This window comes from Thermobia domestica, chromosome 5 (assembly GCF_964235325.1).
Source record: "Thermobia domestica chromosome 5, izTheDome1.hap1.1, whole genome shotgun sequence".
Classification (NCBI taxonomy): domain Eukaryota; kingdom Metazoa; phylum Arthropoda; class Insecta; order Zygentoma; family Lepismatidae; genus Thermobia; species Thermobia domestica.
This window is the reverse complement of record NC_137458.1, coordinates 184,037,835-184,109,923: the sequence shown is the minus strand read 5'-3', so window position 1 is coordinate 184,109,923 and position 72,089 is coordinate 184,037,835. Positions and strand designations below refer to the sequence as shown.

At 37.1% G+C, this 72,089-nt stretch overlaps 2 protein-coding genes and 1 long non-coding RNA gene across 3 annotated transcripts; 1 reads left to right on the top strand and 2 right to left on the bottom strand.

The window, feature by feature from the left end:
- Positions 1–14,867: 14,867 nt before the first annotated feature.
- LOC145685341 (uncharacterized) lies at positions 14,868–15,866 on the bottom strand. Its single transcript, XM_081757721.1, has one exon. It carries the CDS (start codon positions 15,864–15,866, stop codon positions 14,868–14,870), a length of 999 nt encoding a protein of 332 aa, XP_081613847.1.
- A 703-nt stretch (positions 15,867–16,569) lies between these two features.
- LOC145685340 (uncharacterized) lies at positions 16,570–17,310 on the bottom strand. The gene has a single exon (XM_081757719.1). It carries the CDS (start codon positions 17,308–17,310, stop codon positions 16,570–16,572), a length of 741 nt encoding a protein of 246 aa, XP_081613845.1.
- Positions 17,311–21,165: 3,855 nt separating this feature from the next.
- On the top strand, positions 21,166–71,806 carry LOC145684742 (uncharacterized). The gene is made up of 3 exons (XR_014131379.1): positions 21,166–21,523; positions 42,708–42,824; positions 71,003–71,806. It is a non-coding gene; the product is annotated as an uncharacterized LOC145684742 (long non-coding RNA).
- The last annotated feature ends 283 nt before the right edge of the window (positions 71,807–72,089 follow it).

Below are 72,089 nucleotides of genomic sequence, written 5' to 3'. Positions count from 1 at the left end.
GAAAGTAGGAACGCTTTCAAAGTTTTTGCCGGAAATCCGATCGGAAAACGTCCATTGGGAAGACCTAGTTGCAGATGGGAGGGTAATATTAAGATAAATCTCGCAGAAATAGGAATACAAAGTAGAAACTGGATCGAGTTGGCTAAAGATAGAAAGAAGTCAGTGGAGAGCTTTTGTGAATAGGCCTTAACTTCCGGGTTTCATAGGCCATAGAGTCAGTTATGCACACCCGTATAAAAAGTTCTATTTTAATTACTTTTGTCCACATTCATATAAAAGTTCTGGCTACGCCTAGATGACCAGGGAAAGGGCATTTCATCTCTGACTGAAGGGGGCACAGTGGCTCAGTGACAGAGCGCTTATATCTGGTGGGTGGTGTCCCTGATTCGATTCCCGGCCAAGTAGGCTTGTGATGGACATCATGTCCGTGGGTTTTCTCGAGGTACTCCCGTTTCCTCCCATATTCTCATTCCTAATGTTCTTTCATCATCATTCACTTACCTTCATCATCCATCTAGCCTAAAAGAGCATAATCTTGAGAAGTCAAACTGAAAATTTTCATTTTTGGCTGAAAATAACGATTTAATTAATTTATTTTTGCATTTCTGAGTTGAAATATTTGTAGTCCATAATTTGAATTAAGAAACACGAGATACCCCTACTCGTAGTGATTAATTTTCACACCCATACAATATAATGAAAAGAATTATGTTTTTTATAGACTACTTTATTTTTTTCCATATTTCAATTACAAAATATTTAGGTCGAAGCAAAATAATACATTTTTTCCAAATTAATCTCTCTTGTAAGTGCATGATATATTTTAAAACATTAAATGACTTCCATAGCGAAACTTTAGCAGAAGCTTTATTCAGTAGAAGTCTGCCTGAACCATAACAATTTATGTTTCAAAGGATTTTAAATAGAGTATTAGGAGTAGTAGCAGTATTAGTAAAGCAGTATTAATCTGGACAACTTTACTAATTCGACAGATGTCCAATTTCTGCTGTATCAAGATTAACTGTTGAACTTGTGTATAAGCAATGATCTAACACTTATGTAGGCTTAAAATAGTAACAGGATTGTCTTCATAAATCTATTTTAACTTTGTGCCTAGTCAAGAATTCGACAGAAATTGCTGCAGTCTCTGAATGCAGGCCCATCCCAGAGAATTTTCTCCAACTACTTTTGGCACAAAGTATTTCGAAATGGTTTTAGAAATGTTAGTGAGGCATTCTGTAGCACCTGGTCTGACCTGCACACTTCCCAGATACAAATCATATTGGCGATGAGAATGTTTGGAGCTGCATGCGACAATAATATATATATATATATATATATATATATATATATATAAGATCCATTATGTGCTGGAACTATAGGATCTATTAAAGAGTGAAAATGTCAGTCTAACTGTAACACCTCGTGAAATTTTTTTCTAAACAAGAATCTAAAGGTATACGGTATGTACGAGCCATAGGAGGTGTTACTCAGTGTTAGATAAGTTCTACGGGAATGAAATTATTATTATTATTTTGTAGGAGTAGTTAATAATATATCAGGGAAAACTAGTTTTTCAATATTTAAAAACTTCTGTCCCTGAATACCAAAGTATATTTCTACCTTGAAAAAGAATTCCTTCTTTTACATCTTAACACAAAAGGAAGCCCTTGCCGTGTCTTAAATAGGTATTTGTTTAAAACAACGTTATTTATTTATGTATTTAGTCTTATTTTACATGGCGAAGTTAAGGCTAATCATGCCTTGTCTCCCACTTGACTATGCAATACAATAGTATCATGATTAGCAATACAATAATAATATTAAATTTGTATAAAATATATAGGTATAAAACACTCACAATCATACGTACACACACACACACACACACACACACACACACACACACACACACACATATGCATCACATCACATGCACACATACATTACTTAGATTACTACAAATAAACACATAATATAGTCACATACATTTAGTGAACAAAAAAAAAAGGTAGTGAGTATAAAAATCAGCATTTTGTTTTTCAGATATTAGTAAGCCTTGATAGACTTATGGAGGATCTACTCAACCGACTTCTTAAATAAGTTGATTGGCTGAGATTGTCTTGTGTTGGATGGAAGGTCATTCCACGCACGGATAGTGGATGCAAAGAACGCATTCGAGTAGAATTTTGACGAGTGTAGGGGAAGAGAAAGGAGCTTATTTACACCTGATCTTGAATTATGATCGTGGTGAGCATTTAGTGGTTGCAAACGTTGAAATAAGTAGGTAGGTTGTTGAAAGCGCAAGAGAAGTGTGAGTCGATGAAAATCACGTCTATCGGCAAGTTTTAAAAGGCCCAACTTTCTGTAGTATGGAGTTGAATGATTTGATCGTTTGAGATTATAAGCAAACCTTATACAGGCATTTTGGATACGTTGCAAACGGTACGCTAATTCTTCATTTAAGTCTGATAGAGCTACATCACAATATTCAAGGTGAGGGAATATTAGAGATTTTATAAGTAGTAGCTTTGTTTCAGTGGGTAGAATTTTCTTTAGTCTAATGAGTGAATGCAAAGACCAGAACGCTTTCTTACATACAGCGTTAATGTGAGGTTTCCAGTCAAGGAATTGATCTATTATCACACCAAGATTTGTAACAGTTTCAGAAAATGGAATAATTGTTCCATTTATCTCTACTGTTGGTATATTCGAACGGTGCATTTGTATAAGTCGTTTAGAGGAGATAAAAATGTTCAGAAATATTCTTCAGAATGCTTGTAATAAATTCTGAAGGTTCTGCATAATTTTAATCTTTATTTGTAGCTATATTAGAAGACTAGAATTTGGCTAGCTGGGAGCTCCGCCTTCAGACCCTCGAGTCTGCTCGACCTACAGCCTCGCATTTCTTATCTATCGGCCTTTGCGTTAACAGAGAATTTCGTGAACTTGCTCTTCATATTTTCTGAATCGGATCATCCGCGGGCTTCGTCCCCACACACTGTCTTTTTTCGGCCTACGGCCTCGCACCTCTTGAACCCACAATTATGTCGTTTCTTTTCCTATTTCAACTATCTAAAAGATAAGTTATGTATTCCAAAAACGACCATTTAAATAGCATGGGAATTTCTTCATCCCCCTTTAGATCCTTAAAAAATTAAAAATATTCACTTTTGGCAATTTTCCTGTCGGTTAGTCCTGGAAGGCTACAATCATGCCAAATTTCATCATTCTAATCCTGCCGGAAGTGGCTAAACATTTTGGAGTGTAGAAGACGTCCCATATAAATAACATGTGAAAGATTTTTTCAGTACCCCATAAAACCACTCCACTGTTGGATTTTTTTTTTATTTTGATGATTCACTTAGGTAACGCTAACGAAAACCTACAAGTATACCGAATTTCAAGTTTTTATTCCAATTCTAAGTACCTAAAACATGAGATTATAGGTCAAAAAAGGCCCATTTAAATAGCATGAGGAAATTCTTCATCCCCTCTTTAGACCACCTAAAAATTAAAAATATTAACTTTCGGCAATTTTCCTGTAGACTTGTCCCGAAAAGCTATAACCATGCCAAATTTAATCATTGTAGCCCTACACGAAGTGCTTAATAATTTGGGGATTTGAAAGGATTCCATATAAATAAAATGGGAAAGATTTTTCAGTTCTCTATAAAAACGACTCTGAACTTGGATGTTTTAAATACTTTTAGTGATTTACTTAGGTAGTGCTAATGAAAACGTACAAGCATACCGAATTTCAAGTTTTTATTCCAATTCTAAGTACCTGAAACATGAAATTATAGGTCAAAAAAGGCCCATTTAAATATCATGAGGAAATTCTTCATCCCCTATTTAGACTCACTAAAAATTAAAAATATTCGCTTTTGGCAATTTTTCTGGGGGTTAGTTCTGAAAAGGTACAATCATGCCGAATTTGAGCATTGTAGCCCTACAGGAAGTGCTCAATAATTTATGTTAGCTCATGTAGTTTTATATATAGTTAGGATAATTTATCCACAAGTTGAATTTATTTACGTTACCCTTGATAATAAGTTTCGTAAATTTAAGTAATGAAGGGCTTGATATCTCTTCACTTTACACAAAATATGAATGAATATGTTAAACATATTCCATTAAAGAAAATAATTTATTCTTCTACTGCCATTATTGTTCCTTTTCAATAGGGTATAATTTAAAATGGAATTGTTAGTTTATGTATTACACAATTTTTTTCCAGATCCTTGAAACGCAGCAGAATTTTTCATATATCCGGAAGTAAAAATTTATAAAATGTAGTAAATTAGAAACTGGAAGTTATATTCATTGAATAAATGGATAATAAGCAATAAAGATAATACTTGAATTGAATTTCTAGATTTTTATTTTCTTTAAAAGTTTCATTGTTTCACATAATATATATATATATATATATATATATATATATATATATATATATATATATATATATATATATATATATATATATATATATATATATATATATATATACATGTGTGTGTGTGTACATTAGCATAAAAGTTGCTAGTTTCTTTAGTCCACTTGTTAACAAGGTCAATGTTACAACCTTAAAAGTACCAAACTTCTACATAAACGACAATTTATGTGCTATATATCTTTTTTGTTTGTATACTACTCGTTTGTAATTGTTTCTCTCTATACTTAAATGAAGTCAATTTACATATACTTAGTCCTAAAGATCGTGAGAAGATTAATAAAGGATGTATGTTTGCAGCCATCGCAACCAGAGTTTGTTTAAAACACATTTGGTGCTATTCAGTAATATTTTTAAGTGGAAGTTATTTGTATTTATAGAAACTGAATGAAATAAAGATGAAAATTCAGTGGCGTACTTAGCGTTAACATTGCCTAGGGCAAGCGCTGAAAGTCTCTCCCCCCCCCCCCCCAACTATGCTATCCCAACTCTCCATTCCTATTAATTCAATTCCATCTTCTCCTTTCTAATTCTTTATTACACGTCATTGCGACTTGACTGTGAATAAAAACAAAATTTCTTTTTCTTTCTTTCTTTTTCTTTATTACCGCAATCTTTCTACAAGAAGATCCGCAATAATTTAAACAACTCACCTCATCTCACTTTTGAGTATGTTTATAATGCTATTTTTTATTTTATGCACAAACTGTAGTTGTTAATTCTCTTGTCTGTGTACTGCGAACTTGTCTATATTTGAAAGTTCATTTTCTTTATTTCTTTTCTCTCAACACGTAAGGCCGTCGCGTGGGTTGTAAGCGCCCGGGGCGAGAATTCCAACCCCCCCTTTGTGTGTTATGAGAAACAACTAGAGTTTATTCTGTACTCCTAGATATACTCGTAAATATGGAATTTAAGATCATAATGTAAGATAAAAGAAGTTAATGTTATGTCAATTTTTTAGTGAATGGCTTTTGTAGTAAAACATAAAAGTTAATGAAAACATGATTTTGAATTATTGAAATCTAATGCTATTCTTGTTTATTTTGAACTGATATCAACATAGTTTTAGCATAGAATATACAAATAACGATACAAATACTAAATTCCAAGATTAAAAATCTTACAGAGGGCTGGAGAAAGTTGTAATTGAATAATCCGAGACGATGTTTTACATTACCGGTAATTTTCAAGTTCAATACTCTATCGGGAGTCCGTCAGGGATCTAATCCAGGTCCCCTTTTGTTTCTTCTTGTTATTAATGATATTCCTCTGTGTATTAAAAATTTTTGCATTAAGTGTTAACTCTGTGTATTAGTTTCTTTTTACCGGCAGTCTCAAATTATACTCCAAAGTAAATTCAATTGATGACCGCGGAAAAGTTCAATAGGAGCTACAAAGAGTTCAAATATGGTGTAATAAGAACAAATTAGCCCTTAATGTGTCCAAATGCAAATCTGTATCTTTCACGAGCAAAGAAAATCCAATTAACTTTGCCTATACAATAAGTGACACTTCCTTGTCTACCCCAAATACTATCGAAGAACTAGGAGTTATATTTGATACCAAATTAACCTTTGTTCAACATGTTGACGAAATAACGAGTAGTGCATATAGAAACTTACGTTTAATTTATAGGATAGGGAACGATTTCTACAAAGAATCAACATTTATAATGTTATATTTTTCGTATGTGAGGTCAAAATTAGAATATTGTTGTACTGTTTGGACACCAAATATCGCTAAATACTCTGATGCAATAGAAAAAGTACAGTTTAATTTTTTTTTTAAATGCTTCCATACAAGCAAACCGGTTTCTATCCAAAGTGTGTCCCCTACGAAGACATAGTAACGAATTTTAGTTTTCAAACATTAGAAAAAAGGAGATGAATGTTTGATCTGTTGTTCTTACATAAATTATTAAACGGTAAAATTGTCTGTCCTGAATTAGTTTCATAAGTATTATTACATGTCCCAATAAGTAAGACTAAAACAACAACACTGGGACATTCTATTGTAGAAAAGCAAGAACTAACATATTACATAAGTCTCCTCTGTAGAGAATATGTGCTTCATATAACGAAATGATTAGATTTCATTAGTAGATGTATTTAGTAATGTCCGAAAACAAGTTCAAAACAATTGTCAGGCAATAACTTCTGCATAATTTAACGATGTATATTTGTGTATCTATAATAGTGTATGATAAATAATTATTTACACGACACTATAACTAGGCATTTAGCCTGTTGTGTTGTCATGAAATAAATAAATAAATTTTTACTTAGCCGTGGCCTGATCATCATTAAAATCATCTGACATCTGATTTAACATTATTTTTAAAAAATCATTTACCAACATAATCTGAATTCCTTGAATTTTGTTGATTTGTCGATCCGCGCCCCACCGACGCGACAGACCTGTCAACAAGTATTGTTGGTAGTGTGCAAGACGACATAGTCTTGTTCCATGGACAGTGGCGTATTTACGATTTTGTTTCGGGAGGGCTTTGCTAACATTATGCCTGGAAATGTGAAAATTCTGCAAGATATTTCACTTATTCTAAAATAGAAATAAAATTTCGGAATGGCTTAAGCCCGGAAGCCCCCTCCCCCTTAAATACGCCACTGCCCATGGATGTTCTTAAATGTGAAAGAATTAGTTTAATTTGCTGAATGATCTTTCACAACTAGCAATAGAAACAAATGTGATTAACATTAATAGGGTGGGAATTCGCAGATTGAAGAAACTCTCATCTCCATGTAGCACGATGGACGCAAGCAACTCTTCAGTCCTTGAAATTTTTGAGTTGGGAGTAACATTCTTGCAGTCCAAACTTTATTCATGTAACTGCTATGCTTCCATATCATTGTTGTATGTTTCGCTCAGGATTTTGAGATTGTTTTCTAAGTCATGGAAGCTTATTTTAGAACCTTAGTCTCTCTTTTGAACTGCCTTGATTGAAGTAAATACCTTGTTCCCAAATCCCAACCAAGTTAGAAATCTGTAATTCAACAAGCTTTTGTATATCTACACTTCACGTCTTCTTGTTTCACTGCTCTCGTTAAAGACCTGAAGAATTGTAAGTACATCTGTAATGAATTTAGTGCTGAGCTGCACACCTTCCAGCTTTGTACCCCACCTAATTTTTGACTGATTTTAAAGCCATAGGAACAACAGCTTTCTCAAGTACTTTGTTGAACGAGCGAAGGAATTGTACTGAGCTTCGATGGTTTGAAAAACAGATAAATAAATAAAACGTTATTATCAATGTGTCCTATTCTGCTGCATATATACCGACCAAATTGAATGAGTGACTGTCACAGTTTAAAAACATTGCGAAAGTTATTTTTCTCCTTAATTCTTTGGTAACGTCATTTCTATGTCTGATACAATAGCATCATCGTCATTAAACTGGGACTGACAATCTCTTATATCAATTTCGTCAACCTGTAGGTGTTTTAATGCTCTTTCAACAAGCTTTCCGCATCCTTCTGCTTTGTTTTTATAAGGCAAAGAACGATGTGCTGTTTATTATTATTATTATTATTATTATTATTATTATTATTATTATTATTATTATTATTATTATTATTATTATTAAAATCAAATTCTATATGGTTTACTTCTCATATATGCTGTTATTGTGCCAGATCAGATGTGCAGCCAAATATTAACCCACCAGTAACTTATGCCGAAATGTAGATCCTATTAGATTGATGAATTAGTTATGAAACCTCGACGAAAGAGAATATGTTGATCTATGATATTTTCTACTCGACATAAGTGTTTTTCAAAACGTAATATCGTAAACGGAAAGTAGTTTTAGTAGGTATAGGAATTACTCTAGTTGTCAGTCTGAAATGATTTCCTGACCCGTAGAAAAAAGTTCTGTATGGCAAGGAATTTTCACACAAAAAATAATATAATGTTATTTTCGTTTTCCCTTGAGATCCAAGTTTGAAATTCTACATAAATAACTCCTATGTTTTCAAGTATATGTCTTTCCATTTTTTCCCACTGAATGAAGGAAGCACGATGCCTTTTTTAAGTAAGATCCTATACTCAGGCACAAATCATGTCTTTCAAAGCTCTAATAGAAAATGAAACGAATCGTCGTATACATGTTACGTTTTTGAAGAGAAAAAGAGCAAAATATTGATTGCACAAACGTATAATGATATCATTTGCATGCAAACTTATAAAACGTGTTGGCTTGGTAGATGAGGCGTTAGTAAACGGGTTTTCTGCTGGTGTTCCTACCTTCGAATCTCGTCCATTCTTGTTGCGTTTTCTTTTTAGCTACACTGAGTTTGTGCATTCCAGATCTTCAAGCTCGAACCAAATCTAATACCAGTTAGTGAATTAAAAGTAGCTGACATTATTTTCAAACACGAGACGTTATTACATGCTTTTCATTAGCTTACATTACTCAACATTGATATCAGCTCTTCCATCCTTCATTCAACTCATTTCTTGACGTGTTTTGTTACAAAATGCATTAATCGTGACGGAAAATATTGCTTTACCAGGTAATGGTGACTCCTTTGAAAGCAAGTGAAAATATGAGAATTAAATTGTCATATCTGTAGTTTTGTGTGGAGAAGAAACAAACTTGTGAACCAAAGGTTTAAGAACAACTCAAGTTATTAATATAAACTTTGCCGAAGATTATTCACTTATATAATCATAAAAGAAATCCGAAAAACGTTCTGAAACGAGGAATTATAAAATACAACTTTGTAAGCGGAGGCAAAGAAACCCAATGTAACACGACTAAAGACGAATCATTTGCGGCGTAGTGATCGTGGTTAGTGGTCAAGGCGCTGCATCAGTAATCTGGAGGTTCTTTGTTCGAATCCGCGTCGGAGTTTTTTTTTAGTTTAGGATTTTCGATGGCGATTGATCGACGATGACACACGTTTTATTATATTCAGGTATTCGAATACGCGGATGTTTCAATACTTGAACTATCAAATCTTCAGGAATAATAATATTTATTATTATTATTATTATTATTATTATTATTATTATTATTATTATTATTATTGTTATTATTATTATCTCGTAGAAGATTAAAATCTAGTAGCTAATTATCGCTCCGGTCATACCGTTACAAACAGAAACGTGAGATTTGGCAAGAATATTTCTGTTTTGTTTAATGTTGCCCAAGAGAAGAGGAATTTCTCATCTTGTTTCTAAAACAAACGAAATAACATCAGAATTAACATTTTACATTTGAGACGGGATAAGGGTAACACAAATTATCATGTCGCTTTAAAGATGAGAATCGAGACGAGACGAAAAGTATCGTAAACATTTCTCGTCTTGTTACGATCTCGAAATTGTGTATGTCCATTCTTTAAGTAACAATTGCTCTGTAGACTGAATCTTACAGGTTTTTTGCTACTTTGTATTTTACAGCTCATTGAATTATGGTCTGTGTAGGTATTTTTTAAGCAAAGCTTTTATAATTACCTCTGCACATCCTAAAATTAGTTTATTATATTCCTTACTGTTGAGTGATATTAAATTATTTCTATTACAGTAATTTTTCTTAAAACGTACAGTAGAACACTTTCTACGTGAAACATTAGTGAAAAGCTTTTGTTTAAAATGTGGGTAGTTGCAGAGGTGTATCTTGAAGGTACGGAACCCATTTCTCCGAAATCCCTACGTTCAAGTAAGTTTTTCCACATTTTAGGGCAACTTTAAAAATTTAATACCATTATTATTATTATTATTATTATTATTATTATTATTATTATTATTATTATTATTATTATTATTATTATTATTGAATTGTTGTTAATTTAGTGGTTCAACCTCTTCCACCCAGCTCCCGCCTAGTAGCATTGTGCTGAATAAACACCGTGTGTGTAGTTTTCTCCGGATTTCGCTTCCTCCCAGTTTCGTTTCAATATTTCTTTAATTCTCATAATCGACTTCTTCTGTAGCTTAGCCGGCATAACCATTACTTAAAAACAAATTTTTGTATGGCTCTTCTGAGTTCAGTATCCCTACTTTCTGCATGAAATTGGCTTAGAAACTTTCCGTTTAACATTTAGCTAGTTGCAGGGACGTACGCAGAGGGTATATCCTGATGGTCCTGACAATTGTCTCCAATCCCAACTATTTTGTAACTTTTTCCTAACGCTAGGGGAGATTTTACAGATTTTAATATAATCTGTCCTCAGACGGAATTTGTCCTCGATATTATTGTTATTATTGTTATTATTATTATTATTATTATTATTATTATTATTATTATTATTATTATTATTATTATTATTATTATTATTATTACTGAATATTTGAGACCTAAATATTACGTCCTATTCCAATGCAAATAAGCATATTGAAGTTAAGAAAAATCAAAAGAAGTTTTTTGGGCCCTCTATAAGGATGAATTGCCTTATAAGCGATACTTTGGAAGGAAAAGAGGGGGAAAAAAAGTTGTCAGCTACTGGACAATATGAAAATCGAACCTTCAATTGCCTTAACAGAAACTAAGTATGATTTGCCTTGGTCACGATACATAGTAACGCCCTTTCTTTGCGTAAAAGACATAGGATTATATTTTCGTTATATTGATATTTTAACAATATATATATATACAAAAAAGAATAGTTCGTATTTACCAATTTTGGTTGAACGAATATATGGAACGTGTTGAAAATGACAAACGGAAATATTATTATTTTTAGTAAGAGTGGAAGAACGTAGAAACAATTCCACAATGTCGTTTCAGACAAACTTATGACTCATACTAGACCTTAAGGATGACCGTTTTGTATTCATGAATTGTTTGCGAAACACGCGAAGTTTTCAGACAGTAGGAATCGAGAGTGTAGACTGTGACGTCATGTTAGTTTTTCCCCTGTGAAGGAAGTCGTTTCAATTGTAACTTGTAAGAACGAGAGAAATTGACTATGTTTTATGTTATTATACATTAGAAATATCAACTTTGTAAATTATAAAATTTTTATGAATTTCGTCGGAGGGACTCGAACCGCGGATCCCTGACTCACGAAACGACTGCTCAAGCCACTATCCTAAGACTGCTCTTTTAAGTAAGAGTCAAGAAACGTTCGTGTATATAACAAATTGCAAACGTTTACTATTGCAATATTTTATTAACGATGAAACACTAATTTCGGTCATGATAAAATAATCCAGAGAATTCAAGTTTAAATTTTTAAAAAGGACCGAAAGTATCTCCGTAACTTACCTCTATTATATTCGGTTATCCTCGTTTTACATTTATTTCCAGTAACCTTGAACGAGAGGGACACGAACACAGATGCATCGAGGACATTTAATATTTCAAAGGCTCTGTTCGTGGACTGTATTATTTTGAACACAGAGTTCGTTGTACACTCCGCATCAAAAAATTGCGACACCTAACGCCGTGCAGCTAGGCCACCCAATATGCACCTTCTTATCCCATAATCGTGTCTGGTAGAAAGACACCCTCCCTCTCCTCCTTTCTTCTCTCCCATACTAAAATTTTTAGCTAACAACATGAACGCAATTCTAATTTCAAACTACACATGTATTACTATCGATAAAATGAAATAACAAAACCGAGACGAAACAAGATTCACAAGTTGATTTAGGGAGAAACTGAAACACACATAATGAAAAATTGAAACCAATGAATGTCTATTTCACAGAGGTTCAGAAATGAGGCAGAGAGAGAGAGAGACAAGATGAGAGAGGAAGAAAAAGAAAAGGGAGAACAGATAAAAAATGTGGAATTTTAAACTTATCAAGAAAAGAACCTAACATTATAAAGTTCCGTTACCAGAAATCCAACAGTAATATAGAAATAACGTTTGTTTTATATATTTTTTCAGGACTATTCCAATATATAAAAGATGCTTGAAACATTCATTAATTCACTTTCAAAAAGGATAGCATACTCAATTTCCAGTAGAACTGTAGATCTCACGGGATACATCTAAGATAATGTCAACAGTTTAACACACATACTTTGTTTCTACGTGGTTTGGTTATAAATTCGGTAGTGTTCATTGGACGTACTGACGCAAACTACGTTCTAATAAACCCAGTAGGTAGAGTAGGTCATATCTTCCATTTCAGACTACTAATACAAAGTGAACAAAAAAAAGAAAGAAAAGAAAAGAAAAACGAAGAAAGAAAGATGAGTGATATTTTACTGGTAAATCTTTATCAGAAATATCCTATATTAAAAGTCCAAACCGTATCATAATGAAAAGTTACAAATGTTCAAATGGAAAATTGGATGTTCCTTACAGATGTAGCAGACCTTGCACGTTTCAAATTTCAACGTGAATAAATCACATTGAATTACAAGTTGGAAACAAGTTAGTGTCGAACTAGTATAAATAAATATTTGTTTCCAAATAACCAAAGAGATTACCATTTTCTAGTCTTTTCCGAAGATTTATCTGTACCGAACATCCAGCATCACTTTCATCTCTTGCGAATATAACGTTGTAATTTGCACAGAGAGAATGAAGACGATAGAGCTAAAACGGATCGTAGTGTCAGTCGGATGATGTTGGTTAGCTTATGGATCACCACTCGATCAAGGATTCAGACCCATAGTGACCCGGTAATTCGACTGAGACTCGGTAACCCAGATGATAAAAAAGATAATTTGCTTATTCTCTTGCGTTTAAACAGTATTTCTTTCAGAGATGACCAGGACTGGAGATATTATGACCAGAGCACGAAAAACTCGACGCTGAAGTTGCCAATTAATTACATTCTCCAGACCACGTCTATCGTTCTCTTGCTCCGTTTTAACTATGGAACACGCACACGCAGATGAAGTGCGTGTGAATGTGAGAGAGAGGGGGGAGAAGTGAAAGATGCAACGACAGGATAGGGAAATGACAAGAAAGAGAGAGAGAGAAAGTGGGACGAATATAAATATGAAACATACTTATCATTACAGTGTATGATAAAAAAATGCACTCACTGTTTATTCGAATTCTCGCTAGTGATGCTTTGTAAGTTCTCCAACAGAAGATAAATCTCTGTTTGCAGCCATTATTTTATACGAAAAAGTTATACTACCTGGTGGGGAATCGAACCCAGACTTTCTGCTTGGAAGTCTGGTACTTTACCACTACCCTACCGGTTGCTTACCGTAAACTTTGGTAAACAAATGCTGTAATATTTCTTTCTGAGAACGATAACACGAAAAGTGTTTACTGCAGATCAATGACGTGTTTCGAATGTCCTGGTAAATCCCTTGCCCCTTCCCAACCAACATTCGTAAATCTCATATATATCATGACAAAGGTGTTTGCTTCCACATTCTTAAGCATTGCACATATAATATGAGAAATCGATTCTTCACTATCACTTAGTAAAAAATGGAAGGTTGGCATGAACAGGATTTGAACCCATGCTAGACATCTTTATTAATCGTAAATCCACTACGTTACCGCTACACTACCATGCCACCTGAAGCTAGACGCCTATATTACTTACTTTAGCCCTGATTATTAAAACGATCAAGCTTCTTCCTGTAAGGTTATTTGCACCTAAGTGCACAAAGAAATTCATTTATTCGACGACATAGAGAAAAATTAGTGCCCACTAATAAAGGAAACAACATACAATCCAGATGTTCACTGAGATCTACAGTTCTACTGGAAATTGAGTATACTATCCTTTTTGAAAGTGAATTAATGAATGTTTCAAGCATCCTCTATATATTCGAATAGTCCTAAAAAATATATAAAACAAACGTTATTTCTATATTACTGTTGGATTTCTGGTAACGGAACTTTATAATGTTAGGTTCTTTTCTTGATAAGTTTAAAATTCCACATTTTTTATCTGTTCTCCCTTTTTTTCTTCCTCTCTCATCTTGTCTCTCTCTCTCTCTCTCTGCCTCATTTCTGAACCTCTGTGAAATAGACATTCATTGGTTTCAATTTTTCATTATGTGTGTTTCAGTTTCTCCCTAAATCAACTTGTGAATCTTGTTTCGTCTCGGTTTTGTTATTTCATTTTATCGATACTAATACATGTGTAGTTTGAAATTAGAATTGCGTTCATGTTGTTAGCTAATTTTAGTATGGGAGAGAAGAAAGGAGGAGAGGGAGGGAGTCTCTCTACCAGACACGATTATGGGATAAGAAGGTGTATATTGGGTGGCCTAGCTGCACGGCGTTAGGTGTCGCAATTTTTTTGATGCGGAGTGTACAATATACTATTTATTATATTGTAAACACACAACTAAATACAATAATTGCTATGCATAAGCAACTACACACTATGCAGTCACACACGCCACGTTGACACTTATAAAGAACTATCAATCATCCAGTGTTGCCAGATACAAAACAAAAGAATAATGAAATGCGGCCGAACATACCGCCCACCTTGAAATACCTTTCAACACTACATATTATTCTTCATTAAATGGAAGAGGAGAAATTTTTACAATTGGTCGTTTGAAGACACCTTTGCTAGTTTTAATAGTAACAGTTCTAACAATATTATCTACACCAGGATGAACAGCAACTACTTTTGCTAAATTCCAATGTTGAGGAGATGTCTTATCTTCCTTCGCTAATACTAAATCATTGACCTTGATATTAGCACGTTTACACCACCATTTTGGCCTTTGTTGCAGCCGAGACAAATATTCTGTTTGCCAACGGTTCCAAAAATGTTGGACCAATCTTTGAGTTAATTGCCAGCGTGACAAATGATTGATTTTTAATTCACACAAATTTGGTTCAGGTATAGCTACTAGTGCATCGTGAATTAAGAAATGACCAGGGGTTAATACCTGATAGTCATTGGGATCAGAAGATAGAGCAGTTAATGGTCTAGAATTTAAACATGCTTCAATCTGACACAAAACTGTATCTATTTTTTCAAATGTGAGGATAGTGTTACCAACTACACGTCTCAAGTGGTACTTGACAGATTTTACACCAGCTTCCCATATGCCTCCAAAGTGAGGTGAAGATGGTGGATTAAAATGCCAATTTATAGATTGCATATTGAGGTAATTACATACAGACTCTTTTGAATCACCATTCGTTACAAGTTTCAGTAAGGATTTTAATTCTCTGTTTGCACCTATGAAATTTGAGCCACTATCACTGTAAATATCAGTAGGTTTTCCCCTTCTAGCTATAAAACATATCAAAGCTGCAATAAATGACTCTGTTGAAGTATCACTTACCAATTCTAAATGGATTGCTTTGACACTGAAACAAATGAAGAGTGCTACATAACCTTTGAACAATTTTGAATTTCGACTTTTCATACTTTTTAACATTAGTGGACCAGCATAATCTAAACCGCAATGCAAAAATGGACGAGTTGGTGTTACTCTACCAACAGGAAGTTGACCATTAATTGGGAGGCTGTTACACCTGACTGTTTGTGACATGTTACACAACTTTTTACAATCTTCCTTACAAAGTCACGACCAGCAATAATCCAAAACTTTTGTTGCAAAAGAGATAAAAGTAACTGTGAACCTGCATGAAGATGCTTTATATGTTCAGATTTTACAAGAAGTTCTGTAATTCTAGCATGTTTTGGAAGTAAGATAGGATATTTGAAATCATATGTTACACTAGCATTTTGCAAGCGACCTCCAACTCTCATGACATCATTTTCATCAAGAAATGGATTTAAACACAATAGTTTGCTATTATAAGGCAAAGGTTTTTTCATACGTAAGTATTTTATCTCAAGTGGATATTCAGATTCTTGTTCTTGTTTTATCCAATGCATTAATGCATTTGACAACTCCTTTGTAGTTAATGGTCCACTACATCTTAACTCCTGTTTACTTTTACTATTCCTAGTAAATCTTTTACACCAAGCAGTAACACGAACTAACCTAGATAATGATGAAAATGTATTTACTATTGTACAGTGAACCTTAATGTGCATGTTAACAGTTGAAGACTTTTGCTCACATTGAACAGAATCTAGATTTTTGCAATTAATATTTACAATAGGTAACTCTGGTTCCATCAGCCACTTCGGCCCATTCCACCATAGTGAATGACTCTAATTGCGACGGATTCAAACCACGAGAACTACAATCAGCTGGGTTGTCTTTGCTCGATGTGTGCGCCCATTTAATAAAAATTTGATTGTTGGATCTCAGATACCCGGTTAGCCACAAATGTTTTCCATTTACTCGGACATGAAGAAAGCCATGCTAACACAATACTAGAATCTGTGTAACAGACAACCTGTTCAAACTTGATTAACATTGAATTAATGACCGTATTGACTAATCTACATAACAATACTGCAGCACACAATTCTAACCTAGGTATTGATATTTGCTTTATAGGGGCAACTTTGGTCTTTGCAGCAATCAGGTATACTTGCACATTTCCAGATGTATCTATACAACGTACATATGCTACTACAGCATACGCCTTTTCTTCACTAGCATCTGAGAAACCAATTAGATCATATTTCACAATATTTTCAGAAGAAGTACACCTTTTGATCTTAATCTGTCTCAACAATGGCAATTCTTGACAATATACTTCCCATGAGCGAGTAATATCATTCGGAAGTACGTCATCCCATTCAATTTTTAATTTCCATAATGATTGTAGCAACAATTTTGCAACAATGGATACTGGAGATAACCAACCAAGCGGATCATACAATTTTGCAATATCAGATAGTAACATTCGTTTTGTCATTACTGACTTATAAGTGGGAACAACAATAGAAAATGAAAATGAATCACTTGATGGATTCCACTGTATACCTAAAGCTTTTACATTCTCATCTTCATTAAAACAAATTAACGACTGAGTTTCTCTTAAGTGAGAAGGTATACTATTTAGCACATTCATGTCGTTAGTAGACCATTTTCTTAATTCGAAACCACCTTTGTGTAATAATGCTGTTAATTCTGAGTACAATACCATTGCCTCACTACTATCAGCTGCACCTGAAACTAAATTATTCATTACTCAACCAGCTGTGAAGAATGAGTCATCAGGTGAGTTACGAAGATTGGTTGACAGTAGTGATCAGTGTGTGTGTGAACTTAAATCCTTGGGCCTTCCAGTGGAACATTGGGATGTGATTTTAATTTATCATGTGGGTGAGAAGCTAGATAAAAACACCAGAAAACAATGGGAGCTTTCATTGAAGAAAAACGAACAACCAACTTTCGACCAGCTGAAAGAGTTCATATTACAACGTGCCAAAGCGTTAGCTGCAGTGAGTGCATGGTCACCGGCAGACGGAGCTCCATTCGTACCTACGTGTCTCCCACTGAGCAACAATAATGGGAAAACATCTGCACCTAACAACACATCAATAGGGCCGCTTTTATTAAACTGTGGATCTGCTAAGTTTACTTGTTTCACAATTTCCCAATTACCTATATTTTGAACAGTTACTCTGGGTAAGTTACTTGTGATTCTTGGGACTACTATTGCTTTAGTATGAATATTATTATTACTGTACAATGACTGAAAACACAAATCAACTATTGCATGAGAATTTCCAACGTTAGAACCAGTAACACCTGATATGCTCATGTTTATTTTCTCTTTGTTTATGCGTAATTTCTGGACGCAACGTTCAGTTACAAACGACAATTCACTGCCACAATCAGTAAGAGCACGAAACTGTATCAACTTATTTGCATTATCTTTGATATTTATGACAGCGGTGACAACAACACCTGAGGAATTAGTTTTTGATTTATAGAATGAGAACAATTTACATGATCTACTTTATCTTTTTCTTCAAAATGCAATAAAGTATGATGTTTTTTTGTTGCAAGTATGGCAACCCTGCTTCACATTACACTTATTTACGGAACAATTTAAGGTCAAACAATTGAAACAAAGCGAATTCTTTTTCACAAAACTATGCCTATCATTCACTGACATATTTATGAACTTTTGACACTTATATAGCTTGTGGTTATTTTTACACATGATACATAACACAATTGGACTTGAATGATGCACTAATGTGTTGCTTTTTTTTGTTTGTTTTTAAAGCAGACGTGTCTGCCGGTGACCATGCACTCACTGCAGCTAACGCTTTGGCACGTTGTAATATGAACTCTTTCAGCTGGTCGAAAGTTGGTTGTTCGTTTTTCTTCAATGAAAGCTCCCATTGTTTTCTGGTGTTTTTATCTAGCTTCTCACCCACATGATAAATTAAAATCACATCCCAATGTTCCACTGGAAGGCCCAAGGATTTAAGTTCACACACACACTGATCACTACTGTCAACCAATCTTCGTAACTCACCTGATGACTCATTCTTCACAGCTGGTTGAGTAATGAACTTGCTCAAAATATGATTTGCTAGCTCTCTCACATCTTCATATCTTGATTTAAGTAACTCCCATGCTACTTTATAGTTATCATCAGATATGGAAATAGACTGCAACAATACAGCAGGCTCCCCTGATACAGCTGTCTTCAAATACTGCAACTTTTGAGCATTTCCTAACCGATTGTTATTATGAACAGCAGCAACAAATAAGTCACGAAACGATAGCCAACCTTGCACTCTACCACAAAATGTAGGAAGTTCTAAGTCTGGCAACTTCACATCTGTGCACTGTTTATTAGATGTATTTACCTGTTCAGTATTAGGTGACTGCATATTGTACAAAATTTCTAAGATAGAGTCCAACTTATTTTGCACTTCATTAAATTCTCCGTCATATGTTGCAAACCCAGTTTCACCACCCACAGAAATGAACTTTGTAATGAGCTCTGTGCAATCGCCATGTAATTGCGTAGCACGTTCAGTGTACAGCTTGATACTGAAGTTAGGCTTGTCTTTATTTTCGTTCACTTTATGTATTAACCTTGTCACTTCACGTTTCAAGACAGTTTTCTTACCTATGAGTTCTTCCATTGTTATAATTCTGACCACTTTGACAATGCACTATAAAATGAAGATACTGCGCCACAAGTTCGCAAACCATGTACATGCACAACTGGAACAAAATCCGGTCGGTAAGGACCAATTTAATGTTCGTGGACTGTATTATTTTGAACACAGAGTTCGTTGTACAATATACTATTTATTATATTGTAAACACACAACTAAATACAATACTTGCTATGCATAAGCAACTACACACTATGTAGTCACACACGCCACGTTGACACTTATAAAGAACTATCAATCATCCAGTGTTGCCAGATACAAAACAAAAGAATAATGAAATGCGGCCGAACAGGCTCTCCCACCTGGAATCGAAACTGAGACCCCGCCAACTGAACTATCTGATGTGTGGGGTGCCTGGTTCGTTCCCAAGGCAAGTAAGCTTCAGACGAACAACATCGTGCTCGTGGGTATTTTCGGAACACTCCCACTTCTTCATTCCACCAATTCGTCCATCATAATTCACTTGCTTTAATCATAGTCTTCCTCAACCTAAGAGGCACATTCATGGGACATAAAACATAAAGATTACATTTTTAAGCTGTTAACCCAAACCAATTCCAATCGAAAAACAGTTGCATATTATTGCTCATTAACTTGTTTTTACAAAAATATGTAGAAAAGAAACGGGGAATCGTAATTCTATTCAAAAGTGAAACAGATTCATAATACATTCACTTAATAGTAAACACGATTACGATTCTACGTTTTTTCTAAATATTTTTTGTGAAACCATTTTAAAGCAATAATATGCAACTGTTTTTTGATTAGGATTGGTTTGGGTTAACAGCTAGAAAATATAATCTTTACGTTTAATGTCCCACGATTATGCCTGTTAGGTTGAGGAAGAATATGATTAAAGCAAGTGAATTATGATGGACGAATTGGTGGAATGAGAAAGTGGGAGTGTCCCGAGAAAAGCCACGAGCAAGATGTTGCCCGTCTCAAGCTTACTTGCATTGCAAACGAACCAGGCACCACACCCATCAGATAGCTCAGTTGGCGGGGTCTCGGTTTCGATTCCCGATGGGAGAGCCTTTGAAATATTAAATGTCCTCGATACATTTGTGTTAGTGTTCCTGTCGTTCAAGGTTACTGGAAATAAATGTAAGTCGAGAATAACCGAACATAATAGAGGTAAGTTACGGAGATACTTTCGGTCTTTTTTTAAAAATTTAAACAAATTCTCTGGACTATAGTATTTTATCATAACCGAAATCAGTGTTTCATCGTTAATAAAATATTGCAATCGTAAACGTTTGCAGTTTGTTATATACACGCGTGTTTCTTGACTCTTACTTATAAGAGTGTCACGGGCTATATTTCGTGACAATTCTATATACGCCTGGGTTCTTGATTCAATTCTCATTAACTTTATTGGAAACAAAATTTTAAAATTTCTTTCTTTGTTCTACATATGCATTGCTTATAGGAACAACAATCTTAATGTTTGATTGCTATTTCCTTTAAATTGTCCAATTTAACTCAAGGAGTGAGTGATTCAAGAAGAGAGGAAATAGAGCGATAACGGTTGGTTGACTAATGCATTCTAGTTTCATCCAAACCTGGAAATTATGTAAACACTTCGTTTTCTTTTTGACGCAAAGACATCGGATGATTAGTCAAGAAAACGCAAACAACAAACAACTCAAGGTTATGTTGCACGACCAGTGCATACGTGACCTAGTTTGCAAGAAATAGGACATTGGCTCGATATGAATCAAGTAATGCCGCAATTCAGGAAATGTCAGTATGATAATATCATAAAGTTAGGGATAGGAGTGATGTGAAGCTTCCGATCAAGTGAGATACCATCTCCCGAATATCCGACTTCTCCCTCTCCCTCCTTAGACAATCACTTATTTTGATTGTTCTTGTAAACAGATTCCGGATAAGCAATTGCGTATGTCTCTTGTCCTATCTTTCTTCCCTCCTCACACTGACACGTGAAGAGGAGACTCATCCTGCTTTCTGAAAAAATCCAGAATATCACACCACCACATGCGTCACCAATGACGGAGTCGGGCATAATAAAATGACCGAACCCGTGAAACATAGTGTGAGATAGTTGAGTGCGATTGAAAGTATAGTGTTCGTCAAGTGTCAACACCTTGTACGAAGCCTAACATCAGTTTTCAGGTAAATATGTTTCTGTTTTAAGTTAATTTTGTTTTCGGCAGGCAGCCTCGGAACAAATTCAATATGGCAAAGTTCTAGTGGAGAACTCTCAACTAAATACATTATCGGTCAAATGTTAGAATAACTTAACTCTTTAACTGATTGCAAACGATTTCAATTAATATCTGTCATTGTAATTTGTGATTTTGATTTTTACTTTATTGTTATTACTTAAACTTGCAGACAGACAAGATGTCATAAGTTTTCAAGTCTTTCAAAATATTGTCTCAGTACTCCTCTGATATATTCTGAGTTTTGCATACTATGTTTTCTTCTTTCTCTTTTCTTGTTATCTTTATTTTATTTTAATAAATTGTATATTGATAAATGAAGAAAGAGAGTTCTTCCTTTATACTGGACCTAGACCCATCCTTTCTAGAATAGCAGTATAGGGTACAACTAGATGGCTGTATCTTGAACTCTATATCCCTAGACAAAATTTAACCTGTAGTATCTCATGTTTCTCTGCCTTCTGACCGGAAAAACAGAGCCGTGAGAAGAGCAGTCTTAGGATAGTGGCTTGAGCAGTCGTTTCGTGAGTCAGGGATCCGCGGTTCGAGTCCCTCCGACGAAATTCATAAAAATTTTATAATTTACAAAGTTGATATTTCTGATGTATTATAACATGAAAAATAGTCAATTTCTCTTGGTGTTACAAGTTAGAGTTGAAACGACTTCCTTCACAGGGGGAAAACTAGCATGACGTCACAGTCTACACTCTCGATTCCTACTGTCTGAAAACTTCGCGTGTTTCGCAAACAATTCATGAATACAAAACGGTCATCCTTAAAGTCTAGTATGAGTCTTAAGTTTGTCTGAAACGACATTGTGGAATTGTTTCTACGTTCTTCCACTCTTACTGAAAATAATAATATTTCCGTTTGTCATTTTCAACACGTTCATTTATATTCGTTCAACCAAAATTGGTAAATACGAACTATTCTTTTTTGTATATATATATATATATATATATATATATATATATATATATATATATATATATATATATATATATATATATATATTGTTAAAATATCAATATAACGAAAATATAATCCTATGTCTTTTACGCAAAGAAAGGGCGTTACAATGTATCGTGACGAAGGCAAATCATACTTAGTTTCTGTTAAGGCAATTGAGGGTTCGGTTTTCATATTGTCCAGTAGCTGACAACTTCTTTTCTCCCTCTTTTCCTTCCAAAATATCTCTTATAAGGCAATTCATCTTTATAGAGAGTCCAACAAATTTCTTTTGATTTTTCTTAACCTTAGTATGCTTATTTGTATTGGAATAGGACACGTAATATTTAGGTCCCAAATATTCAGTAATATTATTATTAATATTATTATTATTATTGTATTAAGTTTTAAAGTTACCCTAAATTTGGAAAACTTACTTAAACGTAGGGATTTCGGAGAAAGGTTCCCGTACCTTCAAGACACATCTCTGCAACTACCCACATTTTAAAGAAAAGCTTTCCACTAACGCTTCATGTAGAGCGTGTTCTGCTGTATGTTTTACTGTACGTTTTCTGGCAGACTATGAGCTGTTATCGCAAGCATACCAATGGTCTGAAGAAAAGAAACTTTCCTGTTTCTCATTATGTCTTCGAGAAAGTGCTCAAGCATGGGAGTACGTAGTACGACCACGTATAGCAGAAATGCAAACCTTTGCAGAGTTGAAAAAACTCTTGATAACAGCATTTCCAGACGACCAGTATTTATCCTATCTGCATCGGGATCTTCTGAAGCGAAAACTCCAACCCGATGATGCAGTGGATTCTTTTGTTTACACTTACAAACGAGATTGGCTGCTAGTAAGACCTGACATTACCGAACGGGAATGGTTACTTTATTTGCTTCGAGGTCTCCCTCTCCCATATGCTGAGACTCTTATGTTATTTGAAGTGAGATCATTAGAGGATGTTATTAGGAAATTACGTATTTTAAAATGTGTTGACAATCTGAAAACACATAGTGCGTTGACTCCCTCGATAAGGGATGATATTCCTAACACGAAAACTAAATTATCTGCCGTTGGTGTTGTCAAAGGTCCACAATTAGGTACACCTTGTCTCAAAAAGGTTGAGCGCATTCTTTATTGGTGTTTTGAGGCAAAAATTTTCTAAGTCCAGCTTCGGGTATCTTCGGGAAAAAGTAAGCCAGGTTCGAACCTCCAAGCCAGCCTTTGCAATCGGGAAAAAGTTTGCAGATGTGTTTTTCTTCTTTTAAATATAATAAGACTTGTTACCAAGTGTTTAAAAAAGCAACATTGATTGAAATACTTAATGATACAATATCTCGAAACCTTTTATTAATGTGAGCACATGCTTGTTTGTCATTTAGCTCTCTATACGTAATGGAGCATTTAAATACGTTAAAGAATCTTTCCATATGTAAAAGAATGCTCAAAGTTAAGAAATAGAACATAATTATCGCCTGAGTACTAAAATAAAAGTCAAAGTAGAACAGAAACAGCGTTTGTAATGGATATGAATGTCATAATTATCTTGAGATCAGTTATACATCGCTAGAAGCTTAGTTCTAGAAGTCCTTGTGTTAGCTCATTGGTAAGCTGTTGGATTTCAAATCATAAGGTTGTGAGTTCGAATCCCATCTGGGTCAATACTTTTTTTCAAATTATATTTTCCGCAATGCATGAAAAATTATATAAAATAATTACATTAAAATACATAAGTTGTTTATATATAACATAATAATTGCAGAACATAGTAATTATTATGTTTAAAATATAACATCTGAGATAATTTTCACAGTAGGTCGTTATTATATATGAGAATGTTAAATACAAGTTAGGAAAATCGTTTAATAGCAATAAATAAGTTATGTAGTGTATTTATTTGCAGCTATTTGTCATACAGATGTAACTTCTCAATATTCTCATTACAGTATGTTATTTATATTCGTGAAATACAGTATATTCCTACGGATATAGAAAGTGTATAAACAGAGTATCCAAAGTCGTATCCTGCTTCAAGACACATAACTTTTCCCGATCCCCTTAACGTCACGGGAAGAAACACAAATTCTCTTTAGAACGGAATGTCGTTACTTAGAGTCTCATTCGAATACGTTGAATATGCTTTTGTATATTCATCTCTCTCTCTCTCTCTCTCTCTCTCTCTCTCTCTTTCGCTTTGTTTATGTGTGTGTGTGTGTGTTGCGGAATATCCCAAGTTGAATACAACATTTGCCAAGTATATGAGCATCATTGTCATCGAATACCAGAAATTGAAAATCGTGTTTCTTCAGATTGGGTTTGCGTGTTCATGTTAGCTCACTGGTAGAGTACGGACTTGCCAATAAAAAGGTCTTGAGTTCAAAGCCTACAGCTAATTATCATTCTTTTGTTGGTAGGATTGCACAGAAATCGGATACAAGGAGTGGTTTACTTCTAGAAATATTTTCAGAAGCGTTTAGGTAGCCCTGAAAAGGGCTGTTTTCGGGAGTTAAGGCGGGGACATTAATATTGTGTCCAAGACCCTTCTGAATTTATTACACGCTCCATTCTTCTGGGCATGGAATCTATTACATGGGTGACAAATCTATCTCCTTCCCCTACCTCCAGCCATGCTTCGGAAACAAGATGCCACAGGTCATCCTGAGTTCTTGGTGAATCTGCCTCAGGATGACCTTGGTGAGTCCTTCAGGCCAACTTTCCCTTAGAGTACGCTTCACTTCTGCCCACATATTTTCCATGAGATTGAGGTCTGCTCCACGAGCGGCCAGTCGATTAAATCAATCTCAGGGTGCCCTGCGAACCATTCCTGAACCACACGGGAATTATGTATTGGCGACTGGTATTGCTGGAACTGAATTACACCATCAGGCTGAAATACTCGTACAGATGGCACCATGATATTACTGATAATGTCTAAGTACTGAGCATTGTCCAGATGGCCTTCAATTCTATGAAGCTGTCCTGCTCCGCGACTGGAAATCCAACCCCAACATAAAATAGATACATGGCCACTGCGATTGCAAGCAGCCACATATCCATGGTCATATCGGGTGCCTCTCGGACGATACACAAAACGGCGTCCCTCCTTTGATGTTGTGAATATGGATTCATCTGAGAAAACTACGTTTCCCATTTGAGACCCACATTCGCCTGTGCAAACGCGAGACGGTAAATTTTGTGGTCGTCTGAGAGTTTTTCCTTCACGGCAGCAACACGGCCACGTAATCCAGCATGACGAAGCCTTCGCAGAGCTGTATGCTTACTACCAGGAAAGAGAGAAACTTCCCTTAGCTGTCTAGACGTCCTTAGTGGGTCTAACCGGGCTTCGTTTACTAATCTCGCATCTTGGGCTTCGGTTGACACATGCGGACGACCAGGAGATCGTAAATTACCAGTCTGACCTGTAGCACCATATTTCCGAATCCATTGCCTTCCTGTAGAGGCCGGGACACCTACTCGCCTGCTAGCTGCAGTTGCAGAATAACCTTCCAACTCCCATAAAGTAATTACTGCTGTACGTCTATCCATAGTTACCAATGTTCTGAGCTGTGAGAAGAAAGCAATAGGTAAAAGCTAGTACCTGACGTGTGATTGGTTACTTGCACGACACGCCTATTGTGGGAACAGCGTTGCCAGATCTAGCATAATGATACTAGATCTAGCATAATTTGCATGTCTCTAGCACCTAGCATCTTGCTTTTAGCATCCTGCCCAAATCTAGCACAATTTCAGCAAGTTATCAAAAAGCCGTAAAACCTGGAGAAGTTGGTCGTGGGAAGAAAAAGAACGGCAGAAATGTATCCTCTTCCATTGATTCATACACTCGGTAAACCATACAGGCAGTCTTATTTTCCTAAGTAAGTTCGGAACGGCTTTGGGCTTTTTTTTTTGTGGCTCCACCCAGGGTTTTCTAATCCTTTAACTCCAAGGCATGGGCGGAGCTATGGGGGCCATTCTCCCCCCAACTTTTTGACAACTTCACCATCTTTACTTCTGACTTCATGATCATATTTATTCCTGAAATGACAGCTCCGAGACCGACCAAAAATCTGCCCCCTCCCCCAGCAGACGATTCCCAACTCCGCTTATGCTGCGAAGTAATTTTCTTTCAAAATATGTAAACAAAAACTTTGCATTCATTTATACGATATATACGCCATTGAGTTTGGCAACGACTGCAGTAATTTAGTTGAGTTAAAATTTTGGTGCGTGAAGTATTGAGTTCTATCCATGCATTCTTGCTCTCTGTGTATTTTAAGTTACGTTATCGTATCTCAACTTTGATTTTTTTTAAACCCCTGAATTAGTAATTATGAGGATCTAGCATAATTTGACCGAATCTAGCATAAGTTCGATCAGGGTTTGGAATAATTCCGAGCTGTGAGTCTGGCAACGCTGGTGGCGAACGACTTGGTCAACGACTCGCGAAAGAAATCTGAAAATGGTGCGCCGTAATAATAATAATAAAAACAGTTTTTATAAAGGAATATTAATACATACGAAAAGCTGTTTAAAGAATGAATTGTTATACTGACTTTACACGTATAAAAACATATACCATATACCAAACAGATTGAGCGATATGATTATAGCTGCTTTTAGACGAACACTTTCGAAGTCCAACTTCGGGTGTCTTCGGAAAACAGTAAACTAAAGCTGCTGGTTCGAACCTTCAAAGCCAACCTTAGTAATCGGGAAAAGATGTACAGATATGTTTTTCCTTCTGTTAAATATAATAAGACATGTTGAAATGGTATTAAGTGTAGAAAAAAGTAACATTGATTGAAATACTTAATGATACAATATTTCGAGACTATATATTCACACTCTCGTTTCGTCATTGTGATTTCCATACGGATAAGAGCATTTACGTATGAGCTCACAAGGGAACCTTCCAAAAATGATAGTTGCAGTGAAAGATGTGACCTATGCCAATTGAAAGAGCTGTAACAGAGATGAGCATTCCCAAAAAATTAGCTGCCCATAGCAATAGGTTCAAGAAATATAAGGGGTGGAAGTACGGGAAACAGCAAGGTTGTACAAGGGAGGAAAAGCACCGAAAAAAAAACGGGGGCACGGCAAAATACAATGCTGACAAGTGATGTATAGAAAGAGACTTATATTGCACTCACTTCATATAGTGCTCTTTGCAAAACATGTACTTTTCATTGCAGTTGGCAACACTGTTAACCCCACTGGTGGCCTTCATTTGTTCCCTATTGTGGCAAGTCTCTTTCTATACATCACTTGTAAGCATTGTATTTTGCCGTGCCCCCCCTTTTTTTGCGGAATTTGCACTTTTCCCCCCTTGTCCAACCTTGATGTTTCCCGAACTTCCACGCCTTATATTTCTTGAACCTATTGCTATGGGCAGCTAATTTTTTGGGAATGCTCATCTCTGTTACAGCTCTTTAAATTGGCATAGGTCACAACTTTCACTGCAACTATCATTTTCGGAAGGTTCCCTTGTCAGTTATATTTCAGAAGCAGCTTCCGAAAAGCGGTCATGTTAGCTCAGTGGTACACCACCGAGCGTTTAAATCGTGAGTTCGATACCCGTTCAGGTGAGATTCCTTTATGATATTTTACTTTCCTCAATGCATGAAAATTATGTAAAATAGTTACATTACAATTCATCAGTTGTATATATATTTTCATATCATCAGTTGTATATATGAGTTGAATATATATATTCCTATCATCAGTTGTATATATGAGTTGAATATATATATTCATATCATCAGTTGTATATATCAGTTGAATATATATATTCATATCATTTCACGACATAAGTAATTCTTATCTTTAAAATATAACATCTGAGGTATTCACAGAACGTCGGTGTGTTATGTGTGAATATTGAATACAAATTTAAAAAATCGTGTAATAGCAATAAATAAGTTAAGTAATATATTTATTAGCAGCTACTTTCATCGCAGATAACTTCTCAATATTCGCATTACAGCATTTAGGTAGAGCATATCGAAAATCGGATCGTGGTTCAAGACAAAAAACTAGCTAGCCCCAAACTGTCACGTAAGAAATTCACGAATCGCAAAAGTAAAGTGAAGAGATTGAGAGCGGTATTTCCTTAATCGCTCTCTCTCAACTCTCTCTTATCTGCATTTATACATATAAAAGTGTATGTATGTATGTTCCATCATAACTCATGTATGCCTAGAGCAGGGTTTCTCAACCTGGGAGTCGCGGCCCCTAGGGGATCGCGAAGATAGGCGGAAGAGATAAATATAGTTAGAATCTAATACCAGAAATTATTTTTAAATATTATTTTTAATTTTGTTCTGATAGGCATACTTTTATTTTTTATACACACTGTAAAGAACAATAAAAATAAGTCTACTGAACATTTTCAAAGGGTGTAGAATTCGTATTACTATTCGGTTCAAAGTCTCTTGTCGTCGCGAATTCTGTCGAGAAATTTGAAGCTTAAAATATACAAAACGATAATCATGCCTGTTGTTCTGTATGGTTGCGAAACATGGTCGCTTACTCTGAGGGAAGAACATAGACTGAAAGTATTTGAGAACAAGATCCTTAGACGAATATTCGGACCCAAGAGGAACGGGAATGGGGAATGGCGGAAACTTCATAACGAGGAACTACATAATTTATACGGTTACCCAACATTGTTAGGGTCGTCAAGTCTAGGAGGCTTAGGTGGGCAGGTCAGGTAGCTAGAATGGAAGAAAGTAGAAACGCTTTGAAAGTCTTGACTGGAAGACCAAACGGAAAACGACCATTAGGAAGACCTAGGGGCAGATGGGAGGACAATATTAAGATGGATCTCGCTGAGATAAGAATACAAAGTAGAAACTGGATGCAGTTAGCTAAGGATAGAAGTCAGTGTAGAGCTTTTGTGAACGCGGCATTGAACCTCCGTGTTCCATAGGCCATAGAGTTAGTTAGTTAGTAGAGTTGTTTAAAAATGAATTTAAATCAAAGAGGTATGATATAAAACTAATGAGAACTGTATATAGAAATACTAGAAAAATACACATGAAACAAAACCTGCACATTGAAATACAATTAAAATTAAAACCTAATGAGATACCTAAGCATGGTGTAATTTCACTAGTGCAGCAATGCCCGGTTCAATCTTCATGACGAATATTATCAAGCCATTTTCAACTGATAAGCGATTTCTTATCTTTGTTTTAATGTTTACCATAAAAAAAAAACACTTTCGCACAAGTACGATATAGCAAATGGAATTATTACTTTTAAAGCAGCAATCACCAGACCAGGATATTCTTCTCTCCTCATCAGGCAGAACTTGTCCAAGTATTCGTTACAGAAAACCAGTTGCAAAGACTTGTCGCATGATCATTCTATTATTTGGTCAAGAAGTTGTGGGCTTAGATCGGATACGTTAATGGCCTCTTCAATGAAGGAGTTTAACATCCATCTTGAACCAGCACCTTCGTCGTTGGGAATATAGATATTACAGTTACTGTATCCACTGTCAGTGCCGGGCGCCGAAAAGAGGGGTCACACATTTCGAAGGAAGTGTGTTACTCAAGTTAGGAAAGTGCATGTGCACATGTGTAAAATAGAAGGAAAAACGTAATAAAATGTGCTCAAAATTAAGGAAATGTAGGGTTTATTTTGAAAATGTTATTGAGCTTCGTGCCAACCATGGTGGCGCTTCGTAGCTAGTCTGTCGACGTCACTCATATATACGGTGACATCGTACTATACTCTCGCCCCGGGCACTGATTTTCCATGGCACTGTTCACTATAAACAAAAAAATGGATTCTACTATTATAGAAATAGGTATGTTAAAAATCCCACACAAGCTTATTATAAAACAAATTATAAAAGGGTCGCTGGCAAGAGCGTGTGATAAAAGGGGATCGTGATAGGAATTAGATTGGGAACCACTGGCCTAGAGTAATTTTAACCACATTTCTTATAGTTTCAAAAAGAGTGCTGTCGGGTTACCTATGGTGAATGGGAGGGGGATACATATAAAAGATTGCTAGAAAATGATCGATATTTTCGGGGTCGCTTAGATAAATAGTGAGACTTTCAATTTCGCTTAACTCCGATTAAGCTCTCATTAGTAGGGATGGGCACGAACGACTTTTCTTTGAAACTCGACTCGACTCGAAACAGACATCTTTGAAATCTACTCTTGGACTCGGCGCGAAAAATATCTTCCAACTCGACTCGGATTAGAGTCAAGTCGAACCAAAACGAGCCAAATCCTGTGTGTAGTCCTACCTAGACAATACATAGACAATAATTATTCTATCATCAATTATACTACTGTTACTACAAATATTTGGTCTAGGAATTAATTCGTGCGGGTGGACAAGAGATGGCGCAACGAACGGAGCGTCCCACAGTTCCGTGTATCCACACATGTGTTGCAAACCCCTGTCATCGCGTATCGTTCATAGTATAGAGCAGTGGATTAAAGCGTCAACAACACCAGTTTGTAGTTAAGTGAACATGGCGCAATTTGTGCCTGATAAAGTGTTTTTGCGGGGTGTCCTGCTGCATTACTTTAACATGCAGAAAAGTGCGACTGAAAGTCATCGTATTTTGGTGGAAGTGTATGGTGACCATGCTCTAGCTGAGCGAACGTGTCAGAAGTGGTTTGCACGGTTTAGAAGTGGTGATTTCGGCTTGGCAGACCAAGAGCGAGCTGGACAGCCAAAAAAATTTCAAGACGAAGAATTGACAGCATTGCTCGAGCAGGATTCGTGTCAAACGCAGGAACAACTTGCAGCAGCATTAGGCGTTGATCAAACAACAGTCTCCAAACGCTTGAAAGCCATGGGAATGATTCAAAAGATGTCACATTGGGTTCCACATGAATTGAAAGACAGAGACGTTGAAAGACGAAAAACCATTTGCGAATTGCTGCTTCAACGACAGAGCAGAAAGGGGTTTCTGCATCGAATTATTACGGGTGATGAGAAGTGGATCCATTACGAGAACCCTAAACGAAAAAAGGCCTGGGTGAAACCAGGTGAACCAGGTCCATCACAACCAAAACGAGATATTCACTGTGCAAAGGTTATGCTGTGCATATGGTGGGATATGAAAGGTGTGGTGTACTATGAGCTGCTGCAACCGGGTGAAATTATGAATGGAGAACGTTATCGACGACAATTAATGCGTTTGAAGCAAGCTCTGGCCAGAACACGACCAGAATGGGAGAACAGACATGATAAACTTATTGTTCAACATGATAACGCTCGCCCACATGTCGCAAAACCGGTCAAAACCTATTTAGAAAATGTCGGATGGGAAGTTTTACCCCACCCGCCGTATTCACCAGACGTTGCTCCTTCGGACTACTACTTGTTCGATTGCATGAACAACGATTTGATTGGACAGCGGTTTACTTCTTCAGAAGATATCGAAACATGGGTCTCTGACTGGATCGCTTCCAAGGATGAGGACTTCTTTCGCCACGAAATCCGTACATTGCCTGACAGATGGGCGAAAGTGGTGGCTAGCGATGGACAATATTTTTCTTAAGGTATTTATGTATTTTGTGTTTGTACTACAGCTTCAATGTGTGCGTACCAACCGCACGAATTAATTCCTAGACCAAATAATAATAATAATAATAATAATAATAATAATAATAATAATAATAATAATAATAATAATTATTATTATTATTATTATTATTATTATTATTATTATTATTATTATTATTATGACAACACCGTGTACAAACATGAACGATAGATGGTTAGTAAAGGAATACTAAAAGCTAGTTGACTGCCGACGTCGGTAGTCATGAAGTCTACAAGGCAAGGACATCGTTCATTACCCTAAGCTGTAAGCGTCGGTGGACTACAGATGGTCAACTATTAACCTCTCGCGAGAAATTGGTGGCCCCGCAGCGACGATCCTTGATGGCCCAAGTTCCATTTTGAAAACTTTACTACCAGCGGCAGAGACGCGATGAAACGCCAACGAACCACAAAATTACTCTCCCAAAATATGTTAAAATGCCTATATGTGTGATTTGTTTATATTTAGGTGAAACAAAAAAACACAAAACAAATACCCCGGGGTGGACGCGAACTATCAATATTACGATTACTAGGCACGTGTTCTTCTGACTTCCCCACGGAAACGATCATAAAAAGCTTGGTTGTTGAATGATAAATCATTGACGTCTTAATTTAGCAAATCAGACAAACCCCTACATCTCGAGTTCTAGTAGGTCATACCGTGAACCGTTTCAGATTTATTGCTTTCTGGTGGAGTACTATCCATGCGCAAAATTTGAGCATAATAGCCGACATGCATCTTCGGTGCCTCTTATCTTTAGTACAATTTTAACCAGAGATGGTGTGGGTCAATGAAAATTTGATCCACGACCCACCATGACCCACTATGAGCCAGCACCCAAATGACCCATTGGCCCACTCTGACCCATCAACCATCGTGATCCACTCTGACCCACCACCAACTATGAACCACTCTGAACCATTGCGACCAACTCCGACCCACCAAAACCCATCGACATCAACTCTGACCGATGACCCACGTCCTCCTCTCCATTGACTAAAGAGAATACACTTGTAATAAAACAAGACTGTGAAATTATCACTTATCGGAGTTTGAATTTCTACCGTCATTGGCTCAAGCACCTCTTTGTTACAATACTGGTGGGTCTGACCTTTACGATATATAATGGCAAAGTGTTTCTCATCTTCCGAATTAAAATGAATTTAAATTTATCATATGTAATTATTTCTTTGTTGCCTTACAGACACATTTCAGTAGAAAATAGGGTGAAATTTAAAAGTTTCGAATAAAAAAAAAGTAACCAACGTAAAAAAAAAGAGAAACTAATTTTCTATATAATTAAGCATGCCGTACTAATTGAAAATGCTCATGTAATTAAGTTTAGAATACAAATTTTATGGCCATTTTTCTCTAACTTTATGGCTTGATTGCCTTATGCTCGGAACGCTCCATATATTAAACACCAGCTTCAGCAATTATAAATAGAAAGCAGTGGGTATAAAATTCAAAAAGAACTTTAGTTTGCATTACTCAATTTGTTTCTCAACTAATATCAATCGTTTTCGATTATTTTTACAAATCAACCCACTACCAATTTCCAATATATAGAAAATGCACCCCCGTCCCCCCGCTCATAAAAGATAATTTTAAAAAATGCCAGGGCATATTCTCTTTATTTTTAATAAAGAGTTATATGTTGAATTTCAGCTCTCAGTTGAACGGCTTGTAAGATACTAAATTTTTCGCAAAAATTCGGACTTCTACTCCCCCTAAGGATATGTATTATAATGAAAGTGACACGCGTATGGTAACTTCCCAGTTGGGAATGGAGCCTGATTATATACCAAACGTCAATTCATTTGACTTTGCAATTTGACCGTGATGATTACGCAGACATAGTTACTTTCAATTTTTTATGATACATATCCTTATTTCATATGTTACAGATGATTCAAAAATATTTTTTCAAGCAGTTAGCTCCTCTAGAATCTCACAGGCTGCATCCCAAAATCCAACTCCTACTATCCTATGACAATCCAAAAGTGACTGAACTTTTTTTTATTAGGAACAAATGACAAAAGAAAAATGGAGATCTTGAAAGTAAAATGTAGAAAAGCTCGGTGCCCCCAATAACTACATATTTCTCCACCCCTTCATCCCGAACTTAAAAATAAAACTTAATTCGAATATGGTTAATTAGTGAATTTATTACAGTTAAATTCGACTCACTACATGCTACAGCTACAACTATGTAACAAGATATAACAACTGTGAAACATGTTCTAAATTACTATTAGATTTCTTACGCTATTATTAAACAAATTAGAATAGTGAAAGAGGATTGTTCGTGAAATAGTATATTTGCTCTTGATTTATAACTTTTTCATACGGAAAAATTAAAATATTATTCAAGTTTTAAACTTTGCACTCTGCAAATATGTTGCCCTCTAGGCAGTGGGATTAATGTGAAATGTGGACTAATGTGGACTAATGGGAAATGCTGCACTGTTAGCGGCGCTGAAAACTTACGATTCGATTCTAATATCGAATGATTTCGATATCTTTATGTCGCTACGTAACCACCCTGGGTGCTAATGGAAGCTTAATTGGACTTGAATTGAAAGTAGAACTATTCTCCTAAGCGACCACGAAACTATAGATTCGATACTAATATCGACCCGTTTCTAGCATTTTTGATATGTATCCCGACAGTACTCTTTTTCCAGACTGTAAGAAATATAGTTAAAATTGCTCTAGATATATCAGAATTATGTTGAAATACATACATAAATCCACTTTTATATTCTGTATAAATAGAGAGTGAGCGAGCGAGAGAGGGCGACTCAAGGCATCACCACCTCCACATTGCAAAAGCATATATCAGGAATTGAATTGAAAGTCTATGTAAAGACTTTCTGCTGTGGCATGCTTCATAAGGACAATTCCAGTCTGCTCACGTGACCTTTGGGGTTCATGAATTTTTTTTGCGAGCGTTCCGACTTTGGATTCTCTGTTTATACCTTCTGTTTATGCATCGAATAACTTTTCAAGAACATAAATGACATTCTGTATTATGAATGTTGAGAATTACCCTCTATATGACAAATAGCTGCAAATAAATACACTACATGATTTATTTATTGCTATTGAACGAGTTTCTTAACTTGTATTTACATCCTCATATATAATACCGACCTACTGTGAAAATTATCTCAGATGTTATATTTTAAACATAATAATTACTATGTTCTGCAATGATTATGTTATATATACACAACTTATGTATTCTAATGTAATTATTTTATATAATTTTTCATGCATTGCGGAAAATATAATTTAAAAAAAAGGATTAGCCTAGACGGGATTCGAACCCTCAACCTTATGATTTGAAATCCGACAGCTTACCAATGAGCTAACACAACCTTCTAGAGATGTATAACGGATCTCAAGATAATTATGACATTCATATCCATTACAAACGCCGTTTCTGTTCTACTTTGACTTTTATTTTAGTACTCAGGCGATAATTATGTTCTATTTCTTAACTTTGAGCATTCTTTTACATATGGAAAGATTCTTTAACGTATTTAAATGTTCCATTACGTATGGAGAGCTAAATGACAAACAAGCATGTGCTGGCATTGAAAAAAAAGGTTTCGAAATATTGTATCATTAAGTATTTCAATCAATGTTGCTTTTTTAAACACTTGGTAACAAGTCTTATTATATTTAAAAGAAGAAAAACACATCTGCAAACTTTTTCCCGATTGCAAAGGCTGGCTTGGAGGTTCGAACCTGGCTTACTTTTCCCCGAAGATACCCGAAGCTGGACTTAGAAAATTATTGCCTCAAAACACCAGTAAAGAATGCGCTCAACCTTTTTGAGACAAGGTGTACATCACTCCCCACGGTTCGTCTTAAGTTAGGAGGGCGATTGGCAAATGCTCTTTTGGATACGGGAAGTGAAGTGTCCGTGTGTCACGAATGTTTAATACCACCCAAGCTTTCTATAGCAAATCGTCTTAAATCCACAGTTCGAATCCAGACTATAGGTGGAAACCTGACCGAAGTACTTCCAGTTGTTCGGTTATGTTTCTATTTAAAGGATCATCAAGGCTATACCAACCGTATGTGGTTAAATATGGCTTTGTTGAAAGGTCGACAAAACGAGCATAGTGTTATTCTAGGTCATGATTTTATCCAAAAGTATTCACTTGCCATCCACCCAAACTAATTGCTGTTGAAAACCCCTGCAAATCAACCGAAGAGACGGGTTTATTTTTGGACAAACCGCAGTTGTACCAAGTCTAGGTTTAGACCCAGGTTAAACTTATCACGTGTTTACTACTTCACACGTTCAGGTTTACCACGGGGACCTCCTGACATAAATGCACGCAATCATTCCCATGTGATCACCAACAGTAGGAATCGAACCAAAAACTCTGCTAGAAGAGGGAGTAAATGGCAAAGACCACAGCGGAAACTAAATTCGAGGAGTAGTCTAAACCAGAGTAGGTCAAGGGATTACACGTCTACCCAAGATCAGATTAAAGATCAACAATCACAAAGTCCAACGAATAACAATGTTGGAAAAGAGAAGTTAGACGATGATGCTTGGTCGATCTTTAGAATTCAGGACATAGAAGAATATAAGCCATCAGTGTTTTTTTACACTGCTAACAAAATAAAGATCCCCGCCAAACAAATGGCGGTAGTAAAAGTAAAACTGATTCCCATAATTTTACTAAAATGTACATTGAACCTAGTGATGAGTTACATCACCGTTTTCGATGTCTTGTACCACGTACTTCATATGACCCAAAATTGGAAGGTCAAGTGTTAGTACTTAACTGTAACCATGTGACCACCGTTATCCCTTCAGGTACCAAGATAGGTAAATTAGAAGAATATGACGAAATTATACATTCTGAATCTGTTGCTTCAGTAAATCGGTTGACCCGGAAAAGCGAAGATAAGCCCCAGGGCTCTTCATCAGTCCAGTCGGCGACTTTTGAACATGATGTAGCCACTGAAATAGACATCTCACCCGATCTCACGCCTGATCAACGGGCAGAGATTGTGAATTTACTTCGTGAATATCAAGATATTTTTGCCTGGCGTGTTGAGGATATTACAGTAACTCCAGAATATGAACATTCAATCGAAATGCTCACAAATGTACCCATAAGTACCGCCCCATATAGAGAAACGCCGTCACATCGTAAAATAATACAACAAAAAATAGCCAAACTTCTAGCTCAGGATGTAATTCGGCCAGTGAAATCTGCCTACGCATCTCCAGTGTTAGTGGTAAAGAAACAAAATGGTGAAAATAGACTCGTTTGTGACTTCCGAAAAATCAACCAGTACATAGTTCGAGACCAATATCGGGCCCTTCTGATAGATAATCTTCTATATTACATTGGCAACTCTCAGTTTCTAAGCTCCCTAGACCTCCGCAGCGGATATTATCAGGTCAAACTAAAGGAATCAGACCAGGAAAAGAAAAAATGAAATGAAATCTTTAAGTTTTACGTCCCACGGTTATCCCGGTTAGGCTAAAGGAGACGGTGATGATGAGAGATGAGTGAAATGGTGGAATGAAGAAAGTGGGAGGAAACGGGAGAACCCCGAGAAAACCCACGAGCACGGTGTTTGTCCACCACAAAGTTCACTTGGCGGGGGCTGGGATCGAACCTGGGACCCCAAGCACCAGAGGTGAACGCTCTACCACTGAGCCACCGCGCCCCCACCAGGAAAAGACATCAATCATATGTAGGGAAGGTTTGTTCTGTTTTAAGACAATTGCTATGGGTTTATTCACTAGTCCAAGTTGTTTCCAGCGATGTATGGACAAAATATTTGCGTCTTTGAAATTCAATATCATGGTAGTGTTTCTTGATGACCTCATTGTATACGCTCCTGACTTTCCTGAGATGGTTAGAAGAATCAAATTAGTTTTTCAGAGACTAAGAGAAGTTAATCTGAAACTCCACCCAGGGAAATGCCATATAGCATATAACAATTTAGAAGTTTTAGGTTTCAAAATTGGGCGAGATGGGCTATCACCGGTTCCATCAAAAATCGAATCAATCACTAAAATCCCCGAACCAAAAACTGTCAAAGATGTTCGTTCATTTCTAGGTTGTGTAAACTTCTTTCGGAGATTCATAAAAAATTGCTCCATCATAGCTAAGCCTCTCACTGAACTAACAAAACCTTCAGTTCCATTTCATTTTGGCGAAGAACAGAAATTAGCATTCGAAACCTTAAAACGGAAACTCACAGAGGCTCCAGTTCTTTAGATGTTTAACCCACAACTCCCAACAGAATTACATGTAGATGGAAGCCAGAAAGGCATTGGATCTGTTCTCATACAAGTTAAGGATGGGAAAAGACATCGTATTGCATACTATAGCAGAACCCTCACTAAACCTGAATCTAATTATTCAATACCGGAAATCGAAACTTTAAGATTAGTGCAAAGTATTCTTCATTTTCATCATTACTTGTGTGAAATTGATTTCGTAGTGTATGTAGATGAATGTAGTCTCTGCTACTTACGCAATCTCACTTCTCTTCGTGGAAAATATTTAAGATGGGCAGTAAGACTGCAACAATATTCTTTCAAAGTCATGCATAAACCAGGAAAAACAAATTATGTCCCAGATTGTTTATCAAGGTACCCTGTTACTGAGTTGTCTCAAGAAGAGCGCGATCTAAGAGAAGTAGGACCCATGGTGAATTATCTTCGTGTAAATACTGAAGAAACCTTGGCGGCTAAACAAGCACAGGACTCATTCTTTTCCAAAATCCTAAAGGAAGTCAAAGACAACCCGACTGGTGCTGTCGCACACCCTTATGTCTTAAAGGACGGTGCGTTGTATAGAAAAATGGGAGGTGACCTCAAACTGTGCATTCCGGAGTCAGAGATTCCGAAAATTCTTCTAGAAGCTCATGACTCAGAATTGCATGGTGGGCATTTTGGTTTTACAAAGACGTATGGAAAGATAAACACCCGTTTCTATTTTCCCCATATGGGAAGAATAGTGCGAGACTATGTCAAGTCCTGCCTTCCGTGCCAGCAGAGGAACGCTGAAAATAGACCTAAGCAAGGTTTCCATTGCCCAGTTGCTGCTAAACATCAATTTTATTCCATGGAACTTGATATTTTTGGACCTCTTCCTCCTTGCAATTCGTATAAATATATCATCACTTGCACTTGTAAGATGACCAGATATACTGTTGCCAGAGCTTTGCGATCCGTAACTGCAAAAAGTGTGGTGAACTTCGTGATTGAAAATATTGTCTGTGTGTATGGTCCTCCGTCGATCATACAAACAGATAATGCAAGTAACTTCCATTCCGAACTGATGAAGGAGACAGCTAATTGTTAGGCATTAAGCAGGTATTCAGTAGTTCCTATCACCCAGAGTCCCAAGCGCGTGTAGAGAATTGGAATTATACCTTGGCCAAATACCTAAGTAAATACGTTGATGCGAATCAAAAACAATGGACAAAGTACGTTCCTTTAGCAGATTACGTTTATAATATAAGTAGACACGACTTGCATCCATATAGTCCCTTCGAGCTAGTGTATAACAGAAAGCCGAAGTTGTTTAATGAATTGGAGACGCAATGTTGCAAACCACTGTCTCGTGAGTTCAAAACAAGAATCAAAAGAATTCACGAAGTGGCAAAGAAAGCTTTAGCCCAGTGACAGGCTAAAGATAAAGAACGGATTGATAAAGGAAGGTGTGAAATATCGTATAAAATAGGTGACAATGTACTATTAAAGTCCTACGCTAGGAAACCTGGTCATTCACATAAACTAGAACGAAAGCACTATGTTGGTCCTTACGAAATACTCAAGGTGTTACCTCGTAACACCTGTGTCTTAAGACCACTTGGTAGTGATAACAAGGAATTTACGGTGAATGTTAAGCGCTTAAAATCATTTCATGAACGCAAATGGTCTCCAGGCAATCCTATCAACTCTGATACTAAAGCCTAAAAAAATTTAATCATCGCCCCTCGATGGTGTATCTTTACAGTTGGGTTACTTAGATAGAGATGGGTGTCTTCCTGATCCAGGCCGGCTAGGTCCCGAAGACATCCATTTCATTTGAATTGATCGGCAAAAAAATTGTATACGCCCTGTACTCTCAAAAAAATTGTTCCTAAGGTTCTTCGAGTAGGCAGCTTAAGTTCAAGATTCCCGGGTTTGATCCAATATTCATTTAATCTCTACCCTGATGGACTGTTTTCTCTTCTTGCAGACTGTAGAAAGGAAAACACCATATGGAAACCGCAGGAACAATACATGTCTGGGAGTCCAGTAGCAGCCCGTACACGTAGTCATTGTAAGTCTAGTCCTTGTGACGTTTCTATGAAATTAGAGTTACCAAGTAGACATTCCAAACAATCTACCCCTACTGTGATGGATACCAAGGAAACACCCCAGGTGACGGTTCATAATAAAATTCCAGTTTTCCCAATTGATGTATTCTCTGGGAAACCTCATCAGGATGTGACGCGTTTTGTTGATGATTTCGAAAGCGCGGCTCAGATGTTTAAGTGGAGTGATGCCGAAAAGAGGGCATATCTACTCCCATACCTTTCAGGTAGTGCTCGCGATTACTTCGAAGTTCACAGTGCCGAGTTGAACGCTGAAGGGGTCACTTTCAATCAAGTTAGGGATAAACTCCTTAAGGCTTTCAAATCACCTGGAGATATCGGCGATGCATTTGCAGCATTGTATCAGAGAAAGAAGCTGCCAAATGAATCATACAATGAATACATGTTTAATGTGCTTCGCTTATATAAAAGGGCAAACGACACTATGGATGAGAAAGAGAAAATCCGAAATATTCTAAAGGCTTTGGACAGTCCAGCCCTTCAATTCATTATAACTAAGGATTGCCAAACGCTGGATGACCTACAAAAACATCTACAGCTTTACGAAGCTGCAGAATATCAAGCCAACTTAAGGGCAATAGATGAGTATACGTCCAAAATAGGCACTACCACTAAGCAGGCTCAACGTTCGGAAGAGCCAGTTCGCAATCGTCCTAGACGCCAAGATCCATCTGTTCAGGCACTAATAAAACAACTGCGAAACATGACTCTTCAAAATCGCAATAAGTATTATTGTCAGGGTTCGAACCAGTATCGCCGTCAACAGAATCAGGCATACAATAGAAATACCAGCGATCAACAGCGCAGACAGTATAATCAGTATCACCGTAACACACGTAAATTCCAATAACCACAAAACAAACAAAATCAAACTTCGCGTAATCAGAAACCATCAAGGTTCCAACAAAGATCTAATAATAGTGCACCTCAGCGTAAGGGTAACTCCGATTCCCAAAGGAATGCTCAACCCAGTACTTCCCAGAGTCAGGAATAGGATCATTTCTCTAAGTTATCTATGTGCATTTCTTATAAGTTTTCACACCTTTGTGTATCACACATTATGTAAATGCCAGTATCTGAAACTATTAGTTTAACCGTAGTAACCTAAATGGTTTCATTTATTCGTAGGGAAATGTCAATCTTCATTGTGGATTTTAACGGTATGTACACCGTAAACTCTTATCTAATTCGCGAGTTCGCTTTGATCCCTATCATTTCCAGTCGCTTAATAGCTGGTAGGAACCCATATATGGATCATAAGATTGTAAGACCAACACGCCATTTCGAAACTTTGTCAAAATTTGAGAAAGAGCAACACAACATTTATGAAAGAAACACAGGAATCACTTGGGGCATGGGCCCCTTAGACAAATTCCAACTTAGAGCCCGAGTACTTGGAGCAATTCCTCGCGGTAGTATCATATACACTCGCAGCAGTGCCAATGTGGCAGTATTACAAGAGATTCTACAAAACAGATTTGTTATGAATATTAAAGAAAACTTGCCTGGCCCATCTATAGATGACATGCCACCCTCAACATGGGAATGTCCCCTAACTCCTCTCCATCTACACAACAACCCATACTGTCCTGTCACAAGTTTGTATCAAATGTATCGGTTGTTTGTGATCCGGGCTCAGTACGGTGATGTTGAAGAAGTATGGAACTATGAAAATATGGAGTAGTCTCTGGTATTCGGTAGAATATTAGAGTTTATTCATAGTTTATCCTTAGTAAAAAACAGTAATGTTCCTTGCACTTTCATTGATATGCTCACGTTGTAGGTACGCAACCTGAATTCGAAGTCCAAATTTGACTATTGAACCAGCATGGCAAACCAACCACACATCGTAGCAAATAACGTTCTATATGAGATCGAGGAGTGGATCGAAAATATATGGCAGTTAAGTTTTAAGGGCATCCCATCCAAATACGTAAACGAAATAGTACCAAGAGCAATTCGAGTATTTCTATCACTCGAGGCATATAATCGATACGAAGATTTAGAATGTAAGTGTTTGTTTAATATTTGGCTTTTTGTGACAAAACATAAATTATTAAAATTCTTCTGCAGATTGTGAAGGGAACATGGATTGGCGTTCAGAATCAGGATCCGCTACAACCGCCATAATGAATGTTTTGTCATTTGCGCGGTAACTAGAAGTATAACGTGGCATGAATTGATCTTAGGAGAGAATTGATTCTCATAATTCTTCTCTTCCAGATGGCTAATTCACTAACTCAAGCTATATTGCTCATCTACATCTTGATTACTTCAGCTGATCAGAATCCATACACCATAACAGTAACCACCTGTGCGTTTTGGAACAAGCTCTCTCAGGTAATTACCTATGAAGCTACTATTCCTTTGGTCTATCATCAACAAGTCACTCAACTTCCAAATCTAAAGCAGAACTCTGCAATTAGTCAGAATCTTAAAGATGAAATTTGCCCAATAATCAACAATCATACACTCTCTTATTGTTCATTAGTCCAGCATGTTGACAAATAGACGACCACCATAGAATCGCATAATGTGAGGAGGTTAAGTTTTGATATCCTTGAAAGCCGAACTAAGCGTAACAGATTTTTTGGCGATGTTTTGCATTGGTGTTGTTCTGTAGCAACGGATGCTATAGTAGACAAAGTAGCAATTAGAACAAAGGAATTAGAATCAATAGTTGAGGCCATGAAATCGGAAATTTTCTAGGAACATCGAAATTTAGTTCAGTTTGTAAATGCTAGTAAGAATTTTAATGTTCAGCTAAAATCGTCCATTACTCAATTAGAAGAACAAATAAAACTCACACAAAAGTCGTTAAATCAGGCACTGGAAAATGACACCGAAGGAAAACAGTTACTCCTAACTACCTATGCTATGCGTCTTTACAATTCATTAATTCAACATATGAAAGATTCGAAAGATCAGGCAATCATTACTCATTGCATCTCTCAACGCATACTACCTTCTATGATTTCTCCATCTCAACTTAAATTAGACCTCACTAAACTTCAAAATAGATTACGTCAGCATTCTTATGTATTAGCGATACCCGTTTCTGATCTATTAAAGTACTATACCGTTCCCATTGCAAGTTGTCATTATTTTGAGGATGACGTAAGCATTGTCCTAAAAATTCCGATAACTAAGGATAATGGTCCCGCAGAAGTATATGAATTAGTAACTGTGCCATTCAGGTATGAGAATGCTACATGCATAATTTCTCATCAACCCTCGATCCTTGTAAAACGATCAAGTCATTTCAATTTTAGCTACAGATAAACTAGCTGCATGTGATCCTAAACGAGAAAGTCTTTGATTTCTTCCAGCCTACCAAGGGGACTCAGTTCAATCACCCGGTTGCGCACGAACTTTATTTCAGAGTGCAACAGTTGAAGAAATTAGCAAGTATTGTGTGTTTCGTTGTGAAGAAGGAACAGGTTTACTTATCACCGAGATTCAGCCTAACTTATATACTATCACAAATCCACCGACCGAAATTTTTATAGAGTGTCCCAAGAAAAAGAAAACTGTATTAAATTTGGATCCTACTACAGCTGGAGCATATCAGTTGTCACTACCATGTCAGTGTAAGGCAATCATCACCGATGATCATGTTATTTCACCTTCATTCCCATGTCCTGCTACAAATGACCGAGACCTAACACTAAAAATTTTAATACCTGCTCCTTGGTCTAAAGTTCCATCACTAAAATTAAAAGGGCCAGCGTTTGCAAGTTCAGAATATACACACCTCAATCAGTGTCTTGACACCAATTGGTCGGCCAAGATACCCCATTTCCGAATTTCGAAAACATATTCACAAACACAATTACCATCACACGAAGTTCACATTTCTAACATTCAATCTCCACGGCCTTATTTGTCTATTATCTACGTATGGAATTTAGTACTCTCGATAATAGTATTATGGGTTCTGTATCAGCTACGGCTTCAACTGTTTTCGGTTGTATTTCTATTGCCATCAGCACACGCAAACTTAATGCACGAAGTTGTAGAATCCTTATCATATGCTCTATTGGCTATTCTTATATTTGGGTTCTGTCTATATTTTATTTCATACTTATGTTGTAAGAAGTTAGGACCCTTACTTTCCCAAGTACGTCCGCTTCAACAAGAGACACTAGAGGCAGATACTCAACATGACTTCCCTAGGAACTCCTCTACCTACCCCACGCATCACTAGACATGCAATGTTCAGTGAAACGTCCATCTGACTATTTATTTTTTGTACGAGCGGGAGTCAAATGAAAACCATAATTATTTTTTTTTAAATATTATTTATTGGTCACACAGGGTACAGAAGTAAATCACTTTTCAACATAGTCCCCTCCTCGTTCAATGCAAGTCCGCCAGCGCTTCGGAAGAGCCTGAATACCTGCAGAAAAAAGTCTTTTGGGCGACGCCGCAACCACTCGTGCACCGCGTTGCGTACCTCTTCATCGGAGTGGAACTTTTTGGGTTTCGGTGATGAGGAGTGGCGCCACTCCTTGCTCGCTCGCTTTGTTTCAGGCTGATGGTAATGCACCCATGTTTCGTCACCAGTGACGATTCGGGACAGGAAGGCACTACCGTCACGTTCACAACGCCACAAAAGGTCTTCGCACGCATCAACACGTCGCTGTTTCAGTTCAGGCGTCAGTTGTCGGGGCACCCATCTTGCAGACACCTTATGAAACTGGAGAACATCATTCACAATATGATATGCCGATCCATGACTCATGTGTACACATGCTGCGATTTCGTCTATTGTCACACGGCGGTTTTCCAAACCGATGGCTTCAACGGCTGCAATGGTCTCTGGAGTCACAACGCGCCGAGCCTGGCCGGGGCGTGGAGCATCGGCCACAGACGTAACACCATTTGCAAATTTCGGGCACCATTCATAGATCTGTGGCTGTGACAAACACGCATCTCCATACTGAACCTTCATTCGCCTAAAAATGTCAATCGGTTTCGCACCTTCACTTCGCAAAAACCGAATCACAGAACGCTGCTCCTCGCTGGAACATGTGACTAGTGGGGCTGCCATTTTGTAACTGTTGTTGCGCCGGTGTTTGGGGAGGCCTTATTTGCACACCGCCTGGTGTATGTATCGAAATCGAAAAGAATCGATCTTCGTCGACACTGAAATTTCCGATGTTGCCAAGTGTACTGTTAATAGCATCGCAACCACGTAAACTTGAATTATGGAGAAGGACCTTCAAGTACCGATACCTCCTTACTTAGAAGGTATAGAAGATATTAAACACTGCAAGAACTTTTACACATATGAAATGTCAACTTCAACTTCACAGCTTGAGAGTGAGGTTGGAGTGAGTTCGAATTCCATTTCTTATTGTGAGCGTGAGGTCGAGTGATCTTGAGTTCAGGTGAGTTTGAATGAACGTGAGGTCGAATTCCATTCCTACCGTGAGCGTGAGGTTGAGTGAGGTCGAGGAAAAATGAACACCTCGGTCACATTGAAGAGTCAGTTCATTTATATAGAAAAGAATATTTAAAATAATGACTTATTCTCGAATTTTATTATACAGTAGTTTGGTGTTACAATGCGTATAACTAGTTAAATGTTATTTGGAGAAAACGGTTACTGGTTAAAAACAAGCAGCTCTAGCGTTGTTAAAGAATATTAACGAATTTAAGTTCGCTTAAATAAACTTTCTATTTTATTGTGATGTACACAACCTGTGATTCATCACGTATTATTTTATGAATGAAGAAAAAAACTATTGGGCAGTACCTATACCTAGGTACAGAAAATGAGTACCTAACCCAACACCGCGTAATGGTGACTCGTAAATACAATGTAAGTAACTAACAAAATTCATTATCACTCTAAATATGAACCATTGACACTTAGAATTAAGATTTCACAATGCAAGGGTTTGCTTGCTGCTTTTTGACCGAAGCAAAGAGGAGGTCCAGATCAGACTTACTCGGCATGTGTGTTGTCTGTCTGTATGTCTCACGATAACTTTCGAACGCCTTAACCGTTTCAAATGCAACTTTCACAGATTGTTTATTGGTTCAAAGTACAGGTCAGGTTCGTTGGGCAATAAAATCTAACAAGAGGGAGGGGATGAAACTCTCCTCTAAAGGAGCAAAAATGTAGAAAAAACGAGATAATTTCAATTAAAAGCTAATTATATTGAGTTTTTTCTCCTGTAAGAGCTTTCTACTTGTGTAAACGTACTTCGGGGATTGTGAGCTATTGGTTGTGACAAATCGTACAAAAACGTCGCCAGACGATTAAAAAAAATGAACTCGGCTTAACGTAACGTATTTCTATAGAGCTTTAATTTTCACGACAAGATGGCCCTTTTATATACATCTGTTTTGAATGGACGTGTTGAGATAAGCATAGAGGGTCTACGCTCTACATTTCTTTACTTGAATAGATGGCGAGTTGTACATGTACTGCAAACTATACACGCTATAGGTACCGGCTTTATGAGAAAATGCTCGAATCAAAGTAAGATCTTTGTTGTAGTCTGATCTATAGGTTTTGAAGTGGGGTTTATTGTTTTTTTGTTTTTGTTTTGTTTTACCCGAAATAAAATACGTTTTCGGAGGAAAACTTCACCAACCCTATTTCTGAAACTAACACATCTATTTTACTGAGGCCAGTTATACATATGGTGAATCAAATAAGCCAACGCTTCCCGAAAGAATGTTTGAAACAAAATAGTGTTTATTAATATCCAACAAACGGCGGAATAGTTTAGAATGGGAACTGATCTATCTAAAGCAACATGGAGGGTAACAAATCGAAACCCCAGAATAATACTATCGTAACTCGAAATATACCTCGTTACAAACCAACCAAACAGACAATTTGTTTGTGATAGTTTCCGTCCTTCTTAGAATTAGGCTATAAGTTTAAGCGTAATTCTTTGAAAACCGAGGAAACTATTCAGTATTCTTATCAAAAACTTTCTTTTGATTAAGCTGTAACCTGGGCCATTTCGAGTTACGACAGTATTATTCCAGGGGCGCGATTTGTTTAATTGCGTGATTTCAATCATTTATATGCTAAGACTCACACACTTTGCTTGTGAATTGTAGTAAAAAAGAATTTAATTTGTGCTGCATGTACCTTGAGTGCACTTCATAGAGATCTCGATATAGGTATAATTTAAAAGACATTATGAAACGGAAAACCTAGCGTCAGTCTCCATTACAGCTTGTGTTTCAGAGAGCGAGATTGAAGTCTGCTGTTACGTAGAATAAAATCGATACATTTTTAAACCTTTCTAGTACTACTACCTCCAGCAATGTAAAATAATACGAGATTATATTTTCTTCCACTTTTAAATACAGTTTCGTAATCTTGGTAACTATATAAATATATTTCAATTTCCGCACGTATGCTTTCAGTACAGTGGCGTTTGGACAAGTGAACAGAACCGTGCGTGGCACGTTAGGAATTTAGTTAATTCTTTAAAAAAAGACAAAATCTAGAAATATCATTCCCCGTATCATAAGTGTTTTTAATTTACTATTTCTGAAGAAAATTGGTTTAAGTTTACCTAACCCGAAGTCAATATCTTGACAATGTTTTACTTAAAGTAAAATTTGTAAATGGTTTGTTTGAGCATTGCCCTTAAATACAAGGGGAAGTTTAATGTGAGATTCCGGTTATAGAGGAGGATTGCCAAAGAGTACGCACGCCCTAAGAGCGCGCAGTGCCAATTACGCTGAACTGGTAACACACAGAATTATTATTGCTACGCTCTTTGACGTGTCTTTGTGTGAAAGTTGATACGAAGAAAAGGGAAGTTAACGTTTCGCTGCAAACAGAAAATACAGCTAAAAATAACTTTTCTGAATTCTTGATGTAATATTTTAGTACTCTTAGTTAAGAAATTATTCTGATATAGCAACTAACTACAGTACCCTTGTTGTATGGTAGAAAACATGAATGCAGATAGAATTGCTTATCATGGCTTTGTTTCGGGGGTCATGCACGTGCAGCCACATTGATGAAATTTACTCGAGTCGACTTCTGTTTCCCAAAGAGTGCGCGTTAGTGAGCTACAAAAGAACGCGCGTGTTAGTGAGTTACCAAAGAACAAGCGCGTACTCTTTGGGAGAATTTCTTTGAGAGTGTGTGTGGGTGGCGGCATTATTATTACAGACTATGTGGTTCTTCTCATCAGTTACTCTCGGAGTGTAATCTGATGTTTGAATGGATTGTAGAATTATTTGCAATTGTATGACTTCGATTCAAGCACCAACTGTACATCATCTATAAGAAGTATTTTAAATTCACAAAATTTCTTAAATTACAATGATGATATGGTGTTCTGCCCGAAGGTAGGCCTTTGGTCCATGGTAGTTTGCTATTGCCTTTCATAGTATGATGAAGATGTCCTAAGAAGTGAGGAAATGATCAAAATGAAGATTCTGGAAGTGTTCTGGAGGAAGATGCTGAGCGAAATATGGCTTCGATTACGATTGAAATGAATTTAAAAAAAAGAGAGAGAGAGAGAGACTAAAGGTGTTGCTCAGGATTTTTTTCCAGTTGGTGGGATAATGTAATGAAACCACGGACTAATAATTTTAAAAATCGTCATTAATTTTACTCATAAAAATCATAATTTGTGGGTGAAACTGAACGAAGATTTTCTTTAATATTTTAAATTTCGTGTACGTTCATAACATAATTTTTAAAACCACATGGACGTGTAATAAAGAAAATGTTGGAAGCAAAAGCAAAATAGTTTAGAATCACCTGTAGTTACATAACGTAGTGTTTATTAGTAGTAATTAACATTTTGAATAAAATTACGAACAATTGGAAGCAAACCTTAGGGTAAATTAAAGTTTAAAATCCTTTTTATTTTTACATCGTTAGATAACAATATTTTTCAGAAAATGTTTTTTTTTTTTTTTTTTTTTTACTGAAGTCTTATAATTTTGTTACACCATGGAGAAAGGAAACGTTTTAGACCTACAGAAGCCGCAACAACAAGCACGTCTGTTCATCCTAAATACATCATTCCTCTTCCGAAATCAAAAAGTTTGCGACAAATTGCACGTACCAAATGTCGATCTGAAATTTTTACTATTTCTCAAGTTTCTTCAGAGCAAACGAGTCAAAGGAAATGTTAAGTCAAAGAGAAAATTCTTTGATCATCCCGATGAACCATCCACTTCAAGAAAGAAAACTGCAGCTGAGATCAACCAAAACTTCATGCGCAATGTGTCACGAATTGAATGAAGAACCAATTGACGAAGACTGGATTCAGTGCATTAATTGTGAACGATGGTGACATGAGCAGTGTTCGTCTTACGAAGAGGTTTGGCATTCAAGTATGATAGGTGTTGAATGCGCCCTCTTAGGGACAGCAAAATGCACTCTTTGGGGCACTGGTCCTTAAGAGTACGCATTTCGGTTTTTTAACTTTTTAACGTATATCACCATTTCTACATCTAGTTTAAAGTTTTCGATTTCTTACGATGTAGCCTAAACTTCAAATAAAATTATGTACAATTTATATAATTTTTGCTTCATTACTTTCGGAGCTTTTTGAAGATGAATATTAAGTGCGTGCTCTTTGGTAACCTTCCTCTACAATCGCTTATTATGGCAAGGGTGTAGATGACTGATCCAACACCGACATTCCGACATTGGTAAAGGTATCGCAGTAGTAAGCCGAAACTAGTCGAAAGTTTAAAAAAAAAAAAAGAAAAAAAGAATGCCGTAGTTAAATGTTTTTTTTACATGCCTACAAGAACATCCGTGAAAAATAGTGGCCTTTACTAAAAAATCACTTGATTGTTTAATATCATATCTTTTATTGTCCAATTCTGGGCTAACCTATTGACTGGCAAGAGCAAACTGAATGAGTGTAAAACGGTACCGGAGCAGACGGAATTTGTTTTTCTTAAGTATAAGCGTCTACTACTTCGAAAGAAAATAACCTAACTTTACGTACGTAACCTAAGTCAGTATTTTCCTGATTCACATCTGCGGAACCTTTGCCCCGATGTTAACTTAGGATTGGTATTTTGTTCCATTTTTGGCACTTGTAATAAAATTTTCAATGTTCTGGGTATGGTGGATCAGTTATCTACATCCTAGTTATAAAAAAGAACGTTTATACGAACAGGGTATTCTGTCTCACTTAAGACGGATTTATGAAGTATAGACTTGGTAATTTTCTAAATAGTACAGTCTTGGACAAAAAAGGGACAACCGCAATTTTTGATCCATGCCCACCAAGAACAAGGAAATCTAAGAAGGAAAACAATGACATTTAGTTGAAGAAGGACTAGTACTACAATTAATATAAATGTCAATGACTCAATACTCCACACAAAATTCTAATAATCCCGGGGAGAATAAGAGCGGGTGTCCCCTTTTTTGTCCAACACTGTATAACCTCTTTAGTACATTTTACTCTTGTAATTTTAAATTGGTGTAAAAGTGCTTTTTAATAATAATAATATAAATATGTAATAATAATAGCCCTTGTCTCATAATGTCTTCAATAAATTAACATATGGGATAATGCTAAAGTGCATTAAAGAAACTTCTCAACCTGAAGACATAAATGGCATGCTATGAGATTGTTTACTACAATTCACATCAAAATTTGTAGATCCTTTTCCAATTAAAATGATTGAAATCACTTACCAAGCACCTTTTGAAATATAGTATTTTAACTGCCATGGCCCAAGCATCTTCTCAGTTATTTCGGGGAAATTAATTATTTCGTTTTGTATATTGGAAAATGCTTCTCTCATTAAGTAAAAAGATCACTCACTGAAAATGGGCTTAGCTGTGGTTGCGATGGTATTAACAGTACACTTGGCAACATCGCAAATTTCAGTGTCGACGAAGATCGGTTCTTTTCGATTTCGATACATACACCAGGCGGTGTGCAAATAAAGCTTCCCCGGTGTTTGTGCATCTGCCGGCTGCGGCCACCTAGGAGGCATCCGGCATACTATCGTAAACAGGCATGCCAACTTACAGCTCACTGGCGCCATATGCGGATTTTTATTTCTACTTTTATGGTTTTCAGTTGACTTACCCTCGTATGCCCTGTAGCAAAGTTGTAATGACCCAAGCCCTTGAAATACCGATAGTTATTCACGGTGGATTGAATATGTTACATTTTAATTCCCCGATTTTCTATGAATCATCAGTGGTAACTCTTTTTAAAGTCGAATATCCAGAAGATGTCTCATCATCAATTGGGTTTAGTAAATTGGAGCAATCCTTTTCTTTGGAAACTATTTCGGCCGACGACCCGTCAACCGGTTCGTACTTTCACACCATTACGCGTCTGCATACTAAACGTCTGTTATTATCTCACGATAATATCAACCACATCTATCGTACGTTATTTTCATTTGCTAGTGAACCATGGTTCTTTACTAGTCGGAATAGAAAAATCAATACTTCTGAAGAATTTGAAAAACTTTTCACATCATGTCAAAGAAGAGTAGTGCACCCAAGTTTTCTAGATTTTGACGAATTATCTTCACTAGTAGATCGTATTCAGGTTAGACTAGCTTCAAAAGGAAAAACCTTAACTATAATTCCTAAAGACCCGGTTTCTATATTCAATTATCCACTAGCAGAATGTCTAATCTCTTCTACTTACGCCGTAGTAGGAATTAAGTTACCTGTCATAGAGCGGAATATAAGCGACCAAGCTTATGTAGTATCACCTATTGCATTTCGGAAAGGTAACACCATTTGTCATATAGAAATGCCGCAATCATTTATAGTATATCGACAACCAGGGGACCAGCTTTTGTACACTAGTTGTGACATTCATAGTGCATTATTGTGTCTATTGACCCCTCCGCCCATGACGCTTTTACCATATGTTGAATGTATAAAGGCTTAATTAAAAGGCATCACGAAAGATATTAATAAGTTCTGTAAATGGACTTGTTTTGTAAAGCCGCATGAAATGTCTACAAGTTACTTAAACTATACTACTCTATCACTGATGATTACGCATGAACATACCCTAACAGTTACTTGTCCTACAGTTGACATCCCTCTGAGGGCCACTCAGAAAAATGGTGCTATTTTCGTGCAACTCGGTTGTTCATGTACACTTTCTTTTCAGAATGTAACCCTACGTCCAAAGTTTCCTTGCCTCTCGACAAGTACCTTACAGGCTAAAATCCATCATGTGATTCCATCCAAATGGATAACCCAATATCCTTTATCAGCACCAGCAGTTGTTGATTCATTTACTTTATCTGAAGATCCACTACATGAAGAGTCTCGTACGTCTCAAACGTATTCGTGTCGGTGAGAGTCAGCATCAATGTTCTACTATGCATATTTCTTTTGACTCTCGGTGGTTTATATTATCGTCTTTCGATTCGCAAACCTACACCACCCCCTCGAGTAACATGTGCAAATCAAATGCACCAGCGAGCTAACCGATCACCGGAATATGAAACACCACGTATTGCCCAACCTGCCGAATATATGGCTGTATTGTAAACCGGTTGCTGAAAGAAAGCGCATGATTAGTAGATACAAACACTCTATATACAGAAATAAGTATCAGAGAAGAGAACAGTTTTAGTGATTATTTTAGGGCTAAAACCAAAATAATTCAAGGAAGCTTATTCTACTAAACTAATTTTCTTATCCATTTTTACTATATCTATCTGCATTACTTTTGCTTTATTATTCTTTTATTTTGCCTATAGCAAAAAAAAAGAAAAAGTTCTTTTTTATATTTGCATTAAGTAGATTTAGAGCAATCAGTATATTTGTTATCCTATATATTAAGGCATTCATTATGTAAACGTAGGTATTCAAAATAGTATTCGTGATCAATCATTATAATCATTATTATCAAGATATAAGTATTCAATCTTTGTATTATATATTCTATCATGTAGTATTTAGTAAATATTATTGTATAGTCTTGAAATAATGAATTGTAGGAATTCATTAGATGTAGAAATTATGTGTAGGTATTTCTCTTATTTAGTAATAATAAGTACTTATTTAGTAGTAAACTTATGAAATTCATTCAGATGACATTGACGTGAATGGTTAACACCATCTTTTTCAGGCATAACCTGTTCTTTAGTTTTTATTTCAGATAGATAACCTAACCTAACTATGGGCTGAGAAAAGTGCAAATATCTTTCCAGTTGGTGAGATACCTTGATGAATGTTTATGATACTTTGTTTTATTTCAGCTATATGCCGACTGCGTACACAATAGTTCATAACACTAACTCCTACACACACACCTATCATTGTGTATATATCCTACATTTGAAGCATGTTGTTTCTCAACCCTTGCACTTTGAGATCCAAATCAGTTATTGTACTAATTACCAAACTCATGTACTAATTACATTTATAGTTGTAACAAAGGTTTTCAATCACCCCTTGTATCTCTCTATAACCTACTATTAGTAGCAAGGGGTATCTATTTGAATTTCAGTTGTTGGAGCGAAATTCAGATTACATCCTTGCACTAGCATCAGGCGGCCATTTTGTTTCCGGTTGGTCCCGGAAACCAATCTCCATTAGAAATTCTATCCATTGGTTATGCAAATTAATCACTACTTTTTTCAAAAAAAAAAAAAAAAAAAGTTTCACTAAATAATATTTAGTTATCATAACACTATTAGCGGCCGCTTTATGTTTAACTTCTTCCACCATATTATGGGAATATTGACCCCTTGTAAGTGTATATTCATTATTCGCACATGTATTCCTATTGTCATTTCTATTCCTCTTTATATTAATGTTGTTTCTCTTATGAGTTGTCCGCCATTTTGTATCCGCCATCTTGGGTACACTTCCGGGAGGTACACATACATAGTTATGTATATTCCAAGTCCTATGTATCACTAACACCATGTGAGTGTCCGCCATTTTGACACCCCCCCCCCCTTGTGTCACTCCGCCTACCGAGTTCTTGGTTCGAGTTCGAACCAGGACACCCATTCTGGTTTCCAGCGATTGTGCTACTCTTATCATTCCTATCATTCACTACCACCATGTTAACTTGATACTTTCTTAAAGTTCGCCTGAGTGTCTAAGTTCGAACCCCGTCCATTTACATCTACTTACATACTAGTAGCTGTCTAGTGAAGGGCAACTTACACCTATATCTATTCATATATATAGTTATTTCCAAACACCACCAAGTCATAAGTAAGCAGCCAAGCAAGCTTTGAAGCATACATTAGTTAAGCACATATCTTACCTCGCACCGGACCTAAAGACAGAACGGAAGTTCATCAAGAAAATAGTATGAAACGGAGCTGTTGCAACTTTAGTTTTGTTTATTTGCTTATTTGGATTTCATACTTTCAATTTCGTTGCTACATTTTATTGTCAAGTCACTTTTCTCTATTTAGTTTTATTTGGTTAGCTTTCTCAATTTATTTGTGAGTTGTTTTCCTTGCAATGTTATTTAATTTTTGTATATATTTTATTTAATTTTATGTGTTCCTGTTGTTTGAGTGTTACCAGCAGAGCATACACCAACCAATCATACTCCCCATGTCACTACTATCGTTGCTGGGTTGGCGAGTTCCTGGCCTGTTCGAGGTACGACCCCGTTATTCGCATCCGCCCGTTTCTATTATTTTTGCCCTGCCTAGGCTTCGTTAGACTACCAAGCCTCGTTGTGTTGCACGTTTATGTATTTCGCGTTACATGGTATCGTACGGTACTGCATTGGTTTGTATAGATTTGCCACCCGGCCTTCTTAATAATAATAATAATAATAATAATAATAATAATAATAATAATAATAATAATAATAATAATAATAATAATAATAATAATAATAATAATAATAATGCTACTTTTTGTCTTGTACGACTCTCAAATTAGTTTTCTTTTAGCCACTTTGTCTTGCAGTCCTTGTACCGGATACAGTGCTCCATGGAGGAGGCCATGTTTTTTCCCATCGTCACTTTCGTTAGTCGGCCATGTTTTCTTCACAGGCTTGGCCAATCACATTTTGTTTCCATCAACCAACGATCTTCCGCTCTTCTGTTAACGAATTTCCGGCCTGCGTGATTCGTAGCCACACCTAGGCGCCATGATTATATTTTACGTCGCCCTCTTTTTTTTCTACATGGCATTTTTCATGAAATTTTCGGACCCCATTTTTCATTTTTTCGATCTCATACGCCTATGTACGCCTAATAGCCACGATTATGATATTATTTATGCAAGCATTTGTTACTTAGTCCCTTTACGCTTTGTGGCTTATTCATTAGTCCTCACGCCCCCCTCCCTCTCTCTCTGTTACCTCATCTTTACATTTCTTTAGCTCATTGTTGGATTTTTTTTTTAAACATCACGCCTAAGTATACACAGATTAATCTGCAATAAGCACCTTGCTATGAGTTCATTATACTCACCTGCTATCGGGTTCCCTCCGTTGCTTCCTAGCATCTTGTGTATTGTTTCGACTTTGTAACGCTGCTCATGCTCGAACTGCCGATCCCGATTCGCAGTCATAACGCACTTCGCACCCACCGAAACTCGATCTGCGCCCGATTTCTTTTCCGCTCCGAAAAGGTCACTCCCGATCTGCACACTATTGGGCACTCTGCCTTCCACTCCCTGCTAGCGTAGATTGCGTTGTTCCTATCTCGGAACAACCGGTCTCTTATCGGTCCGGATACTCTCTGTTTTGTTTCTACATGAACTAGTGCTATGGTATAACTATGCTCTGCTGGACTAAATATACACTAAACTAGAGACCTGCACGGGCTGGGCCCAGCCCGAAGTCCGGCCCGGCCCGCGGGCCGGGCTTGGGCGGGCCGACTCTGCATTTTCTTCTGGCCGGGCCGGGCTTGGGCTAGCCGACACTGATTTCTCTTCAGGTCGGGCCGGGCTGGGGCTGATCAATTGCAATTCTTTAATAATTATAGACTTTCGTTAAATGATAATTGGAATAAAGCCAAACATTGAAGAAGTGTGGCCGTGGAAAATGCTACAACGGATGCAATAGCTATTTACAGTTTGTGTTGCTTAGCGGCTCCACTTTCACTATAGAGGATTCCAGGCATTGTGCGGTAAATTAAGCTCTGATCTTGACCTTCACTGAACTCAAAATATAACAAGAAGGGGTGGGAATGTTTTGCCTGTCGCTAAACAATATTGCCATCTTTACTTTATGCTAAAAAATCAATTAAGTTAGATTTTTGTTACAAGGAATGGAGTTTTTGTTCTCTCGATGACAGGCAAAGTTCTAGGAGGCAATGATACCATTTGGGAGGCAAGCGTCAGGTTGTGAACAAGAGTTTAGGAAATGTTTCTGAGGGTTAAGTCAAATTTAGTACTAAATTTTGAGAAAGATTGAGGTTCGAGCTAATTTTTTTAAAAAATTATCGGGCCGGGGTCGGGCCAAAAACTTTTAAAATTTATCGGGCCCGGGCCGGGCTTGGGCCAAGAATTTGAAAATCTTATCGGGCCGGGCCGGGCTTGGGCCGAAAATCTCCAAAACTTTTCGGGCCCGGGCTGGGTCGGGCCTAGGTACGTTCTGGCTGGATCGGGCTCGGGCCGAAAAATTCGGCCCGTGCAGGTCTCTACACTAAACCTGTGTTATTCATGTACTGCATAAATTCTTTTTTTTTCAGCTCAGATTTTTTTTCGCTCTTGGCGGGTAGTTTCTATCTTTACCACGTTTACCATTCTGTTATTAATTCTGCTTTATTTCGTTTCATGCATTTTTGGATCCATGGTTAGCGGTTCTCAACCGTTGGACCGCGGCCCGCGGTACTCCATGGTTTCCCTTTGGGTTTTCCCCTGGAATGGGAATTTTTTCAGTGGGGGATGCAAGCATTTTGCTCTGAACAGTCCGCCGCTGTTCACTATGGGTATGCTCTACGCCGCTATATGCTATAATCTCTGCAAGCGCAACTCTATTGCATTTGGATCTTGCGCGTTGGTGTCTTCGCTAGACACTCCACTAAGGTGACATAAGCTGGTAGTACTTCGTCCTACATGTGTTATGCTACTGTTTCGTGATTGACAATATTACTGAACTTGCTGTATTACCTTTATCTCGCAACCAATAATACTCTTGTATTTACACATGAGTATATGTAATATTCACGTATATGTTTATATATTTTCTCATATCTACTATTGGCCCAAGGATGGTCTATATTGTGCATGGCTCGGTCTTTCCCAAACTTTACTGCTGCTCGGCACACTTGTGTTCGCGTACTATGCTTTGGGAAACGGCGACCCTAAAGATGACACGTCTACCCTCACAGAACACGGATCTTTGGGTGCAGTGAACATATTATTTTAAACTCATTTTCGTTTTAGTATATATTTTTATTTTCACGTCCCGAAATCCCATCTTCTATGACGGTCGACAGCATCGTTATTTATATTAATCAAAATATTTTATTCATATATTGAAGCTATTCATAGTGTTTGTTAAGTTATAGAATTCTTTATATAGCTTCGCCGTGTCTATATATAGATATGTACTTATACTTCCTGACGAACTTGTTTTATTTTTGTAACATTGCATTTATCGTATTGCTGATTTAAAGTGCTTCGTTCAAAGTTAAACGTCAATTTGTAATGTGAAATATCATTATTGTGTCCATTAGTATAAATAGAGTATAGTGTATTTAAGGTGTAGTGCTCTCAAACGGGTCGGGTCGACCCGACTCGGGTCGGGTCAGCTCGTGTCGGGTCAGGTCAACTCGGGTCGGGTTGTCGGGTCAGGCTACTCGGGTCGGGTTGTCGGGTCGGGTCAGTCAGGTCAGCTCGGGTCGGGTTGTCGGGTCAGGCTACTCGGGTCGGGTCAGTCGGGTCAGCTCGGGTCGGGTTGTCGGGTCAGGCTACTCGGGTCGGGTTGTCGGGTCAGGCTACTCGGGTCGGGTTGTCGGGTTGGGTCAGTCGGGTCAGCTCGGGTCGGGTTGTCGGATCGGGTCGATCGGGTCAGCTCGGGTCGGGTCAATCGGGTCGGGTTGTCGGGTCGGGTTATCGGGTCGGGTCAGTCGGGTCAGCTCACTTTGGTCAACTGAGTTTAGGTTGAGCTTTAACTCGGCTGGAGTCGAAAGCTGCTTTTTCACTAGATGCCTAATTAAAAATAGCAATTTTCAATTGATTTTATAGAAGCCATAAATCTATTTTGAACACTTGCAGCTAGTGTTTTTATGGTAAATGCTTATTTTTGTACTTGTGTGTACTTTAATTTGTAAATGTGGAAGATTGATTTTACCAATCGACTGTAATATTAATATCTACGCCAATATGGAGTCTGGATTTAGAACAAAACTAGAAGTTGTTTAACACGTTGCTGCCAAGGGTGAATTTTGTTGTTCACCGGTAAAGTGCCAAGCGTACTTACTTACATTATTCTTGTTTTGTTCATATTTTTTAAACATAATATTAATATTGAAACATAATCTAAGGCATGGTAGTGAATCCGCGTGCATAAAAGTTGGGGGTCCGATCGGACCTACGTGTGTATATTTTGTTTATGGGCAAGGGGATAAATTACAGTTGAACTGGCAACTCTGTTAGAAAGTTATTTGTTTATTACTACATGTGCAGAAGTGAGAAGTGTGGATATATTCATCTTGCTTTTAGTGCTAATGAGTAATATCTTTGTGCAATGAAAAACGAAGAAATATGCGCAGAACTCGGTCTCATTAGTAATAGCAGTGTAGTGATCTAGACTTTTCTGAAAATTCAGCAAATGACAGGGACACTGACATCTTGTGAAAATAAATTGGAATAAATAATGAATCCATTGTTAAACTTTTCAACATGTCACTGAAAAAGCAAAACATAGGTCCGATCGGGTCTACAAAAGCAACAAATGCTTGATACTTGGTATTTAGCGCCCCTAGCGGCGTTAATAATCAATGTCAAAGGCCAAAACCTACATGTGTAATAAAAACACTACAGTTCAATAACAGTAAAGACAGGATTTAACAATACAAGTACTCTAACGTCAATTCGACGAATTAGAAATTGTGGGTACGATCGGACCTACAAGAACATTTTCTTAGATCACTCCAGTAGGTCCGATCGGACCCACATGGCAGCTAACGTGTTAAGCAAGGCTAAAAGAAAGATTGGATATGGACGACCAAGCCCAAGCAGGGCTGCGGTGGCTTAGTGGTAGAGAGTTCATCTCTGGTGCACGGTGTCCATGGTTCGATCCCATCTTGTGCTAAGTAGGCTTTGTGGTGGAGAAACGCCGTGTAGTGGGTTTTTTCGGGGTTCTCCTGTTTCCTCTCACTTTCTTCATTCCACCGATTTCATTCATTTCTCATGGTCACCATCTCCCTTAGCCTCGGTGCAGAATCGAGGGACCTTAAACTGAATATTTCATTTTATTTCACCAAGCCCAAGGACATCGATACAAGAACAAGATAAAGATTGGATATGCAAGACGAATTGCATAGTAATCTTGCTCTTGGCCTTGTTTTGGTTATCACCAAGTAGCGATGAGCATATTGTCTTGCTTTCCGTATAGTATGAAAGACCATAATCAAAATCACACTTGGTCTTCATTTGCACCGATGAGGCGAGCTTTCTTGCCTCTTGTATAGCATGAAAGACCACCAAAACTACGAAATGCAGGACCAAGACTTGACTGCAAGACAAAGAATAAGACGCAGTATTGATGACCAAGACCCAGGGAGCGAATTGTTTGAATTTCATTTGTTGGGCTGAAAGTGATGAAATAAAATTAGTACTTTGTAATTAAATATCATATTGTATTTTTAAATTTTAAATTACAAAATTCATATTATGTATCTTCTTACGTGTAATTATATATACTGTAAAATACGTTTTAATTACCAAGAAAGAAAAATCAAAGTGGCACGGGTCCCGGAATCATAAGAACCTATTTTGGAATGAAAGTTGAAGGCTTTCCTGTTCTCCTGTTTCCTCAACCCTTATCATTGTAGTTAAACGATTTCCTTTTGTCTCCGCCAAGAGACTATTGCTATTGCCTTCCGAGAAGACCCCCTGCCGTCCAAGCAGGTGAGAACACTGACCTTGAATAAAAATTTCGTCACATAGAACTAAAGCAAGAAAAAAAATAAACTTCTCCCACGTCGGAAATTGGTATCAGTTATAAAAAGAAATAACCTAACCTCAAAAGTGCCAAATATTCATTAAGATGCATATACAAATCCACCGCTTGATCTAGCTAGTGGTTAACGTGTCAGACTTCGGTACACGTGGTCCGGGTTTAATTCCCAATGGGAATGCATTTTGGCGTTCACGCAGTGTCGTTGACCATAGTGCTCTCAAACGGATCGGGTCGGATCAACTCGGGTCAGGTTGTCGGGTCGGGTTGTCGGGTCAGGCTATTCGGGTCGGGTTGTCGGGTCGGGTCAATCGGGTCAGCTCGGGTCGGGTTGTCGGGTCAGGTCAATGAGGTCGGATCACGGTTCGGGTCAGTCGGGTAAGGTCGGGTCATCGGGTCGGGTCAGTCAATTCGGACCACGGGTCGGGTCGGGTCGGTCTTCAACCCGACTCGACCCGACCCGTTGAGAGCACTAATTATGGTACAATTTAGTTTTTTTTCAATGCTTCTGCATAGTTAAGCAAAGTTTTTTTTTTAATTTCTTTATTCAATTCTTTTTTGTTCAATTCAAAAGTTCAGTTTCACTTATATTTCCTTAATTTTTGTTTAAATGCCTATTGTTTAGACTGCGTGTCACTTTTCACTGTTCATTATGCTTTGTATTACAATGTTGCTACATTTCTGAATATTACAACCCAGTAATTTGAATCTTATGGTTTCAACCAAATCTTATGGTTGAAATGATGATACTTTACACTTTAATGATGTATTTTTATATTGCAATTCTTATGTCAAGCACCGCAGCATGGTTGCTGCACATTCATACAGTCGCTGTGATCACATTAAATCGATTAGATTCATGTATTAGTATACTTGTTTTCTCTGTACTTTACTTTTATTCTTTATTGTAGTCCATGTAACATTTGTGATTACAGAGAACTTGTATCATTAGTATACGACGTACCACTCATATGTCATAGTGTATTCAATAACTTCAGTAGTTTAATTGCTAGTTTCAGTACGTACTTCCATTTGTAACACAACCTTTCTGATATGAGTTCTCCAACTCTATGCCATATTGAAGCGTCGAGTTGCACTCAGTTTCACTTAAATTGTACTCATTCACTACATTAACCCTTTCAGTGCCAACATTATCCTCTCCAAGCGGGTCGCTTGGAAAACCCAATGCGGGGAGATGTCATGGGCTATATTTCGTGACAATTCTAAATACGCCTGGGTTCTTGATTCAATTCTCATTAACTTTATTGGAAACAAAATTTTAAAATTTCTTTCTTTGTTCTACATATGCATTGCTTATAGGAACAACAATCTTAATGTTTGATTGCTATTTCCTTTAAATTGTCCAATTTAACTCAAGGAGTGAGTGATTCAAGAAGAGAGATAACGGTTGGTTGACTAATGCATTCTAGTTTCATCCAAACCTGAAAATTATGTAAACACTTCGTTTTCTTTTTGACGCAAAGACATCGGATGATTAGTCGAAGAAACGCAAACAACAAACAATTCAAGGTTATGTTGTACGACCAGTGCATACGTGACCTAGTTTGCAAGAAACAGGACATTGGCTCGATATGAATCAAGTAATGCCACAATTCAGGAAATGTCAGTATGATAATGTCATAAAGTTTGAGATAGGAGTGATGTGAAGCTTCCGATCAAGTGAGATACCATCTCCCGAATATCCGACTTCTCCCTCTCCCTCCTTAGACAATCACTTATTTTGATTGTTCTTGTAAACAGATTCCGGATAAGCAATTGCGTATGTCTCTTGTCCTATCTTTCTTCCCTCCTCACACTGACACGTGAAGAGGAGACTCATCCTGCTTTCTGAAAAAATCCAGAATATCACACCACCACATGCGTCACCAATGACGGAGTTGGGCATAATAAAATGACCGAACCCGTGAAACATAGTGTGAGATAGTTGAGTGCGATTGAAAGTATAGTGTTCGTCAAGTGTCAACACCTTGTACGAAGCCTAACATCAGTTTTCAGGTAAATATGTTTCTGTTTTAAGTTAATTTTGTTTTCGGCAGGCAGCCTCGGAACAAATTCAATATGGCAAAGTTCTAGTGGAGAACTCTCAACTAAATACATTATCGGTCAAATGTTAGAATAACTTAACTCTTTAACTGATTGCAAACGATTTCAATTAATATCTGTCATTGTAATTTGTGATTTTGATTTTTACTTTATTATGTTATTACTTAAACTTGCAGACAGACAAGATGTCATAAGTTGTCAAGTCTTTCAAAATATTGTCTCAGTACTCCTCTGATATATTCTGAGTTTTGCATACTATGTTTTCTTCTTTCTCTTTTCTTGTTATCTTTATTTTATTTTAATAAATTGTATATTGATAAATGAAGAAAGAGAGTTCTTCCTTTATACTGGACCTAGACCCATCCTTTCTAGAATAGCAGTATAGGGTACAACTAGATGGCTGTATCTTGAACTCTATATCCCTAGACAAAATTTAACCCGTAGTATCTCACGTTTCTCTGCCTTCTGGCCGGAAAAACAGAGCCGTGAGAAGAGCAGTCTTAGGATAGTGGCTTGAGCAGTCGTTTCGTGAGTCAGGGATCCGCGGTTCGAGTCCCTCCGACGAAATTCATAAAAATTTTATAATTTACAAAGTTGATATTTCTGATGTATTATAACATGAAAAATAGTCAATTTCTCTTGGTGTTACAAGTTAGAGTTGAAACGACTTCCTTCACAGGGGGAAAACTAGCATGACGTCACAGTCTACACTCTCGATTCCTACTGTTTGAAAACTTCGCGTGTTTCGCAAACAATTCATGAATACAAAACGGTCATCCTTAAGGTCTAGTATGAGTCATAAGTTTGTCTGAAACGACATTGTGTTTCTACGTTCTTCCACTCTTACTAAAAATAATAATATTTCCGTTTGTCATTTTCAACACGTTCCATATATTCGCTCAACCAAAATTGGTAAATACGAACCATTCTGTTTTTGTACATATATATTGTTAAAATATTAATATAACGAAAATATAATCCTATGTCTTTTACGCAAAGAAAGGACGTTACTATGAATCGTGACGAAGGCAAATTATACTTAGTTTCTCTTAAGGGAATTGAAGGTTCGATTTTCATATTGTCCAGTAGCTGACAACTTCTTTTCTCCCTCTTTTCCTTCCAAAATATCTCTTATAAGGCAATTCATCTTTATAGAGAGTCCAACAAATTTCTTTTGATTTTTCTTAACCTTAGTATGCTTATTTGTATTGGAATAGGACACGTAATATTTAGGTCCCAAATATTCAGTATTATTATTATTATTATTATTATTATTATTGTATTAAAAGTTTTATAGTTGCCCTAAATTTGGAAAACTTACTTAAACGTAGGAATTTCGGAGAAAGGTTCCCGTACCTTCAAGACACATCTCTGCAACTACCCACATTTTAAACAAAAGCTTTCCACTAACGCTTCATGTAGAGCGTGTCCTACTGTATGTTTTAAGAAAAATAACTGTAATAGAAATAATTGAATATCACTCAACAGTAAGGCATAAACTATACTAATTTTTAGGATATGCAGAGGTAATTATAAAAGCTTTGCTAAAAAGATACCTACACTGACCATAATTCAATGAGCTGTAAAATACAAAGTAACAAAAAGCTTATAAGATTCCGTGTACAGAGCAATTGCTACTTAAACAATGGAAATGCACTATTTCGAGAATCGTAACAAGACGAGAAATGTTTACGATACGTTTCGTCTCGTCTTGATTCTCATCTCAGACACGACATGATAATTGGAGTTACCCTTATCCCGTCTCGAATGTAAAATGTTAATTCTTATGTTATTCTGTTTGTTTTAGAAACAAGATAAGAAATTTCTCTTCTCGTGGGCAATATTAAACAAAACAGAAATATTCTTGCCAAATCTCACGTTTCTGCTTGTAACGGTATGACCGGAGCGATAATTAGCCACTAGATTTTAATCTTCTACGGGATAATAATAATTATTATTATTACTATTACTATCCCTGAAGATTTGATAGTTTAAGTATTGAAACATCCGAGTAGTCAAATATCTGAATACAATAAAACGTGTGTCATCGTCGATCAATCACCATCAAACATCCTAAAGTAAAAAAACACCCGACTAGGATTCGAACCACGGACCTCCACATTACTGATGCAGCGCCTTGACCGCTCACCCACGATCACTACGCCGTAAATGATTCGTCTTTAGTCGTGTTACGTTAGATTTCTTTGCCTCCGCTTACAAAGTTGTATTTTATAATTCCTCGTTTCAGAACGTGTTTCGGATTTCTTTTATGATTATATAAGTGAATAATCTTCGGCAAAGTTTATATTAATAACTTGAGTTGTTCTTAAACCTTTGGTTCACAAGTTTGTTTCTTCTCCACACGAAACTACAGATATGACAATTTAATTCTCATATTTTGCACTTGCTTTCAAAGGAGTCACATTAACTGGTAAAGCAATTTTTTCGTCAGGATTCATTAATTCTGTGATAAAACACGTCAAGAAATTAGTTGAATGAAGGATGGAAGAGTTGATATCAAAGTTGAGTACTGTAAGCTAATGAAAAGCATGTAATAACGTCTCGTGTTTGAAAATAATGTCAGAAACTTTTAATTCACTAACTGGCATTAGATTTGGTTCAAGCTTGAAGATCTGGAATGCACAAACTCAGTGTAGCTAAAAGGAGAACGCAAGAAGAATGGAAGAGATTCGAAGGTAGGACCACGAGCTGAAGAATCCCCTCATCTAACAAGTCAACACGTTTTATAAGTTATAAATTTGCATGCAAATGATACCATTATACGTTTGTGCAATCAATGTTTTGCTCTTTTTCCCTTCAAACACGTAACATGTATACGACGATTCGTTTCGCTTTCCAATAGAGCTTTGAAAGACATGATTTGTGTTTGAGTATAGGATCTTTCGTTTCCTTTAAAAAACAGTTCTAACAAATACAACTCAATTCACACACACCAGTAAAAAACTATTACTGCCTTAGCAAATATTCCTAAAAGAGCGAAACTGTATCATGCACCCGGCGTAACTAACGGGAGTGTGGTGAGGCCTACAGCGAAAAGAGGCTCACTGAAGTTTCGTAATTCCACTTTGGAGGTTTTTATATAAATTCACACTTTTTCCTCAATGTCTAAAATGCAACTACTTTAGCCTTAGATGAAAAAGAAGTTGTGAAGGAGCTATAGACTGTGAAGTCTACTGAAAAGATTTATCACGTCCTTGCAGCAGCAACTTTAAGTTTTCGAACAGTAATGAAGAACAAGATTGATTGAAAGTTTACCTTAGAATGAAATATCTAAAGATCTAATCTTATATAACTCTCATTGATAGTAATATTCCGTATTTGTTTAGACGCCTATTCTTTTATAACTTTACCTATACTACATGGGGTCCTTGGTTCGATCCCCGCTCGCGCCGAAGGAACTTTGTTATGGACAAACACTCTGTGCATGAGTTTTGTCGGGTTTCTCCCGTTTTCTCCCACTTCTTCATTCCACGATTTCATTTATTTCTCACTATCAATGTCACCATTAGCGTAATCGGTATAATCATGGGACGTAAAACTTAAATATTTCATTTCATTTTTCTTTTATAACTGTATCTCACTTTTCCTGTGACGAGGGCAACATCTAAGCGAGCATTCACTGGATTAAATCACTAAAACCTACAGATGGTGATCAGAAAAATGGAAACACCTGAACGAAATTGCAACTTACTAGATTAATATGGTGTCGGGCCACCTTTCGCCTTCAGAACAGCCTTGATGCGATGTGGGATGGAGGCATAGAGGTCGTGAATGGTAGCAAGTGGAATTTTACACCATTCCTCGTGCAGGGTATCGGCCAGTTCTCTGAGAGAGGATGGAGGTGGAAATCGTCGCCGGAGGAGATCTAGGGATTGGGCGGGCCAGGGAAGGTGTTGAACTTCATCCCGATGTTCCTCAAACCATGCTGCAACAACGCCAGCTGTGTGAATGGGTGCATTATCATCCTGGAAGATGGCGTCATTGTCCGGGAACAACATCCGGACCATAGGATGCAAGTGGTCTCCTAAAATTGCGATATAATCGTTGGCAGTGATTCGTCCGCTAAGTGTGACCACAGGACCCAATGAAAACCATGATATGGCGGCCCACAGCATCACCGAGTCGCCGCCATGTTTCACAGTTGGGCGGAGACACTGCAGATCATAAGCTTCTTTGGGCGTTCTCCACACATAAACACGGCCGTGGTTGGGAATAGGGTGAAGGATGACTCATCCGACCATATCACACGTTTCCAGTCCTCAACGGTCCAAGTTGCATGGTCGCGGCACCATTTGCGGCGTGCGAAAGCGTTATGGTCCCTGGTGAGCGGTTTGGCCCGTGCAACACGACCCCGTAAGATCATGTCATGTAATTCGCGGCGGACTGTGATTGTCGAAACAGGGTGGGGGAGGTGCTGATTGAGTTCCTCCGTCACTTGCTTCGCAGTGGCACGACGGTTCTGCGTGACAATGCGCTTTAATACCCGGCGTGACCTGTCACTCATGATTTTCTTCCGCCCACTGTTCCGCTTCCCCGATGTGGTTTTCCCGTGTGTTGTGTAGGCCGTCATCACCTTCGACACTGTCCCACCGACACACCTAACACAGTAGCCACTGTCGTCACACTCACTCCACATACCCGCGCACCAACAATTTGCCCTCTTTGAAAATCTGAGAGGTCTCCCATTTTACACTACCTCCGTCAGCTGCAGCCACTGGACACTGCTGTTCCACTGCGCCTGACGTAGTATGGAGACCGACCTAACACACCACCACCAGCGGTCCGGCGCTGCGGGCGCCACGACACCACTGCCAACTCATACATCTAACGTGTTGCCAACTACAGGTGTTTCCATTTTTCTGATCACCATCTGTATATTTATAGCACAATTGTGCAGATGAAGTTGAGCCCTTTGGAAATTTTTAGCATGGAAAGCAAAAGAAGGCAATACATTGATATCGAAAAAGTAATTAACGAATTCCTCTCCAAAAAAGATCACCTGTACAGTTATTTTTCAAATGGTAAATTATAATTATACTTACGCTGGTTGAAATTTTTCCATAGTTATGGGGGCAAGACACTGAAACCACCCCTAACGAGAGGTGAAAATGACATGTAAAAGACGTCAAATACGAACGATATTAGTGTCAAATTCATCTGCAAAGATGCATAGTGACACTGTGGATGCTGCGTAAGTCCAAATTAAGCCTTGGTTGGCATAGAGTTGACAATGGGACAGTGACAGGCAAAAAGAATCGAAAATATCCTATATTTGTGTCGAATGGATAGTTTTCGGGATCTCTGACATAAAAGGTGATATTTCAGATGTGGATATGTCCAAGGTGGACCCTATTGGCATGAGGTCATAGGGGAAACCAATGAAGACTTCAGAACAGTTCCTTTTTAGTGCCTTTCAATATACTGCGGGTGAAAAGTGATAATGCACAAATAGTATCACACACGAAATTAACGGAGATACAACTTCTGGCGGAAACATTACTAACTACTCGCACCCTAAAATTTTCACTGCTTTGCAGGGGCGGAAACAAGGCTTTGCGAGGGCATGTTTTACTAAAATGTCTATCATCATCTCTAAAATTAGATATAATTTACAGAAAAGTAGTGATTTCGCGGGGAACGAGGTCTGGATTGCCAAGGCTGCATTCTGTGTATGTCCCTGCTGCTCTGAATTGTCATAAGCTCCCCTTCAAACCTAAGACGTAAAATGTAATTAAGAAACGTATAATATAGAATACAATATATATAGAAAATGTGTTGTTGTAAATAAGAAATACAGTAGAAAATAATTATAAAACATAATGTTGATGCACAAGCTTTTTATTTAACAATCATACTTGAATGTAAAATATACTTTTAAAAGAATATTCCATTTATGCAAGGCTACAAACGAGTGAGGAGTGCCATCTGGTAGCCACTATTCATCTGTTTGAACCAGAAAACTATGAATTTGACACCAATATTTTTCGTATTCTATTACTTTTTTTTACTTATAACCCCTTTCCCTCGCTGGAATGGTTTCAGTGTCTTAGCCCCCACAGTTGAGATAGTAATTTATACGTATAGTAAATTCGTTAGAAATTCCTCCAAGAGTCAATGTTGCACTGTACTTTTTTTCTGAGTTAAACTTTCTAAATATATATACATACATTACAGTAAGAACTGAATTTCTATTAACGCCTGACTGTCGTCGTTGTGCAAACATTCATGATGATATGCCGTACGGAAATGAGTTACATTAAGGTTGTAAGATTTAATATCAAGTTTGAAACAACGCAAGTTAAAGAAACGCATGTAATAACAAATATCATATTTCAAAATAATTTCGAATTAAACTAGCTGTGACTACATTACTTCAAAATTGAACTTGTGGAATGCACAGTATGAGCGTAGCTCAAAAAAAATAATCAATAGGAATGGTCTTGATTCCAAGCTCGGACTATACACGTAGGAGTAACTTACATTAACCATTCACTAACAGACAATGACGCACAGGGTTTGGCACTACTTTATCAGATGGTTCTATCAAATATAAGCTAATTAACACAATAGTAACAAATTTTACTGCCCTAAAAAGTGTTCTGAACAAGGAGAAGTTCATTATGTACATTGTAACTAAGTTACAAGAGGTTTATATCCTGTCAGAACGGAGCATCCACCAAGTCAACTTTTGGAATATCCCACTAAGTTAGCTTTCAACGTAGCTAAAGGAAACTTATGTGAATAAGTACAGAGTCTCCGTAGCAGAATGGATAAAGTCATTGTTCGATAACTACAGGGTTCGCGGTTCGAAACTCGTCTCGGAAACTGCAGGTTTTTTAAATTCCTAATTCCTCAGATCTCAAAATCTTTCTCTCCATTCGTAATCATCTGATCCTCTGAAAAGTGTTCTCCACCTTAGTTCGACAACTGCCTAGTGTGGTCCTCGCAGTTCGAAACCTTCCCCTCTTCTGTTTCACAAAATCACAATTTTCGTCATAATACAAGTGCTGTCCGATCATTTTCCCCCAGTTCTAAATCTGTGTATATAAATCATTCCTCTCTGTCTCCATATTTCAATCTCTCTCTGAATGTCGCCCAGGAAGTCATATGGCTTGAGATCAAACCTTCGACTCTTGAAACCAAATGTAAGCTCTTTAGCAATGTGCTATCGTAACTCTATAGGTTTGTTGTTAAAACCAGTGTCTTTTAGACTTTATTCGGGGGGGGGGGGGAGGAAGAGATTCTCCGGCGACATAAGATTTTCACTTTTTATTAGTGTATTACTATACATTTGATCAAAAAATACGTATTTATGAAGCTCAAGAGAGGGGGAATTACACCCTCCTGTCCTGCCCAAATGACGCACCTGAAAAATTTGCTTGCACTTACTGAAAAGAAATTAAATGAATCATTGAATAAAACTCGTTTCTGTCCGTAGATATTTTAGAGCTCTTGGCAATTTCCATAGATTTCTTAGGGAGCATCTTACTAGCTTGACTCTTTAAAGAAAGAAAAGAATGAAACTAAAGATATTTATGAAGCTCTGGGAAGATTGTGTGACTTTCCTTTAATTTAGGCTCTTAAAAATATTTCAGAACAAACGAATGGAAAAGACTGTTTTAAAGCTATAACGTTGTAAACTTGATTCCTGTTTCTTTTTCAGCTGAATGGAAAGAGTGTACTACGTCACACACACTGCTTTAGACAAGGAGAGGTGGAGGACGGGAAGGAGTTGGAATAAATACTAGAAGCAACTAATCGATTGATACATGTATTGCGGGAATGCATAAGAAAACTGGGCAAGAGTTTGTTATTCATTTGGACTTAGAATTTTTGTAACAAATTTTATGCCGCGGACTGTACATTATAGCTGCCGCCCCTCAAAAACGACGGCCCCCCTACACAAACCTGCTGGCTACACCCCTGCTTCGACATTTACACGTATAAATATATTTATTTGTTTCAATTATTTATGTAAAGAAATGTTGCGTAGTGACATTTTGAACTGCGCTCTGTGATTTGTTTAGAAATTAATATAACTATTTTATACGTAAAGGAAAAAAATATTTTAGTTATATTTAGTTCCAGAAATAAAGATGATAAAAGGCACTGTGCTGACCACACTCAAAATAACTGAAACCCATCTCGTTGATCATAGCTGTTTATGGACTAAAATTAAAGATAATTCAATTTAGTTTACAGCTGCAAACCTCGTCATAATTTTTATTAATATTAAAATTTAAAATTTTTTACTTTACGTTTGTAAAATTCTACTTCATCTTTTTCGCTTGGTAACAACAAGATCAACAACAAAATTTACAGAATGACGAATCGATTACAATTGTAATCTTATTTTTCTTTCAGTTGTTGTCTTGCCTACTCAAAGAACACAAGCAAAGCACCAAGAAGTTTCAAATACGGGTCATCTGGGTGGTAGTTTTGTACGGATTCAATGAACTACGGAATAACGTAGCAGAAACTTCCTACTGTGTAAATATATATTGCTAATATTGGTAAGTTTCATGCTTGTAAAACAACGTAGCTGTTTCTTCTTTCTATTAAGATTTACGATATTTCTATCGTATCTTGTCTGAGCTGCATAACAAAAGATATTACATTTATCGATTTAAGGTTAGGGATTGGTCCTTCAAAACATTTAATTAAATCGAGAGGTGATATAAAGATACTATTCCTCGAAAAATATGTATTTTCTTTTGTGACAGATGATAATACTATTTATACTTCGAGTTTGACTATTGAATTCACATAGTTTGGAAATCGTTTCACACTGTGAAACGATACTCATTTCTTTTATTTTGATATTGGTACTGATAACTCGTCTAGTATATGCAGCAAGTGACACTCTTAGCCATAGACTAGAAACTTGTAGCAATGTAACACATATTTGGCAGAAGTTGAGTGAATTGTTAAGCAAAATATGCCGCCTTTATCCTTCGTCCTTCAGTGACTCCAATTTAATCGTTTATCCTGATTTTGACTATTATCCTACCACTAACAAGGAAAGTACTTGGGCTCCAACGGGTGAATACGCACAGAAAGGAAACCTTGTGTAATGCTAGCACCCCGGAAGCAAATAGTGACCTGCGTTTTTCTGCAAAAAGAGGTAAACGTTAGCAACAGCAGGGCAAAGTGGAGCACATGCCGTAACTAGTGGGAGTCTATAAACTCTCATCTCGGGTCATTTTTGCGGAAAAGGGTTGGGTGGATGGAATAATCGGCAAACAAGTATCCCATTAAAAAAAAAAAAAAGAGGTACACATGTTAAATGAAAAAGTTGTGTCCCAGAGTCCCTTGGAGAGTCCCAGACAGAGTGCAACCAAAATTATCGCATAGTAAGGGAGATCAAGTAGTATATCGTTGGAAAGGTATTATGGAAACAAACAAGATGAAGCAAGTCCCGAGACTACGCTCATACTGTACAAAATGGTTG

What these genes read in the sequence shown, in the direction of transcription:
- LOC145685341 (XM_081757721.1), bottom strand. Translation starts at nt 15,866, where the DNA reads ATGTCACAAACAGTCAGGTGTAACAGCCTCCCAATTAATGGTCAACTT.
- LOC145685340 (XM_081757719.1), bottom strand. Translation starts at nt 17,310, where the DNA reads ATGAATGTGCTAAATAGTATACCTTCTCACTTAAGAGAAACTCAGTCG.